At 36.0% G+C, this 72,089-nt stretch overlaps 1 protein-coding gene and 1 pseudogene across 1 annotated transcript; both read left to right on the top strand.

The window, feature by feature from the left end:
* The first annotated feature begins 14,001 nt into the window (after positions 1–14,001).
* Positions 14,002–15,633, top strand: LOC113178146 (primary cilium assembly protein FAM149B1 pseudogene; annotated as a pseudogene).
* Positions 15,634–21,129: 5,496 nt separating this feature from the next.
* On the top strand, positions 21,130–56,311 carry LOC144256850 (complement factor H-like). Its single transcript, XM_077802495.1, has 9 exons — positions 21,130–21,324; positions 37,577–37,762; positions 38,275–38,380; positions 40,968–41,044; positions 42,629–42,820; positions 46,226–46,396; positions 48,824–48,997; positions 54,904–55,098; positions 55,516–56,311. The coding sequence occupies exons 1-9, from the start codon at positions 21,267–21,269 to the stop codon at positions 55,695–55,697; spliced, it is 1,341 nt and encodes a 446-aa protein (XP_077658621.1). The 5' UTR covers positions 21,130–21,266; the 3' UTR covers positions 55,698–56,311.
* The last annotated feature ends 15,778 nt before the right edge of the window (positions 56,312–72,089 follow it).

Here is a 72,089-nt window from a genome sequence, read left to right as displayed (position 1 = left end):
TGTTCTTATGTGTCATATAATCCAGGATTGCTTGTTATGTGCAGTACATGAAGCCCCCAAAGAGCACATGATCCTAAGGGACATTATAAGATCAAACTCCTGATAAAGAAAACCTAAACGAGCAAAAGTCTTTTTCTTTGCTTTTTTTTTTGTTTGTTTGTTTCTTTAAATTGCATCCTGTCTTTTTTCTTATCTAATACTCTGTGGGAAGACAAATTAACTAAATATTAAACTTCTCTCTTGATATGTTTATTATTGTGTTTTTTATATTGGATGCTATTTACCTTTGTATTTTAGGAAAATTTTGGATTCACAAACAATTTTGAGAAATAATATGTATATTCTTTTCCCAGTTTTACCTCATGGTAGCATTTTCCATAACTTTGAAGCATAACATAACAAAGAAATTGGTATTGATACAATTCACTCTTATTCTTTATCAGTTTTACATGGACTCCTATGTATGTGTGCATGTGGATAGGTGTATATATGTGTATATTTTATTCTTTGCAGTTTTTAGATGTGTAGATTCATGTAACATCACCACAAGATGAAGCCTGGTTCAATACCAAGGATCCATCATTCAAACTTCAACAGCTATTACTACTTTCCTTCTCCCTATATACCTCTAACCCATGGAAACCACTAATTTGTTTTCCCACTGTAATTTTGGCATTTTAAGAAAGTTTTATTAATATCCATTTTTATAGTTACACTGTTTAATTTAATTAAGTATGTATTTTTCTTAATATATTGTATTTTTCTGTTTTAGAAATTGTACATTTTCCTGACTTGTCATAATATTTCATTTTATTCTTTTTTAAATAAATAAATTACAGTGCCTTTTTCATTATGTTTAATCCATCTAGAACTGATAGTTTAGGATATGGTGTATTGTTGGATAGTTGTAATCACATAACTCTCATGTAGAATGGAAAACATAAATATACTCAAAAGATAATTATTCTTATAAAGGTCATATTAAATAATTATTGTGTCAAAATGGCAGATATGATTGAGAGAAATTGAAAGGTTTTAGAACATGGTATAGAGTTAGATATGCCAGATTGTTGTCATTCTTAAGTGCTGAAATTCAGAATAATGAGATGACATTTAGAGGTCTCAGTGGAGTTGCTGGGGGTAATCACAGTGCTAACAGATGATATGGGATAGAGGAAGAGGAACAGCTTTAGGGTGGTCATAAAAAAGCAGATATTTACATGTTCATGATTGTATAGTTTGGATGGATGAGATTAGGATCAGGCAGATGATTGGGCAACTTCATCAAGTTGCCTTCCAGAAAGAAAATGATGAGTATTTTCAGTTGTTCAGCAAAAATTCAAAATTGTCATTATCTATTTCTTCTATATTGTTCAGCCAACCTGCTAACCAACCCTGCTTTTGATCTTTGTTTTACAATGTATACACACATTTCCAGTATGTTTAACCAATCTATTGCTAGAATATGGTCTTAGCCATTATGATCTTTCCTTTAGATTCTGTGACAACCCTCTACCCATTCTTCTTGCTTTCCTATATTGCTCTCAACTTGTCCATTTCCAAGGCATCATAGATTAATTTAAAAATCAGAACTTAGTTACAAAATTTCTTACATAAAACTAACATTATTATCTACCTTATGCATAATTAAAACCTAAATCCTTTCATTCACCTATGTGTCTTATACTACAGCTCCCTCTAACTCCTGCCACTAGTTCTCTGAACTTACCGCCTACTATTTTCCTGTGATTTCTAACTACTCTAATCTCACTTTCTCCCACATCTTCCTACTTTTATTTTGGTACTTCTGAGATGCTTCAAAAATTTAAAATTTTCATTAACTTACTATTAATTGTCTCCCTATTTTACTAACATGTTTTATTGAGTTGGAGCTACTTTTTTTCCTTTTAGACTGATAAATTCCAGTGATTTCTGGGAATATCTGATGTATATAAGATACTACTTAACTTTGGAATAAATAAATGATTTTTTTGAAAGAAGATTATTCAATAAATTTAATAGTATAATAAAAATTAAGTAATTTTTTTTCTAAATACCTTTGTTGTAAATTTAGTCATAGGCATCTATGTTTTCTCAACAATAATTCATTTTATGCTAAAATTACAATCAATCCAAAAGTTACAGTGACTCAAAGCCACAAAGGTTTGATTTTTGGTGCACACTACATATTAAAATACAATTAAAAATGGGACCCTCCAATTTCTTCCTGAGACCCAAGTTGTTGGAGTTTTAATGTTCTGGAACATAATTAGAGTAGAGATAAATGACTGAATTCTTATACAGATACCTAAAGGAGCTCTAACTGGAAGCCACATTCTATTGCATAAAAGTAAAGTAAATACAAAATGAGTAAGAAACACTCCCAACATGTGACTGAAACATTGTTCTTTATGAAATGTAATTTATGGAATTACTTCATTGTTTGATTTCCTCAAACTTTGTTGTTGTTAAACCTGAGTTTCGATGATACTAAGCTTAATACTAAATACTAAATAATAGATACTAAAAGTAAAATATTTATAACCAACAAGGTTTATACAGCAACAATAGTTGCTAGATCAACGAAACTGTCTGAATCTCTCTAATGAAAAAGCATAGATCTTTTATATTAAAATGCTTGCATAATTTGAAATTTAAATTATAAAATAACCAACTTAAAACAACATCTAGGTCATTTAAATTATATGTAAAACAAAATATTGCTGCTCCTGCAGACTACAAGAACAATAACACAGCTTAAAGCTATGAATAAATGATTTTTAATACAAAACCTTCATAAGCATTTAAATTTAATGATAAAACAATTTACATTTTTATTTAGTTTGTATATGTACAGAGAAATAAAGAGAGACAAACTTTGAAATAGATGATGTTTGAATTCCAATACATACATTAACTCTCAAAAATAAATAAATAGTTTGTCTTTGTTAATAATTTAGACACCTGTTACTATTCATTGGAAGGGTATTTGATTTTAAAATTACTGTCATAATATTTTAATCAAGAAAATTCACGTCAAAGAATTATTGAATAAGAGTAATGCTTCAGAGGGAAAAATTTCTACATTAAAATGATACTTTTCTATATATTTTTTCAATACATTGGCAAGGATAAATGAGTCAGAAGTTTCCTTGAGATGTGTCTATTGCTCTTCCTCCTCAGCTACCACTTGCCAGCTAAAAATCAGTATGTGAGATGACAATGCAGACAGCTGGTCAGGAAAAGTGATAATGTGCTCCAGATGTGCTGAGAGGAAAGGGAATTAAAAGATAGTAAATAGGAATCTCACTCCTGTGTCAAAATATTTTAAAACTAATGTTATTATGACCTATTCTTGTATTCATCCGTGACACTGGTGAAGCTCTGCTTCACTTGTCAAGTGGTTCTGATCTACTCAAAGGTACCGCATGTGCGCTCACAAAAAGAAATTACTCATAAGCCTTACAAAAAAGACAAGGACAATGTATGTGAAACTTATTAACTCCCAAAAATAATATGAGCTGAAACTTGGGAACTGTAGAGTGTGAGACAATACCAAGAAGAAACTTATCTTTTTATACAGAACAAAGAACCTAATGTGATTTCTCATTTCAAAAATAGAAAGCTCCAGGTTCATAGTTCTTATCTCATTATGATTGCCTGGAAGAATCTTTATGGTTGGGCCTTCTCAGCATATACAATTGATTTCTCAATTCATTAAATGATGCATGTGGCTTTAGTGGACACTGCCTTCTTGTGAATCTTCCAATCTCCTTCTGACCACTTCTCCTAGCATCTTTCCTGGGGTTCTTTTTCTTTCTTCATTAGACATGCTGATATAGGGTTCTTTTAATTTTGATTTTCCCATGCCTATTTACATGACTGTTTCACCCATGAGTGCTTACCAATCATGGCTTTTCTCCTATGCTTTATATTAAATAGATTGGTTTCTGTGTGTGTGTGTGTGTGTGTGTGTGTGTGTGTTCCATCAAAACTTTGTTTTAAGACAAACATTCCAAATCCTCTTGACTCTTACACATATTGTCTCTATAATAATGGTACTAAGTGTTGCTTCCTTTGACAATTAGCAGAGACGACAAAGGATATTATGCATATCTACTAGGCTTATCTGGTCAGAGTCTGAGATCTACTGGGTGGGGAGAGGGGCTATCCTGGGTCTGGCTCTGTCTCCTGCCAAGTCCTCCAGTTGGATCTCTGGTGGGGTTGTGCATGTCCCTGGGTGGCAGGATGGAGCCAGCCCTCCCCTTGCCGGGGCTGCCTGAAGGTCTAGGAGGCCATGGATACGTCCAGCATGGGTTCCTGTGGGCAGAGGTGGTCCTGTGTCTGGCATGAACTCTGCTTGGGGCCTGCTTGTGGCAGTTGGTCCCAGGCCTACCTTGGGCCAGGCTGCTGTACCTATCAGGGAAGCTGATCCAGGCTGGGGCTGAACTTCAGCAACTGTTTTTCATTGGGCGGAGTCCGTTGTGGGCGGAGCCTGAGCTCCGGTGACAGTTGTGGACTGAGCCTGAGCTCCTGGTGAGTGGAGGGACTTGGGCTATCCTGGGATCAGGCTGTGTCTCCTGCCAGGTATATGAGTTGGATCTGGGCAGAGCTGCAGCTCTGGTGGGGTTCTGCAGGTGTGGGATGGAACCAGGCCTCCCCTTGCCTGGGCCGCCTGAAGGTTTGTGAGGCCATGGATGAGCTCCAGCAGGGGTCCCTGTTGGCAGAGGCGGTCCTGTGTCTGGCATGAATTCTACTTGGGGCCTGCTTGTGGCAGTTGGTCCCAGGCCTACCTTGGGCCAGGCTCCAGTACCTATCAGGGAAGCTAATCCGGGCTGGGGCTGAACTTCAGCAACTCTTTTTCATTGGACAGAGTCCGTTGTGGGCGGAGCCTGAGCTCAGGTGACAGTTGCGGATGGAGCCTGAGCTCCTGGTCTGTGAGGCCATGGATAAGCTCCAGCAGGGGTCTACCTGTGGGTAGAGGCCGTCCTGTGTCTAGCATGAACTCTGCTTGGGGCCTGCTTGTGGCACTTGGTCCCAGGCCTACTTGGGCCAGGCTGTTGAGCCTGTCACTGAGACTGATCTTTGTTGGGGCTGAACTTTGGTGACTGTCTGACAGTGGGCGGAGTCAGTCATGGGCGGAGCCTGAGCTTGGGTGCCAGTCTCCTGGTGCCTGGATGGATTTGGCTACCCTGGGTCTGGCTCTGTCTCCTGCCAAGTCGTCGAGTTGGATCTCTGTTCGGGATTTGCAAGTGGCTGATGCAGCTTGGCCTCCCCTTGACCGGGCTCTTGTGCAGGTCAGCATGGCGATCTGTGCCATTTATGAGCTCCTACAGGGGTCTGCCTGTGGGTGGAGGCAGTCCTGGCTGAGCCTGAGCTCCAGCAGGGGTCAGCCAGTGGAGGAATCGAACATGCCTATCCTTGCCTGGGCTCTGGTGCAGGTGTTCGAGGTGGACCTGGGATGGACAGAGCACTGAGCTCTGAAGGGTATTTTTTGCCTGTTGGTGAATCAGTCGTGGGTCAAGCCTGAGCTCATATGGAGGTCTGGTGGTGGCCATATGTTTCCAGGGCTACCCTGTGCTCGGGCTAGTATGCACATCTCTGAGGCTTATCTAGTCAGAGCCTGAGATCTACTGGGTGGGGGGAGGGGGGGTGTCTCCTGCCAGGTATATGAATTGGATCTGGGCAGAGCTGCAGCTCTGGTGTGGTTCTGCATGTGGCAGTGTGGCGGGAAACAACCAGGCCTCCCCTTGCCTGGGCTGCCTGAAGGTCTGTGAGGCCATGGATAAGCTCCAGCAGGGGTCCCTGTGGGCAGAGGTGCTCCTGTGTCTGGCATGAACTCTGCTTGGGGCCTGCTTGTGGCAGTTGGTCCCAGGTCTACCTTGGGCCAGGCTGCTGTACCTCTCAGCGAAGCTGATCCAGGCTGAGGCTGAACTTCAGCAACTGTTTTTCATTGGGCGGAGTCCGTTGTGGGCGGAGCCTGTGCTCTGGTGACAGTTGTGGACTGAGCCTGAGCTCCTGGTGACTGGAGGGACTTGGGCTATCCTGGGCTCAGACTGTGTCTCCTGCCAGGTATATGAGTTGGATCTGGGCAGAGCTGCAGCTCTGGTGGGGTTCTGCAGGTTGTGGGATGGAACCAGGCCTCCCGTTGCCTGGGCTGCCTGAAAGTGTGTGAGGCCATGGATAAGCTCCAGCAGGGGTCCCTGTGGGCAGAGGCGGTCCTGTGTCTGGCATGAACTCTGCTTGGGGCCTGTTTGTGGCAGTTGGTCCCAGGCCTACCTTGGGCCAAGCTCTTGTACCTATCAGGGAAGCTGATCCAGGCTGGGGCTGAACTTCAGCAACTGTTTTTCATTGGGCGGAGTCCGTTGTGGGCGGAGCCTCAGCTCAGCTGACAGTTGTGGACTGAGCCTGAGCTCCTGGTGACTGGAGGGACTTGGGCTATCCTGGGATCAGGCTGTGTCTCTTGCCAGGTATATGAGTTGGATCTGGGCAGAGCTACAGCTCTGGTGGGGTTCTGCAGGTGGCGTGATGGAACCAGGCCTCCCCTTGCCCGGGCTGCCTGAAGGTCTAGGAGGCCATGGATACGTCCAGCATGGGTTCCTGTGGACAGAGGCGGTCCTGTGTCTGGCATGAACTCTGCTTGGGGCCTGCTTGTGGCAGTTGGTCCCAGGCCTACCTTGGGCCAGGCTGCTGTACCTATCAGGGAAGCTGATCCAGGCTGGGGCTGAACTTCAGCAACTGTTTTTCATTGGGCGGAGTCCGTTGTGGGCGGAGCCTGAGCTCCGGTGACAGTTGTGGACTGAGCCTGAGCTCCTGGTGAGTGGAGGGACTTGGGCTATCCTGGGATCAGGCTGTGTCTCCTGCCAGGTATATGAGTTGGATCTGGGCAGAGCTGCAGCTCTGGTGGGGTTCTGCAGGTGTGGGATGGAACCAGGCCTCCCCTTGCCTGGGCCGCCTGAAGGTTTGTGAGGCCATGGATGAGCTCCAGCAGGGGTCCCTGTTGGCAGAGGCGGTCCTGTGTCTGGCATGAATTCTACTTGGGGCCTGCTTGTGGCAGTTGGTCCCAGGCCTACCTTGGGCCAGGCTCCAGTACCTATCAGGGAAGCTAATCCGGGCTGGGGCTGAACTTCAGCAACTCTTTTTCATTGGACAGAGTCCGTTGTGGGCGGAGCCTGAGCTCAGGTGACAGTTGCGGATGGAGCCTGAGCTCCTGGTCTGTGAGGCCATGGATAAGCTCCAGCAGGGGTCTACCTGTGGGTAGAGGCCGTCCTGTGTCTAGCATGAACTCTGCTTGGGGCCTGCTTGTGGCACTTGGTCCCAGGCCTACTTGGGCCAGGCTGTTGAGCCTGTCACTGAGACTGATCTTTGTTGGGGCTGAACTTTGGTGACTGTCTGACAGTGGGCGGAGTCAGTCATGGGCGGAGCCTGAGCTTGGGTGCCAGTCTCCTGGTGCCTGGATGGATTTGGCTACCCTGGGTCTGGCTCTGTCTCCTGCCAAGTCGTCGAGTTGGATCTCTGTTCGGGATTTGCAAGTGGCTGATGCAGCTTGGCCTCCCCTTGACCGGGCTCTTGTGCAGGTCAGCATGGCGATCTGTGCCATTTATGAGCTCCTACAGGGGTCTGCCTGTGGGTGGAGGCAGTCCTGGCTGAGCCTGAGCTCCAGCAGGGGTCAGCCAGTGGAGGAATCGAACATGCCTATCCTTGCCTGGGCTCTGGTGCAGGTGTTCGAGGTGGACCTGGGATGGACAGAGCACTGAGCTCTGAAGGGTGTTTTTTGCCTGTTGGTGAATCAGTCGTGGGTCAAGCCTGAGCTCATATGGAGGTCTGGTGGTGGCCATATGTTTCCAGGGCTACCCTGTGCTCGGGCTAGTATGCACATCTCTGAGGCTTATCTAGTCAGAGCCTGAGATCTACTGGGTGGGGGGAGGGGGGGTGTCTCCTGCCAGGTATATGAATTGGATCTGGGCAGAGCTGCAGCTCTGGTGTGGTTCTGCATGTGGCAGTGTGGCGGGAAACAACCAGGCCTCCCCTTGCCTGGGCTGCCTGAAGGTCTGTGAGGCCATGGATAAGCTCCAGCAGGGGTCCCTGTGGGCAGAGGTGCTCCTGTGTCTGGCATGAACTCTGCTTGGGGCCTGCTTGTGGCAGTTGGTCCCAGGTCTACCTTGGGCCAGGCTGCTGTACCTCTCAGCGAAGCTGATCCAGGCTGAGGCTGAACTTCAGCAACTGTTTTTCATTGGGCGGAGTCCGTTGTGGGCGGAGCCTGTGCTCTGGTGACAGTTGTGGACTGAGCCTGAGCTCCTGGTGACTGGAGGGACTTGGGCTATCCTGGGCTCAGACTGTGTCTCCTGCCAGGTATATGAGTTGGATCTGGGCAGAGCTGCAGCTCTGGTGGGGTTCTGCAGGTTGTGGGATGGAACCAGGCCTCCCGTTGCCTGGGCTGCCTGAAAGTGTGTGAGGCCATGGATAAGCTCCAGCAGGGGTCCCTGTGGGCAGAGGTGGTCCTGTGTCTGGCATGAACTCTGCTTGGGGCCTGCTTGGGGCCTGTTTGTGGCAGTTGGTCCCAGGCCTACCTTGGGCCAAGCTCTTGTACCTATCAGGGAAGCTGATCCAGGCTGGGGCTGAACTTCAGCAACTGTTTTTCATTGGGCGGAGTCCGTTGTGGGCGGAGCCTCAGCTCAGCTGACAGTTGTGGACTGAGCCTGAGCTCCTGGTGACTGGAGGGACTTGGGCTATCCTGGGATCAGGCTGTGTCTCTTGCCAGGTATATGAGTTGGATCTGGGCAGAGCTACAGCTCTGGTGGGGTTCTGCAGGTGGCGTGATGGAACCAGGCCTCCCCTTGCCCGGGCTGCCTGAAGGTCTAGGAGGCCATGGATACGTCCAGCATGGGTTCCTGTGGGCAGAGGCGGTCCTGTATCTGGCATGAACTCTGCTTGGGGCCTGCTTGTGGCAGTTGGTCCCAGGCCTACCTTGGGCCAAGCTCTTGTACCTATCAGGGAAGCTGATCCAGGCTGGGGCTGAACTTCAGCAACTGTTTTTCATTGGGCGGAGTCCGTTGTGGGCGGAGCCTGAGCTCCGGTGACAGTTGTGGACTGAGCCTGAGCTCCTGGTGAGTGGAGGGACTTGGGCTATCCTGGGATCAGGCTGTGTCTCCTGCCAGGTATATGAGTTGGATCTGGGCAGAGCTACAGCTCTGGTGGGGTTCTGCAGGTGGCGTGATGGAACCAGGCCTCCCCTTGCCCGGGCTGCCTGAAGGTCTAGGAGGCCATGGATACGTCCAGCATGGGTTCCTGTGGGCAGAGGCGGTCCTGTGTCTGGCATGAACTCTGCTTGGGGCCTGCTTGTGGCAGTTGGTCCCAGGCCTACCTTGGGCCAGGCTCCAGTACCTATCAGGGAAGCTAATCCGGGCTGGGGCTGAACTTCAGCAACTCTTTTTCATTGGACAGAGTCCGTTGTGGGCGGAGCCTGAGCTCAGGTGACAGTTGCGGATGGAGCCTGAGCTCCTGGTCTGTGAGGCCATGGATAAGCTCCAGCAGGGGTCTACCTGTGGGCGGAGGCCGTCCTGTGTCTAGCATGAACTCTGCTTGGGGCCTGCTTGTGGCACTTGGTCCCAGGCCTACCTTGGGCCAGGCTGTTGAGCCTTTCACTGAGACTGATCTTGGTTGGGGCTGAACTTTGGTGACTGTCTGACAGTGGGCGGAGTCAGTCCTGGGCGGAGCCTGAGCTTGGGTGCCAGTCTCCTGGTGTCTGGATGGATTTGGCTACCCTGGGCTCCGGCTGGCTCTGTCTCCTGCCAAGTCGTGGAGTTGGATCTCTGGTCGGGATCTGCAAGTGGCGTGATGGAGCTTGGCCTCCCCTTGACAGGGCTCTTATGCAGGTCAGCAGGGCGATCTGGGCCAGTTAAGAGCTCCTACAGGGGTCTGCCTGTGGGTGGAGGCAGTCCTGGCTGAGCCTGAGCTCCAGCAGGGGTCAGCCAGTGGAGGAATGGAACATGCCTATCCTTGCCTGGGCTCTGGTGCAGGTGTTCGAGGTAGACCTGGGATGGACAGAGCACTGAGCTCTGAAGGGTGTTTTTTGCCTGTTGGTGAATCAGTCGTGGGTCAAGCCTGAGCTCATGTGGAGATCTGGTGGTGGCCATATGTTTGCAGGGCTACCTTGTGCCCAGGCTAGTATGCACATCACCCAGGCTTGTCTAGTCAGAGCCTGAGATCTACTGGGTGGTGTGTGGGGGGGTGGGGTGTGTGTGTGTGTGTGTGTGTGTGTGTGTCTCCTTGGGCCAAGCTGTTGAGCCTGTCACCCAGACTGATACAGCACTTGTGTTTTTGAAGCTAAAAATCTCCTGCAAGAGGCAGCTATTAATGAAAGGAATGTTGAAGGTGAGATGAAAAAGATAAGGAATTCTACCTCAGGTGAAGGGATGGTGAAACAGAAAAGTATTTTTGTTGTGCTAAGCAATGTGGGGTGATTTCTAATAAAATAAGAACAATGTAGCTAAAAATGTTTGAGAGGGGAGCATGGAGCAAGATAGCCAGAGAGGCCAGGGAATCCTGCCACCATACAGGCCCCTTAAAATTTCCCTGGTTTTTATCCTAGCAAGAAAGGAAAATATGAAAATGTTTTTGGTGTTAACATCAAAAGCTAAAAACTAAAAATGAAAAGTTAAATTCTCCATGCTGAAAATAAAGGAAATGATTTCTCTGCCTATTTTTATTTATATTTACTTTAGAAGATTAGCAATTAAAATGTAAATTCCTGTGAAAACTGGAAAGTTGTGGGATTTTGTTTGTTTGTTTTTTCCTTTTGTCAGCTTTGCAACCCAGGAATCTTCCCCAAGAACCAGGGACTATCTTTTTGAAATATAAACATCAAAGGAGATAGTGGCCCTCTCTCTTGGTGAGTACCTGTTTCAGGTGACAGAACTACTTCCCATACTAAAGACATAAGAAATTTGGTTTTGTTGGGAGTTGCCCTGGCTCCAAAGACTAACTTCCCCATACCTCCCCCCAGAAGAGCTGTCCAATGGTGAGCCCTGCTGACTCACATAATCCTTACCCACCAATCAGAATGTACCCCATGCCAACTGTCAAACCATTCAATTTTTAAACTGTCATTACTGTCAAACCACCCCTAGCTCTATAAATACCATGCTGAAAAGAAAGGAAATGATTTCTCTGCCCATTTTTATTTATATTTACTTTAGAAGATTAGCAATTAAAATGTAAATTTCTGTGAAAACTGAAAGGTTGTGGGATTTTGTTTGTTTGTTTGATTTTTCCTTTTGTCAGCTTTGCAACCCAGGAATCTTCCCCAAGAACCAGGGACTATATTTTTGAAATATAAACATCAAAGGAGATAGTGGCCCTCTCTCTTGGTGAGTACCTGTTCCAGGTGACAGAACATCTTCCCATACTAAAGACATAAGAAATTTGGTTTTGTTGGGAGTTGCCCTGGCTCCAAAGACTAACTTCCCCATTCCCCCCCCCCAGAAGAGCTGTCCAATGGTGAGCCCTGCTGACTCACATAATCCTTACCTACCAATCAGAAAGTACCCCATGCCAACTGTCAAACCACCCCTGCCTCTATAAATACCATGCTGAAAAGAAAGGAAATGATTTCTCTGTGCCCATTTTTATTTATATTTACTTTAGAAGATTAGCAATGGAAATGTAAATTCCTATGAAAGCTGGAAGGTTGTGGGGTTTTGTTTGTTTGTTTTTTTCTTTTGTCAGCTTTGCAACCCAGGAATCTTCCCCAAGAACCAGGGACTATCTTTTTGAAATATAAACATCAAAGGAGATAGTGGCCCTCTCTCTTGGTGAGTACCTGTTCCAGGTGACAGAACTACTTCCCATACTAAAGATACAAGAAATTTGGTTTTGTTGGGAGTTGCCCTGGCTCCAAAGACTAACTTCCCCATTCCTCCCCCCAGAAGAGCTGTCCAATGGTGAGCCCTGCTGACTCACATAATCCTTACCCACCAATCAGAAAGTACCCCATGCCAACTGTCAAACCATTCAATTTTTAAACTCTCATTACTGTCAAACCACCCCTAGCTCTATAAATACCATGCTGAAAAGAAAGGAAATGATTTCTCTGCCCATTTTTATTTATATTTACTTTAGAAGATTAGCAATTAAAATGTAAATTTCTGTGAAAACTGAAAGGTTGTGGGATTTTGTTTGTTTGTTTGATTTCTCCTTTTGTCAGCTTTGCAACCCAGGAATCTTCCCCAAGAACCAGGGACTATATTTTTGAAATATAAACATCAAAGGAGATAGTGGCCCTCTCTCTTGGTGAGTACCTGTTCTAGGTGACAGAACTTCTTCCCATACTAAAGACATAAGAAATTTGGTTTTGTTGGGAGTTGCCCTGGCTCCAAAGACTAACTTCCCTATCCCCCCCCCCCAGAAGAGCTGTCCAATGGTGAGCCATGCTGATTCACATGGTCTTTACCCACCAATCAGAAAGTACCCCATGCCAACTGTTAAACCATTAAACTGTCATAACTGTCAAACCACCCCTGGCTCTATAAATAAGCAGAGCTGTTCCTCAATAAATGGGCTTTTTCTCTGAAGATGAGCCTTGTTTGTTCTTTTAGGTTTCCCTGTTGATAAAGGCCACTAGTTAACATACATGGTCACCACAATTAAAAGGTAAAGTTAAGGTGAACTACTTGTGATAAATTGTGCTACCAAGTCCAATTAGTCTTACTTTAGACTGATTATTATCAATTTGAAAGCTATGATATAAATGGTTATATTGCCTAATAAAAGGGTAGTTCTATCTTTTCTCTAGTCTCTGAGTGGACCTGCCTAAGATGAGCATCACATTCTCACTTAATACTTATTTATAAATAAATGTTTTCTTTTTCTACTAACATTGTGTAGAGTTTCCAGGTTGGAAGATTTTGCTTTTCTTGTATTTACTCAACGATGTAAATGAGGGAGAGACAGGCTTAGTTTTATGTACTGTACTTATCTTTCTTTGTAGTGATCTAATAATAGATTGTATATTTCAAAATGAGTAAAAAGGTTGATTTTAAATATTCTCACAAAGAATAAGTATATGAAGTGCTTCATTAGTTTGACCTTAAACCACATCAAAATACCACATTTTATCCCATAAATATGTACTATTATTATTTGTCTATTAAAAATTTTTAAAAAGTGTTGAGTTCTAGAGGGAAAATGATCCCTCTGACTGTAAAAGAGAAAATGGATTCTAGAAATGGAATAGTTGTTCCTCCTGATTAATGATGAGTTCAGGTGAAAAATGACAGGTGCTTAGAATAAGGCTGGTGTGGAAGGAAGAGATGTGCGTATGTTCAAAACTTCATGTGTAGGGTCAGGAGGATCTGGGGATGAGTTAGATAATGGTAGGACAGGCATTATGATAACTACTGAGTTACTGGATAATAGAGTAGATAAAGACATAATAGACACAGAAGGAGCAGGGGTTAGAGAAGACTGTGTGCTGGATTGGGAAATTTCAAGAATGGACTAGAAATGACTGGAAAAAATTAAAAATGATAAAGTTGTCATTAGATCATTTATTTTATGTTTTATTTTGGTTACTGAAATAGCATTCTAATTCCCAGTCCCCTCTTTCAATTATAAATTGCCACTCAAACAGCTCTATTTTAGTTTGATACCTCAAAACATATAAAACTGAGTGCCCAATTAAAAAGTATCTTCTTGGGCTGGGATTGTGGCTCAGTGATAGAGTGCTCATTCAGCATGTGTGAGGCCCTGGGTTCCATCTAAAATTAGAACACAGAAGGCATTGCTTCTAGCAGAAATAAACACAACAAAATACCCTGAAACTTACTCCTTTTCAACTGGGTTAAATATCCCTTCGATGTTCTCTCTCAATATCGAGTACTAATCTCCATAGGCATTTACCACAAATTAAAGTGCCTTCTTTATGTTACATAATAGACTTTTTTTTTCCTTTCCCACTGCAGGTTTTAACATAAGCAAAGCAAATATTTAAGTGTTACTTGAATGGATTCTAGAAAACACCATACTTGGAAGGCAGTGCCGCAGACCTTGGAGCTGAAGGGAGTAACAAAACATGCTCTTAATCTTCATCCCCTTCCAGAGCAACTGGATGAAATTTCCTCTACTAATGATGGCCATGAAAAAGACACAAGTTCCCAAAGTGAGTCTGACTTCACTCAAGAACCACCTTTAACATCAGGCAACACTGGGCATTCAAGATCTGCTTTTCCAAGTTATAGTGGCACAGGGATCTCTACAGAAGGCAGCTCAGACTTCTCCTGGGGATATGGTGAACCTGATAAAGATGCCACTGAAAAAGTGCAGGCCATGTTCACAGCCATTGATGAGCTCTTATATGAGCAAAAGTCAAGTGTGCATACCAAGAGTCTACAAGAAGAGTGCCAACAGTGGACATCTAGCTTTCCTCACCTCAGGATTCTGGGTAAACAGATAATTACTCCAAGTGAAGGTTATGGATTATATCCTAGATCCCCACCTGCTATTTCGGCTTCACATGAAGCAGCCTTGTCTCAAGAAAGAGATTCAGCAATATCCCCTGGTTTGTGTGGTGTGGAAAGAGAAGAAGGAATAGTTGAGGAATACCTAGCTTTCGACCATCCAGATATGGAAGAGGGATTTCATGAAAATAAATCAGAAGCAGCTACAAAGGAACAGAAATTAGTGTGCCCTCCCATTGCTCCATTTTCCCGCATGAAAGAGGACATTCTTGCTTATGTGTTTCACAAAGTGTGGAGCAAAACTGTGAGCTGTTTGGAGCCATTGATACATAGTTACTGGGAGGGATTTGCTTCTGATGGTGAGAGTAATGTTGCAGTCACCAGACCAGATTCAGAAAGTCTCTCTGTGCTGAGTGAACCACATGCTTTGGTGTTACCTCGAGTGCCACAGTCCAAGGTGCTGTCTGTCACCTCGAATCTGATGAGTCTCTGTCAAGCAAGTGATCATCAGCCAAATGCCAATGATCTCTTGATTCATAGGATGCCTCTACAGCCAAGAAATCTCTACCCAATTGACAAGCTCCTAGATCTTGATGACAAGCTACTTATGAGGCCTGGGCCCAGTACCATCTTTTCAACCCAAAATTGGCCAAACCGAACCTTGGAGCTTAGTACATCATGTCTGTCATATAAAGTGCAATCTGCCAGGAGATGTAATCCCCCACCACGTATCCTTCCTCCAATCAGCACAAGCCACCCACGCACCAGAACACCAAGACCTGTGGAAGAAATACGCAGAGGATTGGCAGTTGACTGGCTCTTCTCTCCCTCACCAATACCCCTGAGACGAAATAATCTGCTGCCACCTATTGGCACAAGTGAAGTGGAACACCTGAGCCCTGTGGGGCCACAAAGGCAAATGAAACCCCATGGTGATTCCAGGGGAGCCCAAAGTGCAGTGGTGGATGAGCCTAACCATCAGCAGCCTCAAGATAGGCCCAATACAACTCAGTCATTTATGCCAGAAACACAGTATCAGCCTTCACATGCACTTGAGTACCCTCATCAAGCCCGACCCAGTAGGGAATCTGCAGGTCCTCATTTGCATGCCTCTACAAAAATCTCAAAGCAGAGGTGGCCAATCTCTAAAACCAGGCAGGGACCAGAAGGCAAATGAGAAGAACCTATCAGGCTGCAGCAAACATGTGGGAAGACTTCAAGAATCAGTGTTCGACCATCAAATGATGGAGAGCGTGTATACAAGATCAACTAGAATCCATCCATTAAGTGGTACTTGAATGCATTCTAGAAAACACCATACTTGGAAAAGAGATAAAGCTCACAGCTCTGGGCTCAAAGGACTCATAGTCTGCATAGTCAAATCTATTAATATATTTGTCTTTTATGGTAATTGTCTTTTATGGTAATTTTCTATCCTTTTAAAGAAATAGTATTCCAAGATAAGGGATGTGTGAGTTAAAGAGGTAGTAAGTGACTGCTATTTCAATTTTACTACTGAAAAGTTTTGATCCCTTTGTTGATATCCTAAACATTAATTTCTATTTTCTCCTACTTTTCATAGATAGCTTTTTATTCCATTGGAAAATGTGTGAGGTGATTGATTTTATAGTCAGTTATACTGTTTCCTTTATCTCTCTATTTGGATACTTTAAATCATATGACCTATCTAAAATAGGCGTCAATATTTGTTAATGTTCTGTTTTTCAAAATGACTTCTTAAATTCTCAATATTTTTCAGATTTTGATAGTGATATGTTAAAACTACTTTTTTTAGACTTGTAATAAGGCTATGAATTTACCTGATATTTGGTCAACACATTGAAATAAAGCTAAACCTTCCATTTTTGTCTATTTTATATATTTCAATTAAATTTTATAATTTCTTCAGGAACATTTGGAACAATTACTTCTAAATCTGTTTACGGCAAAACAAGGCTAAAGGCATTCAGACTTCTAGACTGACCTTTAAAAGCCCCTGAATTTGTCATTGTTAATGAAGTTAATTGAAAGGGATAATCACAGAGAAGTAGTGTTGGCTATCCATGGGGAGGAAAGAGAATAGCAGACCTGGAACATTAGGCCCCTATTCAAACTTAGGCAGCTGGAGTTCCAAATTGGCCAGATTGCAGACAAAGTAAAAGATTGGTATCTTCTAAGCCACTAAAAGATTTTACTTAAAAAGTTTTTAAGTCCAAATATAGTCAATGTGAGTATTGTTATGGTTTAGATTTGAGGTGTCCCCAAAACCTCATGTATGAACTATGCAAGAAAGTATAAAGGGTGAATGACTGGGCTATGAGAACTTTAACCCAATCAGTGAATTAATTCACTAATAGGGATTAACAGGATGGTAACTGTAGCTAGGTAGGGTGTGAGCAAAGGAAGTGGGTCACTGGGGACATACCTTAGGGGTACATATTTTGTAGGAGGTGAGTGGAAACTGTCTGCTTCTCAGTGATGTCTTGAGCCTCTTTCCTCTACCACACCCTCCCCACATGATATTCTGCCTTGTGGTGGAAGACCTTAGACAATAAGCTTTCCCTGCTCAAGATGTTAATTTTGGAGCAGAAATAATGCAAGCTGCTAAGGGTATCCTCAGGGAACATCCTAGAATACAATAGTAGCACTCCACTCAGACTGAAAATGTTGAAAGAATGTGGGAATACATCAAGTAAGACTCTGTATGTAGAAATTTGGTTACCCCAAAGATTGGAGTTAAGACCTGTTATCTACCACATTGGCTATCTGCATCTATTGTGGAATTCTCATTTACAAACAAGATAGTTGTGACCAATAGGTCAATCATGGCTTCATGCCTAGCAAACTACAATTCAAACAGTGCAAATCCAAGGAAAGGCACAGAGCTGCTAAGACCCATGTTTCAAGAGACCCAGTAATTTGATAAATGCTCTAGAGATGCAGATGTTTAGTCTGCTGAACTAAACAAGGTCTTGCCTTCTCCCAGCATCTAGCAATTTTCCTCTGTAGCCCACCAAAATCATAAGTCTATGTCTGCAATTAAAAAAAAAATGTCTTTTTACTACTGTAAATTTCACTGTTGTCAGGACTAGATCCATACTGTTCATGATTTTATCCCTTCTACTTAGTGTCCTTCTTCATGGTTGGTAGTTGTTTAATGTATATAAAGGAATAATGCCAGTGGGATTAAGTTTTTTTATAGTATGTTTTTAAATGTGTTAGAATTAACTTTGAAAAGAGAAAGACCTAGTTCTCCATAATTGTCAGAATTTTCTTCTGGGAGAGGTTATTTAGCAAAAATAGAATTGACTTTACTAATATAGAGATAATATTAACCTGCTTATAATGACAGTCATTCACCGATTTTATATCGATCGTACCAATTTTCTGACCCTATACGTTGATCTATTTCAATATACTTTCAGGTTTACCACATTGGGTTGACCCATTTTACATTTTTATTCCTAGGCATTTTATCTAAAAATCCTCTTCAATAACATAGCTACATTCATATTTATCCTATTCTCAAAGAACTTGAAGAGATATTGCAATCAATATGGACATAATTTATTCTGTTCACTAGGTTTCACAATGTTTGCATGTCTTTTTATAAATTGCAGCTTGATCGCTGTCTAATGATTAAGATCCTTTGGTGATCCATAAAAATATCACAGATGGCCAAACATGGAGGCCCATGACTGTAATCTCAGTGGCTCAGGATGCTGAGGCAGGAGGACTGCAAGTTCAAAGCCAGCCTCAGCAATTTAGCAAGGCCCTAAGTAATCTAGCAAGACCTTGTCTCAAAAGAAAAAAGAAAAAGGGCTGGGGATGTGGCTCAGTGGTTAAGTGCCCTTGGGTTCTATTCCTGATACAAAGATATGGGATATATCCATAATCCCATATGTAATCAAGGAATGTCAAAAGTGAAATGGATTGTCTTTCTGGATCATTATCTTTGGTTTTGATTACTTTTGTAGAGAAAAATTTAATTACTTAGGAAAAGTCTCAGTTTTTAAAAAATCTTGATAAAGAATATTAAATGTTACTTAGAAAAGGCCAGACAGACTAGTGTTACCGCTGTTGACCAGTGACAAGTTCTTGCTTCCCCAATGTTGAAGAATAACAGCAGAAAAGCACACGCTGAGGCAAGGTCAGAGTGGAAATTAGAAGTTTATTAAAGGACAGCAGAAAAGACTTCTCCTGGAGGAAGAAGGGGACCCAAGAGGTGGAATCTGTGGAAGGGCTGTTGTCTTCCCTTTTTATAGTTTTGGTGATGGAATGTAGGTTGGAAGGGTTAGGACACAGGTGGGCCAAAGGGGCAGGAAGGACTTTTGGGATGGGCTTATCACTTCTCTGGGATGGGCTATCTCCAAATCTGTTGGGGGCTATTTCCTGGGCTCCATTAACATTTCTTTGAGGTGGACTTTGGCCTAGGGCCTTTTTGGGACTTCATTAACATTCCATGAGTTGTCCTGTTTTCCCTGAGTCATTCTCAGCATAGCCTCCATTTTAGATTTCACTCAGTATTAGACCAGATTTACCTAACTACACTGACTACCTAACTTTAAATCTGGCTTCACTAGGCCTTTAATCCCAGCTTCTCAGAAGGCTGAGGCAGGAGGATAGTGTAAGGGTACAGCGAAACGTCGGAGGGAGAGACCACCCAAGAGACTGACTCCATGCAATTGGCAAAAGGGTATTTATTTGGGATCCATTCCAGCGCACTGGGACTCTGTGCTCACTCAAGAAGGGAGAGCAGCCCAGAGCCCAGAGCAAAGGTCAAGCAGAGCTTAAGTACAATTTTTGGAGAGGGCGGTGGGCTTTGCATACATCAGAACAAATCATCATGAGGCGCGGGGAAATTGAACAACAACTCTGAGACGTGATTGGCACATTCGGGCGGGGGTGATTGGTCATTCGTAAGCGGGTTACACATTCAAACTGATTGGTTCGGGCCCTGTGAAGAACTGCACAGGGCCCTAGGCTAAATGGCCAGTAGGGCGTTGTTTTAACTATCTCAGGAATTTCAGGTTCTGGGTGTAACAGAGGAACTGTTAAGGAGATATGTTTTCTTGCACAAAAAATAATAATATAAATATTTTTAAAACCCTATTTTTATTTTAATTTATCAATTACTGTATCAAATGATACTATATCAAATGATACTGTAGTGGTCAATTCAGGATATTATACATTTGCCAAAAAGTTATAACAATTTCTGTCACTAAGAATAAAAATTAATGCACCCAAATGTAAATAAATAAATAAATAAATAAACTAAGAAGTTGGAGAATTTCAGGATGGAATGTGGACTTTAACAAAACAATTGACTATATCCAAACTTATCACATAACCTCATTGACAGGGAAGTGGAAAATATTCTAATAACCTACGTAACTTTGAAAATTATTGGAAATTGTAAGACTAAATACCAAAGGAGCTGTGCATAAGCACTACTCTAGTTGATAAAGTTATTTTTCTTATGGGTGTAGATTAATAAATCTGAAAATGCTATACCTATCTACTAGGATTAAAGAAAGGTAAACAGATGTGAGATGATAGCAGCTGGCTTCTCACTGCTGGAGAAAGATGTTATGGTCACCAAAAAAGCTAAAATTACAAAGATTGAATGAGGGGAATGCCAGTTGGTATAACCAGTTTGGAAAACTGTCTGATATTATCTACCACACCTAAACATAAGTTGTGGCCTAATCGTTCACTCCTAACTAGGTATTACCTGGAAATGTGGACACAATGTTGAAAAAACCCATATAATTTAATGTTCATAGCAATACTATTTCTGTTAGCTCCAAACTAGAATCTAGCCACAGACTCATTATCAAACATACCGATAAATTAAAAAAAGTAATTATTTCAAACAATAGATATTATATAGAATTAAGAATTAACAATCTGTAACTATATCCAACAATGCAGTTGATTATCCCAAACATTGTGAAAGACTAAACACAAGAGCAAATAGCTTACTTTGAATTTATATAAAGTACTAAAACCAGGTAAATATATCCCATGTTCTTAGAGATCCTGATAGTGTTCACCCCATATGGAGGGCCAGGAGGACAGAGGGCAAGGGGCACTGACCGAAAGGCAGCATTGATTGGGGAGATAGTGAAGTTCAGTGATTTGACCTTGATGGTGGTTGTGTGTTTTTACATTAATATTAAGCAAATCATTTGCTCTTATTCTGTTTATGCATATTATACTTCACTATCAAGTTTTTTAAAAAACAACATTTCAATTTTTCTTGAATGATTAAACTCATTTATGTCAGAGTGAACCAGTTGCTTCACACATGCATATTAAAAAGTCTTTAAAGACTGATTTCACAAATTGCTGGTAAAGCAAGCTCCCCTTATCAGACAGGACTATGTTGTTTGCTTATGTTGTCTGGGAGTTGATTGAGAAACCACTGCCTCAACTGAAGTTCTGTAAATGGTTTTAAAAAGACATTATTACATTACTTCCTGTTCCGTGGTTTACATGCAATAGAACTGAACAGAGTTGGATTACTGGAGAGTTTATGAAATCCCAGGAGGTGATAACCCCCTGCTGCTTCTAGTGATGCTAGGATTAGTAGGTTTAGTAGGTTTCGGTTTTTTTTTTTTTTTCTCCTTCTTTGCTTTACAAAGTTTCTGATGGGTGGAGCATCCAGTAACCCCTATTTCCCAAGCTCTTTCAACTTCCTTTAGAAGCAAGTACTTTCCTGTCCTGTTTGTGATTTTTAGCAGAGGTGAATTGGACCCTGTGAGCACTCTCAGCTAATAAATGTTCCCTTAAAAGAGTCAAAACATGAGATTGCCTGCAAAGATTATTTGGTTGATATTGTGGACTGTTTGTACAGCAGAAGGTAAGATGAAAACTAAAAAGCTTTTTCCTCATAAGTGTATTAGGAAACATTTGCTGATGTTGTTTTCACATAATTAAAATTTAGTCTAGAAAATGTGATTTAATTAGTAGTCTGTAGCTCAGTTTTTGGCTTTTGACATTTTATACATTAAAAATGTAATTACCTGGGCTGGGGCTGTAGCTCAGTGGTAAAGTGCTTGCCTCGAATGTGTGAGGCACTGGGTTCAATCCTTGGCACCACATAAAAACAAAGATACTGTGTGTTCACCTACAACTAGATAAATTTTTTGTTTTTTAAAGAGAGAGTGAGAGAGGAGAGGGAGAGAGAGAGAGAGAGAGAGAATTTTTAATATTTATTTTTTAGTTCTCGGCGGACACAACATCTTTGTTGGTATGTGGTGCTGAGGATCGAACCCGGGCCACACACATGCCAGGCGAGCGCGCTACAGCTTGAGCCACATCCCCAGCCCTAAATAAATATTTTTAAAAAATGTAATTACCTTATTTGAATGGCATACCTGACTATTCATAATTTTATTTCATGTATAATTTAAGAAACTATTTCAATAAGTGTTTCTGAAAACTAATCTGGTATAATCATTTCCCATGTAATTAACATAAGATACAATCTACTCTTTTTGTTTACAAGCTTTATCAATATGCTTTATGTGAAAGTAGTGAGAGATAATGTGCATATATACATAATCAAAGAAAGCCTTCAAATCAATGATTAGATTTATTTCAGATATAATTTTAACTCTTCCTAAAAAACAATAATTTACAAATGATATTACCATGGCCTTAAAAGTCTTGTAGAAAAGCATTACTTGTATTATTAGAATGAGAAAACCCTATCAGTTTGAAACACAATTGAATATACAATATTTGTCACATTTAACTTTTTCATTTTAGTTTCTTTTTTCCTATGGTTATCTATAAGGTATGTTGTCTAAAAGCAGTCTTTTGGATTAGTAAATGTGAGCACTAGGATTTTTTTTCTGATACTAGTAAAAGAAATTCTAAATTTATAATTAAATTTTTAAAAAAATCTTTTTAGTCATAGATGGACATAATATCTTCATTTATTTATTTTTATATGGTGCTGAGAATCAAACCCAGTGCCTCATCCATGCGAAGCAAGTGCTTTACCACTGAGCCTCAACCCCAGTCCCTATAATTAAATTTAATTCTATCTATAATTACCAATAGATTATAATTTTTATCCTCAGTGAAGTTTGCTTTCGTAATTCACGATAGGTAACTAGATATGTGATAGGTATCTGAGCAACATTACAATGTCAATTGAAAAACATATCATTCATAATTTCCCTGAACTTTTTACTTATCCAAAACATTTTGATTGAGAGCCTACAATATAGTATCGAGCCCCTGAAGAGTATTAGCAAATGTTACAGAACTTTTCTCCTTTGAGGTTTTTCCAATCTAGAAAATAAATTCAGATTTTTTTTCAGTTATGTTCTTTAGGAATTTTTTTTAATTATTTAAAATTTACTTAAAGTTATTTAAAAGTTATTTCAGTTATGTTCTTTAGGAATTTTTCTTTAAAAAGTTAATGTTTTAAAATATTGTACCTTATTTGGGAGAGAGAGAGAGAGAGAAAGAGAAAGAGAGAGAGAGAGAGAGAATTTTTTAATATTTATTTTTTAGTTTTCGGTGGACACACATCTTTACTTTTTATTTTTTATGTGGTGCTGAGGATCGAACCCAGTGCCCCACGCATGCCAGGCGAGCATGCTACCGCTTGAGCCACATCCCCAGCCCACCCTTTTTCTTAGTTATATATTCTAATATGTTATTGCTTGTTAGCTCATAAACCTTATATCCAACCACTTTTTCCCCCCCTCAATACTGGGTATTAAACTCAAAGCCTTTCATGTGGTGCGAGGCAAGTACTCTCCCAGAATTACATCCCTACTCATATCTAGTGATTTAAAAAAAAAAAAAAAAACTTTATGTATGTATGTGCTTTTTTATTTATTTACTTATTTTATGTTTTTATTAGTGCATTCATTGTGGTATCTTCATACAAGTACATAGCATAATTTTGCTACATTTAGAACCAGGCAGATATCAGTTTCTTGCACATATAAATACAATAATTGGAAGTTATTATTACATTTATTATTATTACATTTGCAAAATGTTCTAAGAAGAATGTGAATATTACCAATCTTAGCAAACTTTCTTTTCCCTTAAGTAAATGTTTTTGTCTTTCTTATTTTATGGGAATGCTTTTAATGTTTTACATTACATACTGTTTGCTGAAGTTTTATGTAGATATTATTTACTATGTAAGGAAGATTTATTTTATTTTTAAATAATTTTTCAAAATGAAGAATTAAGGCCAAGTTAAATTGAATTGTTTAAATGATTACAAAGTAGAATTTGAAATATTATTAAAATGGAGTGCAGCACAGTATACATGATTATTCAATAAGAGTGATTTAAATTCTTCATTTGCATAATCAATTCTAGCTGGCTTGTTTCACTTGTATTTTATTTTTCTTCAATGTGTGTTTAAATGTGATATCAGTTCCTCCTGGTGAATTGAGCAATAGCACACCCATGTTTTAGAAGAAACAATCTTTATCTGGCTGTATTCCTAACAGATAAAAAAAATTCTAGAATTTAAAATGTTATTTAGGTCAGCCTCATAATAGCCATAAGACCACATGTAAGATAGTAAGCCAATAAGAAAAATTTCATGAATTTCCAGTGGATATAGGATTCCTAATTTATTCCTTACTTTTCAGAAAGTCTCTGAAACAACTAGTTGAAAATGTCATCGATTTCATCAGTCGATTATGCCTCAGAGAAATTTTACTAAGCAGAATAGCATTGATTGCTGAAAGTGTTCATATGTACTTCAACATTTGCTTCTGTTTTTATTTTTTTCATTGAATACTGAATACTAAATTGAGAGATTGAAAGAGTTTTGAAAACTACCACAATCTTCTCCACTCCACTAGACACAAAATGTAAACATTTCATAAATTTCTTTTGCCTTGATAAGAGTGAACATTCCTCAGAAAACCAATACTCCTACAGAATAATAATAGCAGGGAAAATGTGTAAACTCAGCTTTCTGTTTGTTCTTCCCTTTTACTGTGTTGGGGACCAAGTGGCACCTTGAATGTAGTGCTTGATCTGCATTCACATTCCTCCTTGTGTAGGAACATAAGTTGCTTTTTTCTTGTGAAAGGTCTTGGCTCCAGGAGAGAACACAGGCTCCTGAGAATTGGGTGGGACTTACAAGACAGAGTAAAAATTACAGTTCCTTAATCAAACCAAAGTTTCCATTTTATTGAATGTATTATGACCAAGCTTTTCCAGTAGATCTTGAAAATTTAGGATCTAACAATTGAATACTATTTGTGATTAGGCCATAACCCCCAAATTACAAGATCATTAAAGTAAACAGATTAAAACTATACTGAACTATGTCCAACTGAAATATGCGCTGGCTTATTGTGTTTTTGGATATATGCATTTTCTGATCCTGGAGGTTTAGAGGGCAAAAATGTTCTGTGAGGCCTAGAAAGATCTTATAAAGATTGAGAGGTTCCATTTCAGTCAAGAAAAGAAGAATTGGTTTTGTTACAAAATACATTGTTTCAGGTGTAAGATATTTTAAAATCTGAGTTAACCCTAATGTAAAAAAACTGATATTATATATCGTATAAAAACTAAATACACATCAATAAAAATTGTTCTTAATAAAGATATACATATAAGTGTTACATGTCATTTTCTTATCCAAAAAAGTGATAGTATATTATCTCAAATTGTTTTAATTTTAGTGTGACAAATAAAATCCCCCATTTCGTCCAAACTCCACATAATCAGAGATAGGTATATGGGTTTTTACCTGTATGATGAGAATACAAAGTGTAATCCCATGCAATATCTCAGTTGTCTTAATCTTCTCTTCTCCTGAAATACTTTGCAAGTTGATGTTGTCATAAATTCAACCATTCTGTAATTTACATGGAATGACAAACACTCTGAATCAATACTTTAATTATCCTCCATATGTCCTGTGAATTATTATAACCTGGAAATGTTATAACCATTTTAGTAGGGGAAGGTAGAAATGGATGGTACCAAGAATAAGAACAGGACAGAGTAATTCTTGAACACCAGGTGCTTCCAGGTAGAGGGATGAAGCACTACAGAGAGTGACCAGGGGTAGACATCATCCTCAGAGATGGTGGGAAAGTGAGAGGTGTAGTAAGGTGGGTCTTGTTCACTGTAAATTTAGGCATATTCTGGCAAAGCATATGCTGCCCTTACTGCATACAATTTTAAACTGAAACTAAATGTTTACACATTGGAAACTGACATAATTCTAAGGGAGAAGTAATTTTCTACATGTCAGTTCAAAAACAGGTCAGTAAACAGTTTTCATTTTTGGCCTTTGGTTACTAAAGTCTGATCTAAAGTTAAAATTGATCGGTTTTTATCCACTAAGTCTCTTTTTCTTCAGTCTACCACTTTTCCTTTTTTGCAATTATGCCTCCTCTCCCTACACCATTTCAAGCTGTTTTCTGATAATAATGTATTTCAACCTAATTATGGCATACCTATTATTCTACCCAGTTTCTTATGGCTGTTACCTGTTTTTCCATTCTCTTTTTATGATCCTGGGATAATATTTTTTTAATAATTTTTTTAGTTGTAGATGCACACAATACCTTTATTTTATTTATTTACTTTTTATGTGGTGCTGAGGATCAAACCCAGAGCCTCACACACCTTAGGCAATCTCTTCACCACTGAGCTACAACTCCAGCTCCACCCTGGAATAATCATCATATTCTTTTTCACTATTAAAAAATGTTACACAGAAATTGTGCAATCATATCTTTAAATATAAAAATATATAATTTTATTTTTGAAAGCTTATTATTAAGTGCAACATAAATTCTATTCCTTTTTTAGAGTTTATTTTTTAAGAAACTTCCTTACTGCCACTGATATTTTCTTTACACCACTTTTCCCAATTATCTTTCTTCTCATGATACTTATAATTTGAATAACATTTTTAGAAGCTATTTGGATCAGATCATTTATATATGCATATAAAGTTTATTCATGTATATCCATGAGAAGATAGGAAAGAAATTTGATGCAGAATATCTGCTTTTTTCCATTTCCATTTTGTTCACTTGCCTTATTTTTTTCTACATTGATTTTGTAGTTTGGGTTTTTAGTGTATTCTACTATAATCTAAGTTATTTAAAAATATCTCCTACTGTACTCTTCCTCCCCCCCAAAAAAAATGATTTTAGAAATATAGAGCAAATGTACAAAAAAATGGTAAAAATTTAAGTAAAGTTTTCTGAATCTCACTATTATCTATAATAATAATTGAGCAATAAAAATTTCAAAGATACAAAGAAAATAATACCATTCCCTTAAATTTGAATGTAAAAAAAAAAGGTAAATGATGATTAAATGCATAGGGTGAAATATTTGTTGTTTAAATCTAAATAAATACTTGGATGTAAGAACACTGACTTTACTTATTAATCTGGAAATGAAAGCATAACTTGGAAATTTTTTAAAGTTTAAGATAAATCAAGCATAAAAAATATTTTCACACTTTGGAAAATATTTTTATGCTGCCTATTTAATAAGTCACTGCTCAGTTTTCTTTAAGAACTGCCAATTTAATTCAAGAAAATTTTGTACATACATTGATTATTTGGAGCAAAATAACTTTTATTGCTTAATTAGAAATTTTTGAGAAGGTTTTAATTAAGCTTAAACATATAGTTTTTTTGTTGATTCAGGCAAATAAACATCCTAACATAAGAAATGCTTTACTATTGTTATAACTCAATATGATAAATTATTACTTGAACTATTTTTGCTAAGACATAAGTTGGTAATAAAAATCCCATGTATTGGGGATTAGAACAAAAATAGACAAGATTATTTGACAAGAGAAGACATTAAATATTATTGAAAATTATTCTATCATACAAACAGAGACAGTCCTCAATTTCAGTTAGTTTATACTTTGACAGTGATAGATTGAATTATAAATGAAGTTATGAAGGAAACAAGGGCCAAAGGAAAGGACTTGGGGTGGAACTGTGTGGCAACATTAGATGAGCTAGACTTGGGGACTGACTAGTAAAAACTGGATGGCTTTGAGCAAGCAGCATTTGAATAGAGGTTTGAAAAATGAAGCAAAGCCGGTCATCAAAAATCTGTAGTACAAATATTCTAGAGGAAGAAACAACTAGAGAAAAAAATCTTTAAAAAAGAAAGAAAGAAAACTAAAGAGAGACCAATTTTGAAATGCTTGACAAATTATAAACAAACCAGGGTAGATCTGTCCCAGTTAATGAATGGAACACTTCTGAGAAGAGACCAGAGAGAATGGCAAGATCCAGATAATGTGTTTCCGTCCAGGTGGAGGTAAGGAATGAAGACTCCTTAGTAAAAATGAGATGTCTGAGAAGAATTTTAATCACAGGAGTGATGTGATCAGATTTGCAAAAATCACTTGTGGTTTGTACAGAATGGCCTGAAGAATAGAAGAACTGAGGCCTAGAGACAAGTTATGGCTGGTCAGTTACATAATGTGGAGAAATGGAGAAGGGATGATAATTTTTTTTCTTACAAAATCCAGTGATGTCACTTAAAGTTGTGAAAGAAAGCACTGGAGTGTTAAAAATTATTTGTGGTTAAAAAAAAAGAAAGAAAAGGTAATTGTATAAGAATTCCTTAGGTCTGATAAACACCTATACACAGAGTAAGGTTTTGAGGAGTTGGTAGGAAGAAATATGGCCTTATACTTTATATCTTATTAAAAGTAACTAAATTTGAAAGATCAAGTATTAGAAGTATAAACATATTGTTTGAAATTGGAATGATAAGCAGAAAAAAATTATTGGCCTCTGGGCCAAAGTCTTTGCAGATGAACTACATTTTGGGTAGAGATATTCCTTTAATAAAAGTGATTTTAATCAAATAAATTGATAGGAAACTTTGCATCTCTTTGTCCCATTAACTTAATAAAAGCAAAGGAACTGGATTCATCAAAATCTTAAGGTCATGGAAAATAGTCTCTACTTACAATGTTGGGAACTACATTTGAAATTTAACTAATGTATTTTCCCAGTAACTGGAACAACACAAAATTGATCTGAATTTTGAAAGTTAAAGACACACATTCCAACCTATAACTAAAGAGAAATTCTCTATGTAGCAACCTAGACGTGAAATTTCAATATCAACACAAAAACATCAGGCTTCTGTGGTAGTGGTGAAGGATGAAGAGTGGTGGTGTTTTGTAATGGGATATTGGCACCACCTAGTGGAGATTTTGTTCCTTTAAATTATGAATCTCAAAGCTCACGTTAACTTCACTAACACTAATGTTAAAATATTTTGCAAAATCTTCTGAGGAAAATCAATGAATATTACAGCCTACACAGATATTTTATTTTTCACAAAATGTAATTTCACAGGAGTATTTTTTTAATGAAATGTAAAACATTTTTGCCTGAATATGTCTATGGTAGGACTTGGCGCAGTTGGTTTCTTTTTTCCCCCCCTCTTTTTTTTAAAAAATATTTTTAGTTGTAGATGGACATAATACCTTTTTATTTATTTATTTTTATGTGGTGCTGATGATCAAAACCCAGTGCCTTGCACGTGCCAGGCAGTGCTCTACCACTGAACCACAACCCCAGACACTTTCCCCTTACTTTTTAAAAAGAAATTCTAGAACAGAAAGTTAAATAATTACTATTATTTATAAAACCAAGTAATAAAAGAAGTTTGACAATTGAAAGGATAATCTAACAAATATGTATGATAATATCTTAAAATTTACCATTTTTAAAACTAATATACAATGTTTCTAATATCACTGTTATTGTATCTTAATAGCACACAGTCTTAAAAGCATTAACAATTAAAATCAATAACCAGCATATTTATTTTTTCATTTGACTTTATTTACTTTTGTTTGTTTTAATTAGTTATACATGACAGTAAAATGCACCCTAACACATCACACATAGATGGAGTATAATTTCTCATCCTTCTGGTTGTACATGATGTAGAATCCCACTGGTCATATAGTCATATGTGTACATAGGGCAATAATGTCTGATTCATTCTGCTATCCTTCCTACCCCCAAACCCCGTATTTATTAACTTTGTTTTTATTTTGTATATCATATAATTGATATTACAAATAAGAATAATATGTAGATTTTTCTTTCATATTTTATTGTAAAATATAATACATATAAGTAAATAAAATATGAACATAATAATCTATTACAAATAATTCTAATCATTCTGTTTTATTCCTAATGATGATTATTTGTGCCCCCTCCCTTTCCTCTTGATTAGTCTTGTCAGGATAGCATTAATTTTGTTTTGTCCCCAAACTAGCTTTTAGTTTCTTTAATACTTTATATATTGTGTATTTTTTTCATTTTATTATTTCTGCTCTTTTTACTATTATTTGCTAATTTCTTTCTACACAGCAATTTTTCTAGCTTTTTGAGAATTCTCACTTCCTTAAGTTTTACCTCCTTCCTGTATTTTCATGTGTTTTACTAAATGTTTGTGTACAATATTGGTTATTGTTCACTTCAAATATTTTCTAATTCTTATTGATTTCCTCATTGACCTATAGAAGACTTTATGTATTTGTAAACCAATTATTTTTTTATTGCAATTTTCTTGGGTTTTTTTCTTATAACATGGGGGAACAAGAATATATTTTGATATTCATAGTTTGAAATTTATCAGAACTTGCATTATTATCATCTAATGTAATTTATTTTCATAAATATTTTACAGTGTTTTTTTAAAAATATTGTTGGGTACAGTGTTTTTTGTATATAAAGTAAGTCTTTTGTTTTGTAAGTTTTTCAAAATATCCTTAAGAATTTTTCTTGCTTTGTTCTCATCAATTATTAATAGGTACACACGGTCTCCAACAGAAATTTTGAAATGTATACACTCTAAGATTTTATATATGTTTGTCTGTGTGTGTGTGTGTGTGTATGTGTGTACTTTTTACTAGGTGCTTCACATTTTATTTTAGACTTTTTTTGTGTGTGTACTGGGGACTGATACCAGGGGCATTTAACCACTGAACCATATCCCCAGCCCTTTTTTATATTTTATTTAGAGTCAGGGTCTCGCTGAGTTGCTTAGGGCCTTCCTAAATTGCTGAGGCTGGCTTTGAACTTGAGATTCTCCTGTCTCAGTCTCCTGAGTCTCCAGGATTAAAGGCATGTGCCACTGCTCCCAGAATTATTGGTATTCTTGATGACAGCCATTCTGACTGTTGTGAGATGAAATCTCAGTGTAGTTTTGATTTTCATTTCCTTGATTGCTAATGATATGGAACATGTTTTTCATATGTATTTGTATGTCTTCTTTTGAGAAATATGTGTTTAATTTGTTTGCCCTTTTAGTAATTGGGTTATTTGATTTTTTTTTTTTTGGTGTAAGGTTTTTTGAGTTCTTTATATATCCTAGATATTAACCTATGTCAGAAGAGTCACTAGTAAAGATTTTATCCCATTCTGTAGGTTCTCTCTTCACATTCTTAATTGCTTCCTTTGCTGTGCAGAAGATTTTTAATTTGATACCATCCCATTTATTAACTGTTGGCATTATTTCCTGAGTGTTAGGTAGGCTGTTGAGTTGGAGTGATGATCCTACATTTTCTTCTAGGAGTTGCATAGTTTCTGGTCTAATTCCTAGGTCTTTGATCCATGTTGAGTTGATTTTTGTGCAGTATGAGAGATAAAAGTCTAGTTTCATTCTTCTACATATGGATAGCCATATGTACAAATGGATTGAAACATTCAATCCATTTCTGTGTCATAAAATTACTGATGTGTTGCAGTTAAAATCTAACCCTTTAGCCTAATCCCTTTTACTGTATTTGATTCCTCTTTACAATCTTGTTGCCTTCTGAATTGGTTAATTTTCATGATTTAATATTTCCCTTCAAGTAGGTTAAAAATTTCATCTCAATTCTGCTTCTATAACTTTGGCAATTAACTAGTTGTCTTAATTCATTTGGACTGCTATAGCACACCATCATTAACTGGGCAGTTTATAAAAACAACACATGTTTATTTTTGACAGTTCTGAAGGCTGGGATGTGTGAGAAGGTGCAGCAGAGGATCAACTGAGGACACCTGCTGGTTCATAGACAGCACCTTCTACTTGTGTCCTCCCACAGTGGAATGGACAGGGCAGCCTCCTTTGTAAAACCACTCTAAAGCTTCTTTTAACATAGCTCTAATCCCCTTCATGAGAGCTCCACCTTCATAATCTAATTACCTCCCCAAACCCCACCTCCTAATACCAACACATTGGTGATTAGGTTTAAACATGAATGTTGGGGAAGCAACAAACATGGATATCATAGCACGAGCCTTCTTAACAAAGTCTGATGCTAACTTATCACTCAGACATCAGAAGATTATGTAAATGTCAATCAGTTGATCAATATACCCATTTATCTATTTAGCTCTTAAAATAAGAGATTCTTCCTAGTTGCTTAGGAAATTGTGGGAACAATCTAAGCAAGTCTGAAATCTACATGGTGGGAAGTCAGAAAGAGAAGGTCACAAACAGACTGGAACTCACAGGAAGGCAACTGCTGTCCAAGTAAAATTCCTTCCAGAACTTTTACCTTGAATAATCACCTGGAGTAAAGTCAATAGATTTATTGCATACCCTCCTAGCAGCACATAGATTAGTGTTTGATTGAATACCAAAAGATGGAGGCCCAGCCATTTTCATCTATCAATTATTATGCCTATGTATGAGTATGAGTGCACAAATGGTGTAACCCTACATCATGTACAACCAGAGAAATGAAAAGTTGTGCTCCATTTGTGTAAAACATAAAATAAAAAAAGAAAACTATCACAGCTAGTTAATACCTTTCCACTCTTCTCAACACTGAGAGCTTATAAGATATCAATTATCTTTTCTCAGTTTATACACCATTGTCATGTAGTTTATATGTGTGTGTATGCACACTTGTGTATTTAAACAGTATGAGATTATATATGTACATATATTATATATATATATATATTTGTTTTGTAGTCAATGTTAATTTCAATTTACTCCTGTGTATATCATTTTCTTGGCTCTTCATTTCTTCTTTTATCATAGACCCTATATCCAGGGGCATTTTCATTTTCCTGAAGTATATCTTTTAGTTCATTTGTTTTTGTTTTCTTCATGTGAATTTATGGAGGCAATTTTTTCAAATTTTATTGATCAAATTTTCATTCTTGAAAAATTATTTCTGTATGTAGAATTCTAGATTGGTAATTACAGCTTTCTCCAAATTAAAAAGATCTTTTAATATCTTCTAGCTTGTTACCGCTATTGAGAAGTCTGCTGTAAGTCTAACCATTAACTGCCATTAAATGAATCTGACTTTTTCTTTGGTCAGGTTAAGATTTCATTCTTTTCTTTGGTTTTCTGTGTATTCTTTAAAATGAAGCGAGGCATTCATACCAGTGATACCACCAGTTACCTGAGAGGAATCCTGCTTCCTCACATGTTGAAGTATAACATTAGGGAAGTATACTGAGGCAAGCATATAAAGCAGGGTTTATTTAGAAAGGGGTAACATAGATTTCTCCCAGGAGGGGGAAGGGGGCCATGGCTGGTATCTTGGTATCTTAAGAAGTGAGGGTATTCTGCCTTTTTTTTTTTTTTTAATGTCTTAGGCTTCCTTTGTTCTCCTGCTCTCTCCCCCTTATCTCTCTCCTTTCTGTGTATGTGAAGAGGCCCAGGAGATGCTCAGGTGGAATGACCAAAAGGTGAGAAGCAGATGGACAGGGGGATTGGCCAGATGAAGCAGCCCAGGATACATTAATTAACAACTTTTACAACTCCCTGTAGGGAGGGACAATTCCTGGGACTGATTACCTTAGCAACAGGTTGGAACAGGGCAGGTAATCATGATAAGGGTGGAGGAAGGGCTCTGAAGTCCCTGCGGGGCAGACTCCAACTTCAAATTGGCCTCCTTGATCCGACTTGACTCGATTTACCTATCTATGTTGACTGCCTGTCTAATGCTAGCTTCATAAGGGTGAACCCATTCAGGGTTTAATTTGACTTTCATCATTCTTATTACTTTTACCTAATAAACCTAACAAGTAATGGTCATGTTAATGACTGTTCTTAAGATAATGAAATTTTTTTTTTCATTTTAACATTTGATTTTTGGTAGTATTGGTGCTTTTCTTACTGAAAAGGAGAATGTAATTATTCAGTTGTTTAATTTTGCATAGGTTTTTTTAATTTTAAAATACTCCAATATATATGTTGTTTTTGAAGTCTGTTTTATTCATTAAACTTTATATTTTTGATATTTAATCATAGTGTTTAAAACATTAAGTTTTCATTGTATATAGGATGAGTATTAATTATGATAATGTACTGTGTATTTCAAGAGCTAGAGAAAGGATTTTGAATGTTCTAACTGCAAAGAAATAATTGTTTGAGAAGAAAGATATTTGCCATGATTTGGACACTGTGCAAAGTACACATGTATTAAAACATCACAAAGACCTTATGAATATGTGCAAATAAGTATCAATTAAAAAGATGTTTTTGCCATGAAGAAATGATAGATCATTGAGAAGACAGATGTTTAGCTTGACTTAAACATTGCACAGACTATACAAACAGGGATATACCACATAGTAAACTGTTATTAGGTGTAATTTTGATTTTAATCTATCAATTTTTCAAAAAATAAAAGAAAAAATGAAAATATTGATAAAATAAGCAATTATGATAGTAGGTTAATGGCACAAAAATAAGAGTGAGTTAAACAACTGACAGAGTGTCACATATAGTGTTCAGCTAAAGAAGATTTAAAAGAATGTGTATTCTCTTACATAGATTGCGGTAAGATGTGAATCCCTTTGCTTTGGTGCCCCACACCTTTGGCCTTGTGGGTTGCAACCAACATGGCTTCTCTCTTGGATGGCTCTGCCCATTGCTTCCTACAGCTTTCCTTGGCAGATGTTCCATGTTACTAGAATCTCTTAATTCCTGAGGTCTCTACTGCAGCTGCAGCTTCATTCTCACATTTTAATGCATTTCTGTCTCAGGGGTTACCTGAAAGGATTCTGACTCTCCTGCACTTTTCCTGGCCTCCCAGGCCTTCCTTTGAAACCTCAGTGGGGGCCTCCATGATCCCCAACTCCAAAATCCTACATTCTTGAACAGTGGCACCACATAAATGATGCCAACTTTTGCTGCCAGTTCAAGGAATAGCTGGGCTCCTTGACTATGGTTGCAGGGGCCCTTGAATCTAGACAACTGAACATTATATAAGGAATCCTGGGGAAGCAACTTCATAGATCCCTCTTATGGAGGCAGGGTGCTCCTATGATCTCTTTTCAAATGAATTTTTATTTTATACTCTTAAGACTTCTATGGGTATAGTTTTCTAAGATGCCCTCAAAGAATCTTTCCTTGTATCTCTGTACAAAATACTTAGCTTCTCTTTAGTGGTGGTAATCTCTTCAGCAACCACTTCTTCTTGGCCCCAATTTTACTTTTACTTTTTTGGCAAAACTGAAAACCTTTTTGAATCTTTCTTGTTTGTTTTTTTTTATTATTATTATTATTATTATTATTTTGCTTCTCATTATCATAGTAAACTTGGATTAAGAACCACCAGCAATACCCATTCAACTTTATGAATTTGTGCTGCCTTGAAATTTTCTCCCCCAGATCAATTAGTCCATCAACCATAGATTGAGACTCAAAGTTTCAGGTCATGGGCAAATTGCAGACAAGTTCTTTGCTGTCATGTGACTGTATCTAATGTGACTTGTCTCTAATCCACTTCCTAAGAGTCCTCATTACTATCTGCAACCTCATGAGCATAGACTTTTTACTGTTCATATTGTTATCAACATTCTGGTCTTCTCAGCTCCCATCAGAATTACCTAATAAGCTTTGCTTTTAACATTCTAAGTTTTCTCCAGCCTGCATCTCCAAACTTATCAAACTCCTGCCACAAACCAGTTCAAAATGCTTCTGAACTACATGGTCAGATTACTCACAGCAACAACCCTACTTTTCAGTATCAATTTGTATGTTAGTCAGCTTTTCATCTCTGTGACCAAAGTACCTGACAACAGTTACTTAACAAAGAAAGAATTTATTCTGAGTTTATAGTTTTAAGGACTAAACCTCTGAGTTGGTGAGCCCAAAATAAGTTTTTCTTTATGAATTCTCAGTTAACATATATTTTTAAGCGCCTAACTAATTTTAGAAATGAAATTTTAAGCACCTAACTTTAGAAATGTAAGACAATGATTTCATGCTTCAACATTTACTATTATAGACTCAGTTGTTATTTTAGTGTTATCAAAATAATTTTTTTTCTGTATGTGTTTAAGGTATTTTGCTTTTGTTTTTTGGTGTGTGTGTTTTATCAGAGCCTGAATATAGGTTTCCTTTGTGTATGTACTCAGGGAGTTTGCCAAGATTTATATTTGTGTTTTGATTTCTCTAATCAATTTTAGGTACCTTTGAGTTATTAATTTTTCAGTTATTACTTCTGTCAGTTATCCCTCCTTTGAAACTCCAGTTATTCATATGTTGTGTCACTTAACTCTGCATGACACATTTTTTTTTACTCTGTTTGATTTGTTCTTGTTTATGCACTTTAGCCTTTCTGTATTTCACTTGTGGCATTTCTATATTAGATTTTCTTCAAGTTTAATATATTTCCCTCTGTGTCCATATGACTCATAAGACATTATTTCACATATTTTTCTGAAGTTTCAGAAGAACACATGATTTTTAGAGTCATTTTGTTTGGGGTATCTTTTTATTTTTACTCATTTACATCTTCTTTATATACATACTTAAAAGAGTTATTCTAAAGATATTGATAGCATTGTAGCTTCAGGAGCTAATTGTCTGCTATTTACTAACTTTATTTTCTCTTCCTGGACATACTTTTTCTCCTTTCATGTATGCTTTAATTTTCATTTGAAGAGATGGAATGTTATGACTTAAGTTTATATAATTACTCCCACCAACAAGAGTGTTTTCTTTCTTTTTATGCAAAGAGAGGACTGTGTGTATGTGTGTGTGTGTGTGTGTGTGTGTATGTATGCTCATATATTTTCAATTGAGAACATGGTTAGAATCTTGTTCCACTATCCAAAAAGACTGATAAATTTATCTGCTTCTTTGGTGCTTTGACTCCTGTTTGAAAATTTGATCCTGAGTGATTTTCAAATATAGCAAATATGTTAATAAAGATACTGTTTACTTAAAGCAGGACACTTTTCCTGTTGGAACTTTTTGTCTGAGAATATGGGAAATTTCAGTCCAAAGCTTCACCAGGGAACTCTGATTCTAAACAAGTTTCAGAAAATTTTATGCTAGACGTAATCTCTCAAAGTTCATTTGGTTCTTCCTTTCTTCATTACCATTCCTCTATTTATTCAAATTATGATCATCAATCTATATCCAGAGCTGGCAGTCAAAACAAGGTAAGAAATAGCCAAAGACCATATGTTTGCATGAAATAGGGCTTTTTCACTTGGATTTATTTCATTTAATTCTCTCAGTCCCACAATTTACTTTTAAACACACACACACACACACACACACACACACACACTGTTTTACATGCACACTGTTCTAGTCAGCTTTCTGTTGCTGTGATTAAAAGATCTGACCAGAAAAATTGTAGAGGAGGAAAAGTTTATCTGAGGGCTCACAGTTTCAGAAGTCTCAGTTCATAGATAGGCAGCTCCATTCCTCAGGGCTCGAGGTGAGATGAAACATCAGGGGGAAAGAGTGTGGCAGAGGGAAGCTGCTCATATGATGATCAGAAGGCAGAGAGAGAGAGATTCCACTGGCCAGGTACAAAATATATACTCTAATGACACATCTCCTCCAGCCACACCCTACTCACCTTTATCTACCACTCAGTTAATCCCCATCCCCCCATCAACAGATAAATTCACTGATTGGGTCAAAGCTATCATAACCCATTCATTTCTCTTCTAAACCTTCTTGCATTATCTTATAAGTGAACTTTTGGGGACACATCACAACAAACCTATGACACACATTCCCACAAGGGATGGATCAGTAACCATATAGGTATTTTTAAAAGCAAAGCTAACCCCAACACACCATATGTTTGCTTTTGTTATTTGCAGATTGCCAGGGACCTCCTCCAATAGGAGATACAGAAATTCTGTTAGGTTCCTGGCCTGACCAGCCTTATACAGAGGGTACTCAGGCTACCTACAAATGCCACTCTGGCTTCAGAACCCTTGGCACCATCAAAAGGGCATGCAGAAATGGAGAATGGGTAGCTCTTAATCCAGCCAGGATATGTCAGAGTAAGTACTTCGTTTTTTAAACAATATTTATTCTTAAGTTTTAGGTGGACACAATATCTTTATTTTACATTTATGTGGTGCTGAGGATTGAATCCAGTGCCTCATGCATGCTAGGTGAACACTACCACTAAGCCACAACCCCAGCCCCGAGTACTTCACTTTTTTGGTGAAACTTATGAAATCTTTTAGTTGTGAAAATGCTTAATACTTGATATTGTAACAATACTGGTTGAATTATATCATTCTTATCATTTTAATACAAAGCAATACGTGATTATTTTAAAAAAGAGGACAGTAATCCAACAAAATTCAAAAATACATTCAATTATAAAATAATAGCTTTGCTATTTTCAATTTTCCTTATATTCAGAATTATCCTCTAATTAAATGCCAAATATCTTTGTCCATCAACTCCTACATAAAATGTGTTCCCTGTATAACATACTAATATATATATATATATATATATATATATATATATATATATATATATATATTTTTTTTTTTTTTAGAGAAGCCCTGTGGACATCCTGGGGATACTCCATTTGGTTCTTTTCATCTTGAAGTTGGAAATAAATTTGAATATGGTGCAAAAGTTGTTTATAAATGTGATGAGGGGTATGTAGTCAATATTAAAAAGGTTTATAACTCAAATACTAAAGAGGAACTATACTATTTATATACACAAATAACTTGAAAATTAAGGTACAATATAAATTATTATATGTGATATCATACTGTCTCTTTAACATTAAGAAATTCAAGCTTAATTACTTTGATATAGTATTATTATAAGTATATGGAAAAACAGTTTGCATGTAAGTTCGTGTTCACCCAAGGCATCTTTTCTACATTGTACTATTTGCAGGGTATTTTGGGTTATTTATATTGGAGATAATTGGACATATAATAAAATTATAAATTTATAAAATTTAGGAAGAAGCAAGTCTTTGGTTGTAAGTTTTACTTATAAATGCTATTATTTAAATTTCCATGTTATACAAATTCTTCTTATCATCCATATCAAAAATGCTACTCTTTCAGAATCATTGATTTTATGCCTTCTAACCAACCAGTCAGGTTTCCTGACTGATCTCATCATGATACCTCCTTAGTATTTATTCTTCTCTATTATTCCTCTAGGTCAAAAACTTATTTTGCAGAAAATTTTGTACATTAGAAAGCCATGATCAGATGTAATTTTATACTAAACAAGAAGAATCAAGAGATTATAAATCAAATCATTATTCTCCCCTCATACATTTCTTGATTTGGAAGCAAGAAAATGTAATAGTTTAAAGGTCAGGCTTCACACTAAACCCATTTTCCAAACTTTCAACTCTCAGTATCTGTGTGTATAAATAGGTCTTTACTTGTATTTTGCTCTTTTTAAAGTGAACACATATCATGTGCATCATGGGATTAGTGAGAGAAAGAAATAAGACCCATATTGAAGCCCTTAAAAGAGATCCTGGAATATTTCAAATGCCCAATAAGTATCAGTTCTTAATAGTTTGGCCTCTTCAGAGGAAGTTTTTCAAACACACTTTCAGTTCAACTCTCAGTCATTACTACTGTGGACTTCACATGTAACCAAGTAGGTTAAGCCAATCTGGGCCTGAACTTTTCAATTTGCTCTACCTCTGAAATATCCCTTTATTTCTAGAAAAGTCTTCCCTTTAGATTCCAACAATGACTTGGAAAGGAATCAAAATCCATAAATTTCTTTTACTTGATTTCCTCAATTGTAACAATTCATATTTACAACTTGTTGAAGAAATTAGCTACAGACTTGCCTCTGACTCTGGCTCTCTTAACCTCACCCTGTACATTAGAAAGCCATGATCAGATCACTGTAATTTTATACTAAACCACTAGGGGTAACTCTGCTATAGCCTCACTGTGAGAGTTCCTGCTCTTCTCTTATTCTCCAACAGAACTTTGTCAGTGAAATCACTGATATTTATCAGTGAAATTAAGTGTTCAGAACATCCAGCAAACAGAAGTATTTTAAAATTATTTTATTAAAATAAATTTAACTCTTAAATTTATTTTCAAGGGGATATAATTATTTTGACCTGGTTGTAGATGGTGAAGTAGATTTTTTTTAAAATTTTTTTTTGGATTTGTAGATGGACAGCATGCCTTTATTTTATTTGTTTATTTTTATGTGGTGCTGAGGATCGAACCCAGTGCCTCACAAGTGCAAGGCAAGCACTTTGCCACTGAGCTATGAAGCCCCAGCCCAGTGAAGTAGATTTTTTTACCCCTTGGTTTCTGTCAACTAACCCTTTTTGATCTTTTGTCTGTAGTTATTTCCCTTCCTGAACACTAACTATTTAACATGATATTCAATGCAGATATCCAGTTTTATAATCCTACAGGAATTATAAAATTTTTGAGAAATTTTGAAAAACCTTAAAATTTTTTTTTTAATTATTATTCTGCTTCTCTGGGTTTGAGTGTTGTGAGCTACTGTTTATTGCCAATCACTATCAAATAGGCAACTTCTTTCTTTTTCCTCCCCTCCTCCCTCCAAATATTTGGACCATGGGAGGCTTTTGCAGAATGTTGCAGAATATCTGAAACATCTTTGGGAAACAAATGGATCTCTGGTGCAGGTGGAAAAAAAAATAACCAGAAAATCTGCTTTCTCTGTTAAAAGGGTACATTCTAGCTAGTAGAGAAGTTACAGGATAATCTTAATAGTCAATTATTTTGTTTCCTTTACATGAATGATACATAGAATAAATGCTTGGCTCTGTGACTAAAACTTGGTTTATGGAAATGTTTTCTTTCTTTACAGAATTAGTCACAAATAAAAGCATTTTCCTTTTTTTTTTGAGGGAGAACATTTATTTTACTTGTATAATGAGCAGTACAATCCTTATTTGCAAATGAAGAAAACAAAGGCCCATGAAAATTATTTAGTGAGTTTGCAGGTCTTTCAAAGAAAAAAAAAGAGAGGGGGAGAGAAAGACATTTAAACAGGAAGGAAGGAAGAAAGGAAGGAAAGAACAAATGATGGTAGGAAGGGAGAAAGGATAGTAGGGAAAGTAAAGGAAGAGAAAAAGAAGGAAGGAAACGTATAAGTTGCTAATTTTTCATAAAAAGGGGTTTATGAGAGACATTCAGAATAGCATTAAGCTAAAAACTGCATGCAAATATGTAATCTCTTGCCAGTCTGTTATTTTTGTGTTTTCAGGTATCGAATGTTAAGCAAGAATAATTTCCGAGAATGTGAAGCAGAAGGATGGACAAATGACATTCCTATATGTAAAGGTAATATAAAATTTATGTACAATCTCTCAAGATAGCTAAACTATTTAAGCTTTTTCAAAACGTTTGACATCAAAACATCCTTAAGTTTTTAATTAAATATTTTTTATTTTAATTATTTTTTTGGTTTATAATACAGTGCAGTTCCTTCCCTTGCTGAATACCAACCACTTAACTAGATATTCAATGTGGATATCTAGTTTTATTATCCTACAGGTTGGTGGCTTTAAGAAACTTTTTAAAAATCTGAAAAAGTTGTTCTTTCTGCATTCTGCTTGTCCAGTGCAGCAATGTATCTAGTCATTTTCTCTTATTTTTTATTTTTAAATTTATTTTTGGTACCAGGGAATGAACTCAGGGGTGCTCAATCACTGAGCCACAGTTCCGTCTTTTGGGGATTTTATTAAGAGACAAGGTCTTGCAAAGTTGCTTAGGGCCTCACTAAGTTTCTGAGGCTGGCTTTGAATTCGTGATCCTACTGCCTCAGCCTACCAAGTCATTGGGATTACAGATATGTACCAAACACTCCTGACAAGTCATTTTATTACTACATGTTTTGTGTTTTGATATATCAAATATAGGAGTTGAGGTTATAGCTCAGTGGTAGTGTGTTTATTAGCCATGCATGAGGACCTGGGTTTTATTTCCAGTACCACAAAAATAAATAAATAGATAAATAAGAAAGAGAGAGAGAGAGAGAGAGAGAGAGAGAGAGAGAGAATAAACAGATAAATCCAAATCTCTTGGGATCCTTGTTAAAACTGAGATTTGGGTTACTAAAAAAAAAAAAAAAATGGCCTATTGAATCAGTATCTTTGGGGTGAGAGAGAAGCACTCCTAGAATTTTAATTATAACAAGAATCCAGGGTCCTTCTATAGTAAAAAGGTTTGACTTTCATAATCTTGGAATTTGAAAATATAAAGTAAAATCAAAATAAGTACTCAAGTTATTTTGAACACTGAGGTGGAAGAGGAAGGAAATTTAAGAACAATTTTTTATTGAAATAAATATTATGAAGTTTACTTTTATATCTTTTAGAATGCTGGTTTATATTATTTCAGGGCATAAATGGAAATTTTGTGTTTAGTCATTCTAAACATATATTTCTTAATAATTTGAGCTACTTGTTACCATAAAAATGCAAACTACCATTCAAAGTAGTAGTTGTTTGTTTATTTCCACAGAAAAGAATCAGAGATAAACAGTAATTTTTTTTTTAAAGAGAGAGAGAGAGAGAGAGAGAGAATTTTTAATATTTATTTATTTATTAGTTCTCGGCGGACACAACATCTTTGTTGGTATGTGGTGCTGAGGATCGAACCCGGGCCGCACGCATGCCAGGCAAGCGCGCTACCGCTTGAGCCACATCCCCAGCCCCAATAAACAGTAATTTTAATGTTACCTAGCTTTTATCTTTTGCAAAAAGGTGTATCAAATGCTTCTAAAAATATTCAAGTAATTTCCTGTATTTTATATTGCTGATGATTTTACACACACACATACACACACACACATACACACATGCACACACAATTTTATTATAAAGTTTTCAAATTCTATTAGAAAAAATTATTTTTGTTTTTCAGTTGTTACATGTTTGCCAGTGACAGAACCAGAGAATGGGAGAATTATCAATAGTTCGATAGAACCAGATGAGGAATATTATTTTGGACAAGTCGTGCAGTTTGAGTGTAATTCAGGCTTCAAACATGAAGGACAAAAAGAAATATTTTGTTTAGTAAATGGTCATTGGAGTAATGAAAAACCAAGATGTGTGGGTAAGATGTACTTAACTGCTTGCTTGAGTGTTCTTAGTTTTTCTTATGAAAATATATATTTGAAAACATTGTACACAATAATGAATATAAAAAATTTTTTAAAAGCTAATGTTTATTAAGCATGTACAATATCCCTGTAGTTGATCTTAGTTTTCTATATAAGTCATCTATTTTCTACCTACAAAACAGTTTTATGATTTATATGTACTAGGATCATCTCTATAATTGAAGAAATTTTGGTGCAAAATTGTTTTAGTCAGCTTCTTGGCTGCTTGATCAAAAAACTAACAAGAACAATTTGAGGAGGAAAAGTTTATTTGAGGTCTCTCAGTTTCAGAGGTCTCAATCCATGGATAGCCAGCTCCATTCCCTGGGGCTCAAGGGATATGATGGGGAAATAATGAAGTGATGGAAAGTGGCTCAGGACATGATGATCAGGAATGAGAGAGAGAGAGAGAGAGAGAGAGAGAGAGAGAGAGAGAGAGAGAGAGAGAGAGATTGAGACTGACTCTCCTCACACATGAGCTTTTGGGTGTTACTTCACATGTAAACCATACAAAAATGAGATCATGCAGCCTAGATTACCATAGCATAGAGAGTCTAGATTTAAACCTAGGTTATTATCTGACATCAACATCCGTACTCTAACCATAAACATATTGTTGTTGGCTCTTTTTTCAGGGTGGTGGGCACCAGGGATTGAACTCAGGGGCACTCAACCATGGAGCCATATCCCTAGCCCTTTTTTTGTACTTATTTAGACACAGGGTTTGAATTGCTTAGTGTCATGGAGTTGCTTAATGTCTTGCTATTCTTGAGGCTGGCTTTGAACTTGAAATTCTGCCTCAGCCTATGCTGCTGGGATTATAGCGTGTAATACCACTCCTGGCTGCTACAGGTTAAAAGAGAATGCTCAGCCTTTCTGTGCTGATATCCAGAAAAGTCTGTTTTTAATCCTGGATGCCAAATATTTATTATTTGTTTCCACTGATGCATCATGATGGCATTATATTTTTGAATAACTCATCTTTGATAACTTATTTCTAGGAAATGATTCTCTTATTTATTTGTGCTGAAAGTTAATTATGAACTGCTGAACATAATTGAATCCACCAAATAAATAATTTTATTTTAGAAACATCTCTAAGTCAATTGTAAGCCACGATTTCTTCAATTTATTTTGTCATACTACAGCTGATTTGTATATCTTGATTCATCAATGATTTTGTTTTTTAAGTTAAACATTATGGCCAATTAGTTTAATAGTACCATACTTCATTTAACCTATTCTTGTTCGGAAGAAGTTTCTGTCATATTTATTATCTAAAACCTCTGATTTATTCACATTTTTTATCTATTCTATCTTACAGTAAATAAATAAATAAATAATTTCCTAAGTATTCTAAGAGAATACTGTGATAATAATATTAAGTTAAATACTTTAGAGGTTCATATATGGGATTTCTATGATCACAGCTAGATGTCATGACTAGCAGAACCTTCCTGGAATTGCAGATGCTTAAGGAAAGTCTTACAGGAAGAGAGGGCTGTTTTTAGGTGACCATGAAGAAGGCAAAAGCATGCCAGTAGGAAGTTCAGAAGAGGAACATGGAAAGGCAGTGAGACTTCAATAAGTGTGAAGTCCTATTGTTCCTTGTCCACTGTCCACCTGGGCTTCGCATAGGATGCAGTCAGGTGATAATCAGTGATGAACTGAAGATAGGCCAGTATAAGGTACTGAGAAGCTAATGCACCATTCTTAAGAACTTAGCTTTAATGCAGACTGATTTGGGAACTGGTGAAGGATTTCAAGTGGAGGAATAAAGTGACCATTTGGAATTTTTCATAGTTAACCCCAAGAAAAACAGATTAGGAAGATGGAAGAAGAGAATTTGGGAAAACAGTTATCATTGTCACTGTCTCAGGGAAAAGTGTTTGAGAGAAGTGGTGTCAAAGATGATGGGGGCAGTTTTCTGTTGTTATTATTTGTGTGTTTGTTTTGTTGTGTTTTTGCTTTTTTTAAATTTTTATTGTTGGTTGTTCAAAACATTACATAGTTCTTGAAAAATCATATTTCACACTTTGATTCAAGTGGGTTATGAACTCCCATTTTTACCTCGTATACAGATTGCAGCATCACATCGGTTACACATCCATTGTTTTACATATTGCTATACAACTGTCTGTTGTATTCTGCTGCCTTTCCTATCCTCTACTATCCCCCATCCCCTCCCCTCCCATCGTCTCTCTCTACCCCATCTACTGTAATTCATTTCTCCCCCTTGTTTTTCCCCCCACTTTCCCCTCACTTCCTCTTGTATGTAATTTTGTATAACCATGAGGGTCTCCTTCCATTTCCATGCAATTTCCCTTTTCTTTTCTTTTCCCTCCCACCTCTCACCCCTGTTTAATGTTAATCTTCTTCTCATGCTCTTCTTCCCAACTCTGTTCTTAGTTACTCTCCTTATATCAAAGAAAACATTAGGCATTTGTTTTTTTAGGGATTGGCTAGCTTCACTTAGCATAATCTGTTCTACTGCCATCCATTTCCCTGCAAATTCTATGATTTTGTCATCTTTTAATGCAGAGTAATACTCCATTGTGTATAACTGCCACATTTTTTTTTTTATCCATTCGTCTATTGAAGGGCATCTAGGTTGGTTCCACAGTGTTTTTGCTTTTGACAGAAAACCTGTATAGGGGCTGGGGATGTGGCTCAAGCGGTAGTGCGCTCGCCTGGCATGCGTGCAGCCCGGGTTCCATCCTCAGCACCACATACAAACAACGATGTTGTGTCCGCCAATAACTAAAAAATAAATATTAAAAAATTCTCTCTCTCTCTCTCTCTCTCTCTCTCTCTCTCTCTCTCTCTCTCTCTCCATCACTCTCTCTTTAAAAAAAAAAGAAAAAGAAAACCTGTATAGACAGTGAAGACACAAAAACAGAATCTCAGTTACTTCCAAAGATGTAATGAAAAATGAGTTGAATAAATTTCCTTGAGAGTTTTCTGTTGAATAAGTACTCTAATCAATAACAAGAAAATCTTTTATTTTTACAGATCACTTGGAAAAAATATTTATCACAGTAAATCTATATTCAATATCACATATACATTTGATGGGTATTACTATAAATCACTGCCAAAGGACTAATTTACCCTTAAACTAAAGTTGAAACATAATTTTACTGAGAAATTTAGCTTCTGGCAAAAAATGAAGAGCAACAGATGATAACAACTGATATTAAGAATAACAGATAAAATAGACAGTCAAGCTAAAAGAGAACTTTTGTTTGGTTGGCTGATTTACCTAATGGAAACAAAATTTCTATTTTTATATAAACACAACTTGGTCATAGTCCTTTAGTTCATAATAAACATTTTAGAATTTAATCCCTTGCATTTAGAAATTTCCTGCACATCGCCAGAAATTAGAAATGGCTATTCTGTATCTCCTAAGAAAATTTATAAGGAGAATGAAATATTTCAATATAAATGTAATCAAGGTTTTGAAAACAGTGAAAGAGGCAATGCTACATGCACTAGTTCAGGATGGAGTCCAAGTCCCTCATGTGAAGGTAAGGTTATTTTTATTTTCTGTCTCTTTTGTTAAAAATTTTATCAGGTCTGCTGTGGTGGTGCATGTCTGTAATCCCAGGGCTTAGGAGGCTGAGGCAGGTGCATCACAAATTCAAAGCCAGCCTCAGTGAAAGCAAAGTACTAAGGAACTCAGTGAGACCCTGTATCTCAATAAAATACAAAAGAGGGCTGGGAGTGTGGCTCAGTGGTCAAGTACCCTTGAGTTCATTCCTTGGTACCCTACACCAAAAGAATTTTATTGGTTATTTATTTATTTATTATTTATTTTTGTGGTACGTGGGATTGGGCCCAGGACCTTCTGTATACTAAGCAAGGATTCTACCATTCACTGAGCTACAGCCCAACCCCAATTCTTTTAATTAATATAATATTTTTATGCAACCAATCTATTTTTCTCAAAAACAGAGTATTAAATTTGTAATAATTAAGTGTGCAAAGTCCTTTTGACACTAATTTGTATGATATTCTCTAAAGATAAAAATAAATAGGACCAGAAGCTTAAATATACTATTAAGTAGCTAGTTCATGGTGATAAAACATTCCAGGAGCAGAGTCAGGACTGTCATAGGCTTTCCAATTTAAATAATCTGCAATTCTCAAATACATAGATTGCTCTTCTAAAGCCTAGAATTTGGCTCTAAAGAGTATATTATATTAATATCAGATGAGGTAAATTTCTATTTGAAATGGAATTAAAGGGAACCAAAAAGTGGAGGTTTTCATGAGCAATGGGTCTAATTTGGAACAACAGTGATGATGGTGCTGAAAAAGAAATCCTAACTCCCAGCTTCTTCATGGAAGGATGTCATGCAGAGAGGCAGAGCGCTTTTCCCCACAAGAAGTATATCTGAATGTTGTGTTCTGTTTTGCCTACCTTCTTTTAAAGGGATGTCTTCCAACTATCATGACTTAGAAGAGAGAATATAGATGATTGAAGAGTTTAAGAAATCATAACCATAAAAAGAATAGCAAGAAGACATAGCTATATTGTAGTAATTCCTGTCCTCAGATATTTGCAAAGCATCTAAAAAGAACTGTTGTATTGGAGCACAACAATGTCAATTTATTTATGTATTGGGTATGATTACTTTTATATTACATTGCCAGACCTAAGTAGTTGCAAAAGAGACCCTTTACAAAAACGGCTTTCCAAAAAATAGATTGCAGTATATCAATATCTTAACAAACTACACTTTGTTTCTGGTTTGTGCTCACTTCTAACACAGTTCAGAATGGTCCCTGCACAGTATTTCACTGAAAAATCATTGCAGATTTTATGCGTTTTTTTGCCAAAAAGTGAAGTGCTAATAAATGTTTCACATATGAAACTTTTTTTTTAAATTGTGCAGGTATTACTTGACATTCTTCATTACTAAACTGTCTTGGTCCAAGATTAGAATGCATGGAATACTCATGAACATATGTTAATGCAGTGGTATGGTAGGGACTTTCTCAGAACAAAGGAAAGGTAACATGGCACCATCAAAATCACCATGCATATTCCACAACTCTATTGTAACACTGTTGCAAATCTATAGTATAGAAATATAACGCCCAATTAGAATGTATATTACCTTATATGGGAGACAAAGAGCTAGCAAATAAAGAGGAGCTAACAAGATGTATATACGGCAACACCTCCTGCTTTGGGGGCCTTAGCCTTTGGATACAAATCTGCTGGACCAGTGCCAACACTAATATACTCTGCTTTCTGTTGAATGCCCTCATTTCTGGTCTCTCTGTGGAAGAATCCTGTAACAGTGGCAATGATAATGCAGTGAAACATAGTAAACTAGTTCTAAGAATCATGTGAAAAAGGCATCATCTTTCCAATGTGCTTCTTAAGTTATTGCAGATGTGGGAGTGAGAACATGAAAATTCACACGTCTTTTAAAAATTCCTTCTGTTTTTATTTTCATTACATTGAACTATCTAAGTCACATGGCCACATTTAATCCAAAGAAGGGATGTGATATCCTACCAGTTGTGTGGAAAGAAGAATCTATGTATATTTGTAAACAATCCTTATGAGAGCAACAGTGCCCAAAGAAATAGAAGAAAGTGGAAGAAATATTTGAAGTTATAAATGATGAAGTCATTGCCAGACATGGGGTATAATGAAGTATATGATAGCTTTGGACAAAGAGGGATTTGGAGTTCAGGAGAAACAAATATATTGGTGAAAACCACAGTAAGTTAAACAGGAATGATACATGAGGATATATATATATATATATATATATATATATATATATATATAGTGATATGTGAGGATATGTTTTTTTTTAATGTCATTTGATGCTCCTCTACGGACAAATAAATATCACCTATAGTCTTACTTTGATATACTTAATTTTAATGAGTACTGATTTCCACACTATTCACACATCCTATTTTTTTCCCAGAAGTAATGTGTAATCCTCCTTATATTCCAAATGGTGTTTACTCTCCTGAAAGGATTAAGCACAGAACTGAAGATGAAATCAGATATGAATGTAAAAGTGGTTTTTATCCTGCAACCAGGGGAAATACTGCAAAATGTACAAGTAGTGGCTGGATACCTCCTCCAAGATGTAGCTGTAAGTTTCATTTATATCTTTTCCTATTTTGTAATTCTGAATTGATTTTTTTCTCCTAAACACACACACACAAACACACACACACACACACACACACACAGTGACAAGACCAAATAGTTGTCTATGTTTATGTACATAATATGTACATAGTGCCTTTAAAAGCATTCTTTACATCTCTTTGTATGAAAATCACATCTTAGTAAATTAAAAACAGTTTCTGGCAATTCAAAAAAATGTATGTATGTATGTGTGTATATATATATATATATATATGTATTTTTCTAATTAATAAAATTCTTCCAGTATGTGAATAAAACATTGGGTAAAAATACTACCTTCTAACAGATAATATGTTAGTCATTTGTTTCATTAAAACAAATTTACTGGGCTAGGGTTGTGGCTCAGTGGTAGAGAGCTCGCCTAGTATGTGTAAGGTCCTGGGTCCGATCCTCAGCACCATATGAAAATAAGTAAATAAAATCAAGGTATTGAGTCCAACTACAACTAAAAAATAAAATTAAAAAAAATTCCCCCCCAAACATATTTGTTTAATACCAAATATTTGTTGTCTCATTGTGTCTGCGGGTCAAGAATTTGGAAATGAGTCAGTAGTTCTGAGTCAGTTTCTTCTTGTGGTGCAGTCAGTACATCAGTGTAATAGACTGTTCTGCAGGATCTGTTTCCCACACGGTTCACTCACATAGATTTTGGCAGGAGGCCTCAGCTCCTGACCACATGGGCCTCTCTTAGGTTACCTGAATGACAGCTAACTTTCTCCAGAGCTACTGATCTGAGCGAGTGGAGGCCTGAATACCACTTAGGATCTACTCACATACTCTTGCTACCACCACATCTAGTCTTCAGAAATGAGACACTAAGTCCAACAAGCCCCCAAAAGGAGAAAAATAAAGCTACCCTATTGTGAGGGAGGAGTGCTGAAGGACTTATGTAGTTTCCTACAAATCTTACATGTGGCAAAATTCCACCAGAGGTCAAGACTATTTTATTTATGGAATGCTTTCTTGGCCCTCTTCAAGTTTTAGTTTGTCTCCACAGTCATATTCCTTTTCTTTCTATCTAACAGTACATTTTAAAGGTGTATCACACTTAAACAAAAATGTGATGATACAAATGATTGGTCAGTGAGTTCAATGTTAGTTCTAGGCAAAATTCCAATCACTAACAGAGAAAGCTTTTATAACTGTGAAACAAATTTCAAAGTGCATAAGAACTATAAGGTCAATGTTTAATGATTTTATAGTTGACTTCGACAATATGGATTTGCTCAAATATATCTAAACCTGCCTTTCACAGGTTCTTATGGATAAGACAATGAAATTGACCAGTTAGATGGTTTATCTCTTTGCAATTTCATTAAATAATCTTATCTGATAATCAAGCAAGAGGACTTTCTTCTCAGGACAACTCCATTACTCATTGGTGACATCAAATTATTCAATGGTTCAGGGAAAAATGTAGTATAAATTCACAACTTGAATGACACAAAGGATGATGTTAGTGAATCTACACTAGGACATATCATTCAAAGAAAATCCTACATGTCAAATTGAATCAAATAGGATAAACTTCTGCAATGGTAACTATAAAATCCTGGGCTTGAGTCAAAGAAATAAGCTTCCTAGGACAGATGGATTGGCAACATTTATGAAAATTAGTGAATATTTATTCAATTTTAAGATCAGTTTGACTGAACACTAGGATGGAACAACTATAGCTGGCAATGAGACTATGACCTACATTTAGTGAAAGTATAAGCAGGTGGATACTCTAAGTAGTAGAAAGAGGCTGTTGTGAGAACCACCCATCTCTGCTGATAGGTCCTTAGTGGAATATTAAATTTGCTTCAAGGTACACCCTTTTAATGAGGTTTAGATGTGCACACATGAGTGTGAAGAATGTAGACAAGTGCCTCTGGCCTATCATAATAATTATATCTGTCAATTCTCTGCTTTTTGTGCATTTTGAAAAGACATCAGAGAGAACCAATTTATTTTATTGATGTTCCATGAAACAGCATAAGGAGGTGAATAAACACATTTTTTTTCTGCAACCACCAGGTTTCAAATCTCTTATCTACAAATGGGAAATTTAATTGATTAATCTTAAAATCTCACTTCTTGCAACTCAAAAGACTCAAGCATGTCCATGGCACAGTTCTTGTTGAATAATACAGGTTTGGACAGTTCATGATGTAATTTCTAAAACCCATGGGTTAATGTGAAATATCAAAATCTTTAAAAAAACATTATAGGGGGAAAAGTGAATGTTACCTAAAAGGAACAAGACTTAATGCTAAAAAGCATTTTAATTACAACACTGGAAGCTTCATAAAGGTGAGAAAGTATTTGTTAATGATAAGAGATATGGACTGTAGACCAAGAAAGTATACTTAGAAGAAATAATTTTCTCACCTTTGTTAAAAAAAGACATTTAGGTTGAGCAAGAATTCAAAATATGTAATCCAAAATCCAAATAATATATCCATAATAACACTGAAAATAAATAGCCTTAACTCACTCATTTAAAGACATAGACTAGCAGAATGGATCCAAAAACAAGATCCAACCAAATTCTGTTTGCAAGAGACTCATTTCATAGGTAAAGGCACTTGCAGACTGAAGGCAGAAGGATTGAAAAAAATTTTCTTCATGCAAATGAACTTGAAAACAAGCTGGAGTAGCCATTCTTCATATCTGACAGAGCAGATTTCAAGTATGAATTAATCCGAAGAGAAAAAGAGAGCCATTACATCCTAGTAAAGGAAACAACCCAACAAGAAGACATAATAATAGTTAATATATATGCCCCAAATGTCAACATATTACATTAAAAAATACTTCTTAAGGGGCTGTGGCTGTGGCTCAGCAGTAGTGCACTTGCCTGGCATGTGTGAGGTACTGGATTCCATTCTCAACACCTCATATAAATAAATAAAATAAAGGTCTATTAACAACTAAAAAATAATACTTCCTGACATTAAATCCTAGATAGATCCCAATACAGTAATACTGGAAGATTTCAATACATCCTTATCACTAATAGACAGGTCATCAACACATAAAATAAATAATGATATATCCAAACTGTATGTATTCAAACTCAATTTATCTTTTTCTCAGCAGTTCATGGAACCTTCTCCAAAACAGACCATGTTCCAGGTCAATATGTACATCTAAGCAAATACACAAAGAAAATTGATATAATCCCATGCATCCTATTAGAACATACTAAAATGAAACTAGAAATCAAAAGCAAGAAAAATAGCAGAAATCACATAAACATGTGGAGTTTAAACAGTATCCTTTTAAGAAGGATGGATCAAAGAATAATTGAGGGAAGAAATAAAAAATATTTAGAAACAAATGAAACCAAAGATATATTAAATCTCTGAGATAGTATGAAAGCAGTACTAAGAGTAAAATTTATTTCATTCAGTATCTACATTAAAAATATAGAGACCAAATAAATAAGCTTATGTTACACTTTAAGGTCTTATTACAAAATCAGTAGAAGGTCAGAAATAATAAAGATCAGAGCCAAAATTAGAAGAAAACATAGGATCAATATTCCATCATATCAGTGCAGGCACTGACTTTCTGAATGAGACCCCTAAAGCTCACAAAATAAAACTAAGAATCAGTAAGTGGGATGCCGTTAAATTAGAAAAGATCCTGTCCAGCAAAGAAAATGATGAAGAGAGTTGAAGAGAGAGCCTCTGGCATGGGAGAAAATATTTGTCAGTTACTCCTCTGACAAGGGAATAATATCCAGAATATATAAAGAACTAAAAAAACTCAATGCCAAAAGCAAACAAACAAACTCAAACAAGCAAACAAATAGAAATAGGCCAATCGATAAATGGCCAAAAGAACTAAACAGAAACTTCTTAAAAGAAGAAACTCATCATGCTAAGCGAAATAAGCCAATCCCCCCAAATAGGGGCTGATTGTGTTCTCTGATAAGTGCATGCTAATCCATAATGGAGTGGTGGATGGGGTGAGTGGAGGAACTTTGGAATGGGCAAAGGGAAGGGGGGGAGGGGATATGGGGGTAGAAAAGATGGTGGAATGAGACACACATTATTACTCTAGATACATATATGAATGGTGTGACTCTATGTCATGTACAATCAGAGAAGTGAAAAATTCTGCTCCGTTTATGTACAATGAATCAAAAAGCTTTCTGCTGTCATGTATAACAACTAATAAAAATGAATAACAAAAAAGAAACACAAATGGTCAACAAATATATGGAAAAATGTTCAGCATCTCTAGCAATTAGGGAAATGCAAATCAAAACTACACCAAGAGATATAGACTGTAGACCAAGAAAGTACACTTGAAAGGAATCAATAATTATCAATATCATGAATAATAATAAATGCTGGTAAGGATTTTGAGGAAAAGGTGCACTTCTGCATTATTGATGGGACTGAAAATTAGAACAATCACTCTGGAAACCATGGGGAGATTCCTCAAAAAAAAAAAAAAAAACCAACTAGGATTTAAACTGCCATATGACCCAGCTATCCCACTCTCAATGTTTTTCCAAAAGGCCTAAAAATCAGCAAGCATCCTATTGTGATTCAGCCACTTCAGTATTTACAGCAGCATAATTCCCAAATTATGGATTCTACCCAGAAGCCCATCAATAGGTATTAGAAATGAATTAGGAAAATGTGGTACATACATACAAAAGAGTTAACTCAGCTGTAAGAGTGAAATAATGACATTTGCTGATGAATGGAAGGAAATGGAGAAAATCATGCTAAGTGAAATAAGCCAGACTTAGAAACTCAAAAGTTGAAAGTTTTCTCTCATATCAGGAAGTTTTAGTAAATTTAGGGAAAGAAGGCAGTGGGGGTGGGGATCAGATATCATAAAGATATAGGGAAGATCAGTGGTAGTAGCTATTGGAGAATGAGAGGGAAGAAGGAAGAGAAAGAGGAAGATAAATGGCATGAATTTAACCAAATCATGTCATATTCATATATAAACATCCCAAAGGAAATTTCCCTTTTGCATGTGTAAAAGAAAGAAATTTTAATAGAGCTGAGGAGGGAACATAGGGGGAGAAGAAGGGAGGAAAAGGGTGGATGGGGCTTAAAATAAAATTCCTTGCATATTCAATTGTGTCAAAATGAAACCAATATTTATGATGTTCTAATACAAAAGATGAGCAAAAATTCAAAATGTATATTGCAAATTAACATTTTTAAGAGTAGAAACTTCTTGAAAATGGTCTGTAATGAAACATAAAGGAAAGTGGAAAAATTAATTAGAAGTTGTAGAATATTTATTGTATTTGTGTATACATGAAGGTGATGGGGGGATTCTTTATAACGTATCATGCAAGATTTCTTGAAATAGAATCATATTGCATGGAAAAAATTAATACTATTTGGATAGTAAAAAGAGTAGGTTTTCTCTAAACAATCTCATGAAAATGAGTAAATTTCAAGAAAATAAAAATAAACCTAACAATAAAATAAATAACAGCACTTAAATTTGTGTTAAATTACTTAATACATAAGAATAAGTCAATGAGATATAATCATATTATACCTCATTGAAAAACATTTTAGCATATTAAAAACATCTCATTTCCCAACTGAAACTAGAATAAAACTATTGTTTATTATAACCTTATCTATTTTGATACTAACAAATTTTTCTAGTTGATTTCTCTGGTGACTGAAAAGCTTTCATTTGACTTCACTAACAAAGACCTCACAGAGCATAATCATCTGATTTCTGTGACTTATCTTTTCTTGAAAACCTTGTAATTATGTTAATAATAAGACATAATTCATTACTTAAATGGTTTATTTCTGATATGTTGCTCAATAAAATAAAATATTATTCATCTTATTTTTTTATCACAAGTGAAACCTTGTGATTTTCCAGAGATAAAACATGGACGTCTATACTATGAAGAAAGATATAGACCATACTTTCCAGTACCTATAGGACAACGATATGCCTATGAATGTGATAACAATTTTGTGTCTCCTTCAAAATCATACTGGGGTTACATTTATTGTACAAAAGAAGGGTGGCTGCCAGAAGTACCATGCATCAGTAAGTAAATGTCTTTACAATGATACATGTATCTTTCAATGAGGAAAGAAAGAAGCACATAAGTATTTACAGTTAAGTCTTGCATGACAAATTAGGGCCAAGGGAAGAATTGTGTGTGCAAAAAGACCCAATTAGTTTTTGTCTTTTATAAGAAGCTCTTCATAAAAATCACATGAAAACCAAAGTTACAAGAAAACCTGTATCATTCACACATATTTTAGCTACAAAATTAAAGATGAATTCAATGTTATTGATTTTTATTTTTTAACAAACATTTGGTATAGTAGTTTTGGGTTTTTCTTAATTGCACATTTTTTTTGGATGCTTATGCATTTTCTAAATATTATAAAGGTAATTTTTAATCCAATATTTTGTTCAAATTAATGTTTTCACTTTTTATCACTTTATGCTCCTTAGGACAATGCATTTTCAATTATGTGGAAAATGGATATTACTCACGTGAAACAAGACATTCACTGCATGAGTCTGTTAAAGTTGACTGTTATCCTGGCTATAGTCTTTCAAATGGTCAAAACACAGCTACATGTACAGAGAATGGCTGGTCCCCTCCTCTCAAATGCATTCGGATTAGTAAGTAAAATGCTCTGATATCTATACTCCTGATTTTCTAAAGGCCCATCTACATTAAACTGGGGCAAATTATTTATAAAAATTTGTTTCCATGTTTCATGTAAAAGTGGAAATCAAAATTTATTGATAAGTATGTGGCAAAATAAGTGCACCTTAGTAAACAGTATTCAAGAATATAGTAAAGAATTTGAATACAGGGGCTGGGGCTGTAGCTCAGTAGTGGAGCACCTGCCTTGCGTGTGTGAAGCGCTGGGTTTGATCCTAAGCATCATATAAAGATAAATAAATAAAGGTATTGTGTTCATATACAACTAGAAAATATATTTTTAAAAGAATTTGAATACAATATTTTTGGTTTAATTAAGTCATATGCATATATGTTGAAATTAATCATTTGACTCAAAATTATTATAAAATTATGTTATAAATAAAAAATGAATACAATGAGAGTAAAACATGTCAGTCAAGAAGTGATGGGGTATTTTTGCAGTATTGCCCTTTGTCTCTGAGTATTTCTGGGACATGTTACAGAAATCGGTCTTTTGGGAAATTGTACATATTTTGTTTTGGATTTTCTATAGAGCTTGTACTAATATACATTCTGGTCAATGCTGAATTCTTGCTCTACATTCTTGATAATGATTAAGTGATGTTGTATTTTAATATTTACTTATAAATAGCAATAAAGTGGTAAAACACTGAAGTGTTGATATGTGCTTCTTTTATTAATAATTGGATTTAGCATACATTGTTATGGGCTAATGGGAAGTTCATTTAATCTGTAAGATGCCGCTTGATTTTTTTTTAGATTATCTTTTTGGAAGCTTTGATGTTGGATTCTTAGTAATTCAAAATATCACTTTTTTTTCAATTATATGTATTACATATGTGTTCTTAATTTATGTGGCTTTTATTTTTTTCTTTTATGTTTACTATGAATAATATTGTTCCTTTCACTATAAAATTAACTGTATTTTATTGCTTATGTTTTTGGGTTTTTAATAGTAATACTTCAAAATGTAGGCATACTTTTTATTCTAAAAGTTATATCTTGTCTTCATATTACTAATTCATTTGCAGGTTATTTTTATGCATGATAATGACATTATTTCCTTTTAAAAACAATATGGGAAAATTCAACATTTCCCCAGTAATCCAATATTGTACCTTTTCATATATCATAAAAATGAATACTGACTATTTATACTGGGTATTTTATTTTGCAATATTAGCAAATAATGTTTTAGTAATCTTCTACCTTAATCACTATAGATTCATAATAAGTATCACTATCTAATCATGACTTTTCACCCCAATCTTCTTGGTATCAGTTTCTTTGGGAGGTGACACTTTGATCTTCTGTAAACTTTTAAATTTAGCTTACCACATACTTTTAATTACCCTGTTTAGATTTTGTTTGCAGTTCTCTTGGGACTGCAGAATAATTTGCAAATAATTCACAGCTTAATGATATTGACCTTTCCCTTTTAGAAATGAAGTATATTTCTATGTATATATTTCTACATATATATTCTGTATTTCATATCTAGGTCTTTTGAAACACATTTTTGCTAATGAGAGGCTTTGAGCTTTTCGGACTTTATTCTTTGTAGGTAACAGGATTATCCATTACTTGTTTAAGCTCTAAGAATGTTCTTTTATCTTTGGAAATTTGAAATTTTACAAGATTTATATTATTAATTTTCTTAAAATTTGTATTGAGCTTTTATTTGATGGTTTTTAACTTTCTCTTCAGAACTATTTTTTGCTTAATTCTTATTTTTCTATATTTTTTCTATCCAAAGTGTTTGTTATTTGGTTAATCTGCTTTGAACATATAACTTTTATTTCTATAACTTTTCACTTTTTAATGTTCTATGTAGACAGATTGCTTTGAATTTTTTTCTTTCAATTACTAAATTATATTTAAAAATGTTTTAAAAACTGCATATTTAATTTCTAAGGGCTGATTTTAAAAATGATATTAGTATGTATTTATAAATAGACTAATGGGCTTTGTTGTGACATATTCATACCTGCACATGATAGTTTATTCAGTTTCATTCCCCACTACCTCCTCTGGTCCTTCTTCCTCCCTTGCCGGTCACCTTCTCATTTTTCAATTTCTAAGGGTTCACTTTTTAAAAAGACAAACTTTATTTGGGTATGAAGTATATATAAAGAAATTCACATGCATTTAGTGTGAAGGTGAAAGACTTTGATAAATCATATAAGTATAGACATAATGAAGTTTGAGATAGTTTTAATATTATGAGAAAGTTCTCTGATTCTTTATCCACTGAGTCTACCCTCAATTCCATCAACATAGGTAATCAATGTTATTTCTGTCACTACAGATTAGTTTGCCTTTTGACAACTTTGTTATCAATAGATTTACACAGCATATTCATTTATATTTGGCTTTATTTTTTCAGCAAAATGTAATTTTTTTCTGTTGTTTCTTGCATTAACAACTAATTTTTTTCATTATGAAGTCATATATCATTATACAAGTCGATGAGTATTTGGTTTTCTATTCCACTGCTAATGAACATTTGGGGTATTTTCTGTCATGTTTTGGTAATTTGGGTTGCACTCTTTATGAACATTTGAAGAAAATCTTTGTATAGACATATTTTTACTCTTTATCTAGGATACATATCTAAAATTGAAATTACTGAGTCATATTATATGTACATGACTAAATCTGTAAGAATTTGCTACATTGATTTTCAGGATTATTAGAATATTTTATACATTCCTATTGGCCACGTATAAGAGTTCCAATTGACTTGCATCTTCACTGACAAATAGGATGGCCAGTTTTAAAATTTTAGCCACATTGGCATATATGTAATGGTATGTCATTGTGCCCTCATTTTATTTTCCTGGTTGACTCTTTATGGTGAGCACTATTATATTTGCTTAGACATTATATCTGCAGGGACATTGTTATATTTTTTTTGGAAATTTCAAGGTTTTTCCCATTTAAATTGTGTAGGTTATCTTATCATTCCATTGTGATAGACCTTCATATAGTTAGGATGCAATTCCATTATCAGATATATGTCTATACATATTTTCTCATATTTTGTGGTTTATCTTCTGAGGTTCTAAGAGATTGTTTTCAGTAACATATATTCTAACTTTTGATGAAATCCAAATTAATCATTTTTGTGAGGTATTTTTTGATCTTATATAGATCATTTTTTCCAATGCTAAATTTACCCCCAATTTCCATATTTTTCTAGTAATATTTCTATATCTCATATTCGTATGTTTATTGACATACTGTTATGTTTTTTATGAAATGGAATTTATTTTTATATGGATGTCATTCTTAAAAAAAGAAAAATTTTAGAACTTGTGTTTTTTTTTAATTGAATATGCATTTATTCACTAGCACCAAAGACACCCATATGTCCCCAAATATCCATTTTCCCCTTCTTATAACAGAATCTGCATACTTTTTCTGGTCACATGAACATCTAGAATAAAGGCTCCTTCCAAATTAGGTATATCTACACAAATAAGTTTTGAACAATACAATATAAGGGAGAATGGTATTTGTGTTTTTTGATCAATGAGAAACTTACATAATTGTCAAGAAATTGTTAAATGTAGGTTTTGTGATGTATTTATTCTTATATCAATATACTCTGTCTTGTTTACTGATGTATGAGTCCTCCACCGTTGTTCTTAAGTTTAGTAGACAAACTAATGGCCTCCTTAAAGATGTCTATGTTCTCATTCTTGGAATATGAAATGCATTACTGTAAGTGGTAAAATGAACTTTAGAGATGCTACTGTGACCTTGAAATATGGAGAGTATTCTGGGTCATCTGGGTGAAATCTTGATAATGTGTGGAAAGAAAGAGAGAAGAAGGAAGAGAAAGCAAAAGAGTTATGTTACTGTGGAAAAGGGTCAGATAGAAGTTCAATGTTTTTGACTTTGAAAATGGAGGAAGGGGACATAAGCCAAACAAAGGGGAAAGTCTCTGGAAACTGGAAATGACAAGAAAATTGATTCTTCCCTCAACCTTCCAGAAAGGGATGCACCTCTTACAACATCTCAATTTTAACTCAGTATATACATGGCATATTTTTGATATTTGGAATTTTAAGATAAAAACTTAGTGTTGTTTGAATTTATAAGATAACAGAATTCTTTTGCAGAACTAATAAAATACAAATACATTATTTTTAAAAATAATTCTGCCTTGTCTGTTTTCCATTTTATTTTACTTTTGATATCACCTTGTTCATTTCTATAAAAGTTCTGCTGAAATTTGATTGAGACTGAGGGGAATATGTATATAATTGGGAGAATCATATTATAAAAATATTAATTCTTCCATTTAATGAACATGGTATGTCTCTTTGTTTATTTAGGTCTTCTTTAATCTGTTCATTAATGCTTTTTAACTTTTAAAATGTGAGTTATGTACATATATTGTTAAATCTTTTCTTAGGCAGCAGGAGAATTTAAAAATAATAATGCATATTATATTTATTTTTTCCATTTTTATTAAATCACATAGGATTCTAATGTGTTTCTTGTATATTAGGATCTTATTAAATTTACTATTGTTTTTGCAATATATATCCCTCTGATTACATTCTTAAAACTTGTCTGTGTAACTAATTATACTATAAATCTATGTATGATAAGCTTCTAAAGGATGTTTCCAGAGGAGTTTGGAACTTTAAGTAGAAAACTATTAATCACTACATATTGCATCTCATGCTTATCTTGGTCAAGGTTTAACACTGGGATTCCTAACATCTTTGGAGATAACCACAGAACGTATTATTCCTCTAACAAAAGAATTCTGTCCTGACAGTTTATTTTCCTGTTTATTGCTCAACTTTTATTAGTTAAAATATTTCATTGTCATTCTTTTTCATGCATTTTTAATAATGTATAGAATTGAAAAAGCAAAAAGAGAAGAACTACTGGTATGTAGGCATTGCTTTCCAGAAACATTAGAGTTTTAGTAAATATTTCAGCATAAATTTATCTATAAAATGTGTTACTACCCCTGATTGTCTGCTCCAGGAATACAATATGAATATGTACTTTATGTTGTGTTTTTCATTTGGAATACCTCCCAAAGGCTCCTGTGATAAATGCTTGATCCTCAGCTGATAGCACTATTAGGAGATGGTAGAAATTTCAGGAGGTGGGGCCTGGTTAGAAGAAGAAGTTTACTGGCAGATGTGTCTTTGAAGAGTTTATTTTGTCTCTAGCCTCTGTCTCTGTCTCTGTCTCTGTCTCCCCTCCCACTTTCTCTGTTTTATCACAGGAACATAGCAATGGAAGCAGCCACCATGGACTAAATTCTTGAAACTTTGAGCTAAAATAAATCTTTCCCATTTATGTTTTTTTTTTTTTTTTGCTGGGGAGGGGGTAGTATTTTGTCGTCATGATGGAAAGCTGACTAACATATTTTGTAACTAAATTATAGGCTTTTCCATATAGTTTTATAAAGGTGGTATTTACCTGACATATTCCAAACTTTGCATATTCCAAAGGCAGGTACCCTTGGCAAGCACTAAGCTTGTTAATAGTTGGTATGGAAGGCATAGTGACACTCTTATTCTAAATTCGATCCAGTTTATGAAGCATTCTTTTACTTTGAATATTGACAGTCATCCACAAAACAAAGAATTCTCCATCCACAAAGATATCATCTACAGCATAGACAAGACAATAAAGGACAGACAATAAATATTTTGGGTTTTTCAGCCACACATTTTTTTTAAAGAGAGAGAGAGAGAGAGAGAGAGAGAGAGAGAGAGAGAGAGAGAAGTTTTTAATATTTATTTCTAGTTTTTTCGGTGGACACAACATCTTCATTTGTATGTGGTGCTGAGGATTCAACCCAGGCTGCACGCATGCCAGGCGAGTGCACTACCTCTTGAGCCACATCCCCAGCCCCAGCCAAACATTTTTGTTGCTGTTATTCAACTGGCATTTTAGCATGAATGTTGTCTTAATGTAGAAATCATCAATATAGCTGTTCTAATAACCTTTATTCACAAAAAGAGACAGGGGCAAATATTTAGTCCACTGGCAATTATTTTTCCCCAAGTCAGGGTCCAGATGTATTGTAATACATGATAATATGACTAGTTAGACATTCCAAAGATATTTGTTTTTGTCTAGGTTGTTAGTTATATGGTTTTCTCAAGACTTGTTTTTGAACAATGACTACATGTGTTTCAGGGAGTTAATATTTCCCACAATTCACTTCCCAAAAGAAGTCCTGTCATACAAATAGCCAGTCAAAATGAAACCAAAAAACCTGACAATATTACCTCTCTTCCAGGTGTTTACCTTCAAGGTGCTATTAGCCTCATTGTAAAGCATTATGTGCATCCATTCATTTGTTTTAATCCCCCAGTACCTATTCTAGACCTTCAACTGCAAAAAAAAAAAAAAAAAACCAAAAAAAAAAAACAAAAACAAAGCAACCAACCAAACAAACAAACAAAAAACAAACCAACAACAACAAAAAACCCAACCAGGGAGGATTTCTATAGGCAAACAGCTATGATTTTGAGTATTTGTAAATACTGTCATAAAATTACTGTACATTCTTTTGTTCTGAACTTTTCCCATGGTATCAAGGCAATAGTAACTTTTCCTTTCTGCATTGGTGTTTTTTGTTTTTTTTTTTGTTTTTGTTTTTTTTGGTCAACAATATTCTCCCTTTTTTTATTTAGCATTATTTTTTTTCTTTAGTTTCCATATGTCAATGCAACCAATATAGGATCACTAGGTTCAGCAGAGAATTGAGTCATAAGATGGTAGCAATATCCACCTGACTAATATTTCTCCTTGTGTTCCCCATTACATGGAGCAGGGATGCATATATATATAGAGTTACAAATCTCTCATCCACTCTGTAGAAAAGAAGTAGAAATCATTAATTCTAATTTAAACAGTGGAAGAAGGAATAATCCATGCAATAACTTTTGAAATTTGATCTGCAACAGTTAGAAATATTGCCATGATATCATATTTAGCAATTGATCTTTCTCTAAACCTGCAAAAACAGCCTAGGTCCCAGCTATATATGATCAGACAAAATAAAATTAAAAAGTCTTAGAAACAGTGAAGATGTTTGAAATTTCTGGTTTCATGCCTTACTTTTCATCCCTATCTTTCCCAGGGTATTTCAAATATCTCTACAATGGTGATTCTGTTTTACATTCATTAATGTTGAATAACATACATTTATTGATGCAAACTATCCATTTATTTTCTAAAACACTCCCCTGTATATACACACACCCAAATTATTAAGTAGAAATGTTCTCAATCTATTTTTTGTTCAATCAACTACATTTTAGGTCATGAGGACTTTAGTTCATTATATATTATGTTTCTCAATCCTCTGTTATATTGTAAAATAAATGCAATCCTTGACCAGATAATATATAACCTGTGGGTCTAATTTAAGTGCAGTCCTTAAATTGCAATTCTTACCTATTTATTCTGTGCTATTGTAGAGAAATTTGTTTCAGTTACCAGGTATGGAAGTCCATATCTAAAATTACATATGGCTAAAGCCATCTGAAACTGGGGGAAAACAAATTTACCAGATCTCTTCCAAGGTAAGGAATAGATATATTTGGTATGCATTGATCCTATTACTTTTTTTGTCTGGTAAATGAAAAAAATAACAGAGCCTAATAATATTTCTTGATTTGACATGAAATATTTTTATTCTTTTTAATTACATGTAACATTAGGATACATTTTGACATAATCACAAAAGCATGGAATATAATTTGTTCTAATTCAGTCCCCAATACTTCTTTCCTCCCCTATTTCTGCCCCTGCCTGCTCCCCTCTCTCTCTACTCCACTGATCTTTCTGTACTTTACTTATACTTTTTTAAAAAAAATAGTGTGTTATGGATATACTTGGTGTTGTTATTCACTCTGCTATATTCATGCCATATTTTAATCAAATTCATTCCACTCTACTTCCCTTTTCCCATCCTTCCATCCTCCACCTCCAACCCTTCCATCTACTCAACTGATCTTTCCTTTATTTTGATGAAATTCCCTCTCTCTTTTTCCCCCTCTCTCTCTTCCTTTTTTATTTCCCCCCTTATTTTGGATTAGCCTTCACATATTTGCCCTTTGACTTTTTGGGGTTGGCTTATTTTGCTGAGCATGATAGTCTCCTATTTCATCCATTTACTGGCAAATGCTATAATTTCATTCTTCTTTATGGCTGAGAAATACTCCACTATGTATATATACCACATTTTCTTTATTCATTCACCTGTTGAAGGGCATCTAGGTTGGTTCCATAGCTTGTCTATTTGTGAATTATGTTGCTGTAAACATTGATGTGGCTCTATCTCTGTAGAATGCTGATTTTAAATCTTTGGATATATACCAAAGAGTAGGATAGCTGGGTCATATGGTGCTTCCATTCCCAGTGTTTTGAGGAATCTTCTTACTGTTTTCCAGAATAGCTGCACTATTTTGTGGCCCACCAAAGATGTATGAGGATACCTTTTCCCCCACATCCTTGCTAACATTCAAGTTTTGGTTTGTTTGAGGTTTTTTTTGTTTTGTTTTTTGTACTGGACATTGAACCCAGAAGTGCTTAAGCACTGAGCCACATCACCAGACCTTTTTATGTTTTATTTTGAGACAGGGTCTTGCTAAGTTGCTTCAGGTCTCACTAAGTTGCTGACACTTTGAACTCCTGATTCTCCTGCCTCAGCCTCATAAACTGCTGAGATTAGAGGCATGAGTCAATGCACCTGGCAGCACTTACTTTTCTTTGTATATTGATGATTGCCATTCTGACTAGAAATGAGATCTCAATGCAGCTTTTATTTGCAATTCCCTAATTGCTAGAGGTGAAGTTTTCTTTTCTTATGTTTATTGACCATTTGTATTTCTTTGTGTGTGTGTGTGTGTGTGTGTGTGTGTGTGAAGTGTCTATTTAGTTCTTTTGGCCATTGGCCATTTATTGTGCTCGCGCTCGCTCTCTCTCTCTCTCTCTCTCTCTCTCTCTCTCTCTCTCTCTCTCTCTCTCTCTTGGTGTTAAGATTTTTTTTTTAATTATTTGTATGTTCTGTATATTAATGCCCATCTGAAGAGCAGGTGGCAAAGACCCCCCCATTCTGTATAATCTCTCCTCACCCTTTTTGTTTCCATTACTGTGCAGAAGCTTTTTTTTTTTTTTTTTTTTTTTTAAGAGAGAGTGAGAGAGGAGAGAGAGAGATAGAGAGAATTTTTAATATTTATTTTTTAGTTCTCGGTGGACACAACATCTTTGTTGGTATGTGGTGCTGAGGATCGAACCCGGGCCGCACGCATGCCAGGCGAGCGCGCTACCGCTTGAGCCACATCCCCAGCCCCCGTGCAGAAGCTTTTTAATTTGATGTCATCTGACTTACTTTTTTTATTTTACTTTTTACAGTTTAAGAGTCTTTTTAAGGAAGTTGGTTGCTGTACTGACATGTTGAACTGTTGGACCTACACTTCCTTTTATCAGCTGCAGGGTTTCTGGTCTAATTCCTAGGCTTTCAATCCACTTTAAGTTGACTTTTGTGCAGCATGGGAGATAGAGGTTAAATTTCACTCTTCCATATATGGATTTTCAGTTTTCCCGGAACCTTTGGTTAAAAGGCTATCTTCTCTATAACATATGTTTTGGGCACATTTGTATATTGTCAGATAACTGTATTTATGTGAATTTGTCTATGTCTTCTATTTGGTTCCACTAGTCTTCATAACTGTTTTGGTGCCAGTACCAAAACATGTGCCTTTGTTACTGTAGCTTTGCAGTGGAGTTTGAGTGATGTTATTTTGTTGCCTCCAGCTTCACTCTTCTGGGTCTCCTATATTTACAAATGAATTTCAGACCTTATTTTTCTCCTTCCATAAAAAATGTCATCAGAATTTTGATGGGGAGGGTTGGGGTTGTGGCTTGGAGGTAGAGCACTTACCTAGCATATGTGAGGCACTCGGTTCAATCTTCAGCACCACATAAAATAAAAAATAAAGATATGTGGCCACCTGTAATTAAAAAATAAATATTTAAAAGAAAAGAATTTTGATGGAGATTGTATTGCATCTGAATAGTACCTTTGATAGTAGAGCCACTTTGACATCTATCTAAGAACATGGGATATCTTTCCATCTTCAAAGTTTTCCTTCAATTTTTTTTCTTTAGTATCCTCTAGTTTTCATTGTAGAGTTCCTTCACCTCTTATTATATTGATTCTCAAGTGTTTTTTGCTTGTTTGTTTGTTGAGGCTATTGGAATGGGATAGTTTTCCTAATTTCCTTTTCAGTAGATTAATTTTGGAGTACAGGAACTTAATTGATTTCTGAGTGTTGATTTTATTTCCTGCTACTTTGTTGAATTCATTTATGAGCTTAGAAGTTTTGTGGTAGCTTTTTTTTTGGGGGGGTCCCTTAAATATAGGATCATCATCAACACAGATAATTTGAGCTCTTATTTTCCTAGAGTTTCAAGTACTGTGATGTACACGAGGGGTAAAAGTGCCTTGTTCCCATTTTTAGAAGAAATGCTTTTAGTTTTTCTCTATTCAGTATATTGTTCGCCTTGGGTTTATCATATGTAGGTTCCTTCTATTCCCAGTTTTTCTAATGCTTTAAACATAAATAGGTGCCATACTTTATCAAATTTGTTTTCTGCATTTATTGAGATAATTATGCAATTCTTAACCTTGACTCTTTTGTGTGGTAAGTTACAGTTATTGATTTTCATTTGTAAGTTACAGTTATTGATTTTCACTTGTTGAACAACCTTGTGTCCCTGGGATGAAGCCCATTTGATCACAGTGCACCATCTTTTTAATGTGTATTTGTATTCAGTTTGTCAACATTTTATTAAGAATTTTTTCATCTATGTTGTTCAGGGACATTAGCATGAAGTTTTCTTTCCTTAATATGTCTTTGTCTGGTTATGATATCAGGGTGATTCTGGCTTCATAGAATGAGTTTGGCAGTATTCTCTTCATTTCTATTTCATGGAAATGATTTCAGGAGGACTGGTATAAATTCTTTTTTCAAGGTCTAATAGAACTCAGCTGAGAATCTCTCTGGTCCTGGGCTTTTGTTGCTGTTGTTGTTGTTGGAAGGCTTTTGATGGCAGCTTTAATTTCTTCACTTGACACTGAAATGTTTAAGTTTTCTATATCCTCATGGTTTAATTTGGGTAGGTCCTGTGTCTCTTGGAATTTGTTAATATCTTCAAGGTTTTCTAACTTGTTGAATGATAAATTTTCAAAATAGTTTCTGGTGATTCTTTGAATTTCAGTAGTGATATTTTCTTTTTCATTTCAAATTTTGTTAATTTGATTGTTTCCTCTCTTTGGTTAGTTTGGCTAAGTGTTTATCAACTTTGTTTGTCCATTCAAAAGACCAACTCTGTGTTTCATTGATCTTTTGTATTTTTCTGATTCTCAATTTCACTGAGTCCTGCTATGATTTTAATTATTTTCTGATTTTTACTGATTTTGGTGTTGTTTTTTTTTCCTTGTAGGGCCTTGAGATGAAATGCTAGATTTTTATTTGATATCTTTCTATTCTAAACTGCCATAAACTTTCCTCTTAGAACTGCTTTTATACTATTCAGATATTTTGATATGTTGTATGACTATTCTGATCTCTTCTAAAAATATTTTTTTCTTCATTGATTTCTTTTTTATCAATTCATAATTCAAAAATGTATTATTTAGTCTCCAGGTGTTATACTGGTTTCTGTTTTTTATCTTATCACTTATTTCTAATTTTATTACATAATAATATGATAGAATGCAAGGAATTATCTCTATTTTTTTGCATTTGCTAAAACTTGCTTTCTGATCTAAGCTATGGTCTATTTAAGAACATTTTCCATATGCTGCTGAGAATAAAGTGAATTCATTCATTGATGGATGAAATATTCTGTATAATTTTTTAGGTCTATATTTTCAATATTATTTTTAGTTCCATGAAATGTTTACTTTGTTTATATCTGGATGGTATATCTAGTCATAAAAGAGGTGTGTTAAAGTTAGCCAGTATTATTGTGTTGAGAAGGGTTTGCTTTATGTATATAGATGCACCATTTTGGAGGGCAAAAATATTTGTAATTTTTATATCTTGTTGTCTGATTCCCTTAAGCAGTATGAAGTGAACTTTTCCATTTCTTCTGATTAATTTTGGCTTGAAGTTCGCATTTCTGATACATGCATAGCTTTCTCTGCTTGTTTTCCAGTACCATTTCATAGCAAGTCTTTTCCCATCATTTTACCTTCAGTAAGTTGATGTCTTTCCCTGTGAAATACAGAATATTATTGGATCTTGTTTTTTCTTAAAATCTGCCAATCTATGTGTTTGATTGAAGATTTTAGAGCATTTAGATTCATTTTATTTTAGAGAGATGATTTTTTTTAATTTATTATTTTTATTTTTATATGAATGCATTACAATTCTTATTACACATATGGAGCACAATTTTTCATATCTCTGGTTGTATACATAGTATTTTCACACCAATTTGTGTCTTCATACCTGTACTTTGGATAATAATGATCATCACATTCCACCATCATTTTTTTTTTATTGGTTGTTCACAACATTACAAAGCTCTTGACATATCATATTTCATACATTAAATTGAAGTGGGTTATGAACTCCCAATTTTTACCCCAAATGCAGATTGCAGAATCACGTCGGTTACACAACCACAATTTTACCTAATACCCTATTAGTAACTGTTGTATTCTGCTACCTTTCCTATCCCCTACTATCCTCCCTCCCCTTCCCTCACATCTTCTCTTAGATGATTTTTATTTCCTGGATGTTTGATTTATTTCTAATATTTAAATCAGATTTGATTCTCTGTTAATTATCTATTCTTCTAGTGTAATTTCTCCTTATGCTGGTTTTCATTTCTTCTTCATGAAGTATTTCATTGAATAAGTTTTATAGCAGGCTTTCTGGTTATGGATTCTTTTAGCTTCTATTTATTGCAGAAGATTTTTATTTCATCTTCACTTTTGAAACTCAATAATCCTGGGTATAATATTCTTGGCTGGCCTCCATTTTCCATCAGAGCTTGGTATATATTATTCTAATCCCTCCTGGTTTTTAGGGTCTGGGTTGAGAAATCAGTTGAAATCTAGACTGGTTTACCTCTAAATGTGATGAGCTACTTTTCTCTTGCAGCTTTTAAAAATTCTATCCTTCTTCTACATCTTAGGCATTTTCATTATAATGTGTCTTTGAGTGGATAGATTGTGATTTTGTGTATTTATAGTCCTATCTAACTCTTGTATTTGAATTTCCATCTCATTCTTAAGGTTTGGAAAATTTTCTGATATACATTGAAAAGAATGTATATCACTTTAGCTTGAATTTTAGAGCCATTATCCTCCCTGGTGCTTCTTAAATTTTGCTTCTTGATGTTATCCAAGATTTTTTAATATACTGGTCATAGTCTTTTAGCATCTTTTCTTTTTGGCCAACTTTATTTCTAAGTTTATGTACTTTGTCTTCAAGGCCTGAAAATCTGTCTTCAAAGTGGTTTATTCTATTGGTGATGCTTTTCATTGGATTTTTAATTTGGTTACTGAGTCTTTCATTTCAAAGTCAGATTTTTTTCAGAATCTGTATTTCTTTTATGAAGTAATTTTTTACTTCCTATATTTTCTTCTTTAATTTTACTCCTTACCTCTTCTTTTAGCTCATGGATCATTTTAGATATGAATTTTCTAAATTCTTTCTCTGACAATTTCCCCACTGTAGCATTGATGCAATGAGTTGCCTAAGCATTATGGATTGTTTAGGATGATTCATTCCCTTTCTTTTTCATATTGATTTTATGTTTACCCATCTATTGGGATAGTTTTCATTTTTTTCTATTAAGCAAGGGACTACTTTGTGAGTTCTTTTTCTCTTCAGAGACCTGTGTTGGTTGAATATCTAGATATTGATACTTTAAGTCAGTTTGTGACATATGCTGATCCCAGTATCATACAATTTTGAGAGATGTAACTGGATACTTATTTACTATAATCACTTCATAGTCAAGAAATGTATTATTCAACCTTATGAGAAGTGAAAACTTGTTGATATTGTTCTTCACAGTCCCTCAATTCCAAGTATAAGACTTGTAGTAAAGTTTTGGAATAGGAGAAAAGTAGTTATTATGTTTAGTAAAGTTGCTATAACTTAAAATAAGGGATAAAAGAAGGAATAAAAAAGATTGGTCAACAATGAAAGGAAAAAAAGGAAAGCAAGCAAGAAAGAGGAAACAAAAAGACATGTAGTAGATATCCATTATTTTGGGGGTACGGATTGCTTCAGAGTTACTGAGGCACAGGAGCCAACCCCCTACTTGCTATGGGATGTCCACCAGCCTGTTGTGGTTTGTCAGGTCAGGGACCTGTAGCTGACTGCTTGGAGGGTACAGTCTTGTGGCTTGGTTGTTTTTATTGTGTGTAGCAGTTCAAGATGCAGGCTCTATAGAGTCCATGTAGCTGCTCCCCTTGGCAGGGTCCTTTTCATAGTTGTGAATTTTCTGTGGGTGTTCTGTGGTGCAGAAGCATTGCCCTTGCCCATGCTGCTCTCTAGGTTCTGTAGTAACCTGACTCAGATGGTTCACCTAGGTTCTAGTTTCCACTGCCCCTGCTTTTAACAGCAGGCATCAATTCCTTCAGTTGACTATGACTGCTGGCAAGGCCAGCCAGTCCTTTTACTCATCATTTGTGCTGTAAGTCAGGCTGGGAGCAGTCAATTCCTGCTGTTTGGGATCAGGAAATTTTCTGCCTTTCCGTGACCTCCCTCTGGCTATATTTTTAGGTGCCTTCCAATTAAATTTACTTAGGTATTCAGTGAACTTCTTTTAGCAGCTTCTTCCAGTGGCTGCCACTATCCAGAAACTGGATTTCTATGTCACTGAATATTCCAGCAGCTTTCCTCCAGCCCCATGATTAAAGGTACAGTCCCTAGGCTTCCTATGGTTCCTCCTCCCAATGTTGGTGACCAGGGCTGATGCAGCCTGATGGCTCTGCTTTCCTCTACTCAGGGCCAAAGCTGCTTTGCTGATCTGTCACTGTCTAGATCCCATGGAAGCTGCACAGAGCATTTCCCCTCTGCCTAGATGACAGGGATGCTGAGCAGAGCACTGAGTTAGGGGCACTTCCCCACCCAGGTCTGTACCTGAACATCCTTGTTCATAGTGAGAAGGAGTGGAAGGGGTTTTAGCAATTTTGGTCTAGTAACAGTCCCTCTAGAAGTTCTTTCTAGATGGATTTTTAAGAGGTCTCAATGCAGTGGACTTTTCTCTGATTTAATTTGCAGCTATCTGGGCATAGAAAGATGCTGTGTTGATTTAGTGGGGTGATTGGTCAGCTGAGGGCTCCATGAGATGGCTACAGAATCCCTGGGTCATCTTTCCTTTCACAGTTTGGTTTTATGGTGTTTGATCTGCTTTAAGAACATTGCTATTTTCCTCATCCTTCAAATTTTATCTGCCTTTCCAAATATTTTAAGTGGGTTATCTTATGAGTTGTCCCATTCATTCTCTTTCTTTCTGTGTTGGCCTCACCCCACCCGCACTCCCACAGCCCATTACCCCACTCTGGTTCAGGTTGGAGGTTAGGCAACTCTGTACTTATTTTCTGCTCTGGCAACCAATCTTCAAGTCTCTCCAGGTTTTAGACTTTATACAGTATTTATTCTTAGATCATTTATTTTTTCACCCACGCTCAATTCTAGTGTTCATTCACTGCCTCTTTTCTGTGCTGTGAAGGGACTAGGAATTTATGCCTAGCTCCCACCCACTATCTTCTCAGCTCTTGACTTGAAATTTTGTCTAATATTAAAAAATTCAAATTTTGTGTCTCTTGCTTTTGTTTTAGAGCTAGCATTCAATAAATTTACTTTCTTCTATACTTTATCTCTCTCTACCTTACTTTTCTTTCTTTTTCTTTCATATCCCTGGTTTATCTGGCTCAAATTATTGATAAGAATTTCTTTGTAAATTTCAGGATCTGTTGGGGTTTTTAGTCCCCCCGTTTCCTCCTGACCTGTGGGAGTGATGGGGAAAGCATGCCCCAACCGGGACAAGCCAAGAAAGGCAAAGGTTGACTAGCCACCTGCACCTAGCCCTCCCTTGCAGGAGGACAATCAGATGCACCAGAGAGATCAGTCAAAGCAGGATCTCCTTTAATGAGAAAACAGTTAATATAATGTACAGGAGCCAGTCAGGATAAAGGTCAGCAGGATGGGGAGAGTTCAGGTATACACCCATCCTACAGGACATAATGGGAGACACGAGCTGTCCACAAGGGCGGAAGGGTTCTGAGCCTATCCCCACATGTTGCATCATACCCTACGTCTCC

This window comes from Urocitellus parryii, chromosome 9 (assembly GCF_045843805.1).
Source record: "Urocitellus parryii isolate mUroPar1 chromosome 9, mUroPar1.hap1, whole genome shotgun sequence".
NCBI lineage: Eukaryota > Metazoa > Chordata > Mammalia > Rodentia > Sciuridae > Urocitellus > Urocitellus parryii.
The sequence above is the reverse complement of the archived record's forward strand: the minus strand, read 5'-3'. Positions and strand labels throughout refer to the sequence as shown.

What these genes read in the sequence shown, in the direction of transcription:
- LOC144256850 (XM_077802495.1), top strand. Translation starts at nt 21,267, where the DNA reads ATGAGATTGCCTGCAAAGATTATTTGGTTGATATTGTGGACTGTTTGT. An exon ending in TGACATTCCTATATGTAAAG is followed by an intron (nt 41,045 to 42,628) that starts GTAATATAAAAT and finishes TTTGTTTTTCAG; the next exon opens with TTGTTACATGTTTGCCAGTG. An exon ending in ACCTCCTCCAAGATGTAGCT is followed by an intron (nt 48,998 to 54,903) that starts GTAAGTTTCATT and finishes TTTTATCACAAG; the next exon opens with TGAAACCTTGTGATTTTCCA.